Source organism: Aedes albopictus, chromosome 1 (assembly GCF_035046485.1).
Source record: "Aedes albopictus strain Foshan chromosome 1, AalbF5, whole genome shotgun sequence".
NCBI classification, from domain to species: Eukaryota; Metazoa; Arthropoda; class Insecta; order Diptera; family Culicidae; genus Aedes; species Aedes albopictus.
Genome location: NC_085136.1, coordinates 278,502,191 through 278,574,279, shown reverse-complemented (window position 1 = coordinate 278,574,279; position 72,089 = coordinate 278,502,191). Strand labels below are relative to the sequence as shown.

The following is a 72,089-nucleotide window of genomic DNA, read 5'->3' as shown; positions in this document are numbered from 1 at the left end:
CGACAGGGTACCCGGGTACCCAGCGCCCATTTAAAAAGCACGGTGTAGAAAAAGCAAAAAAAATTGTCGGACACATAATGGTTAACCCTAATTTTATAGAATGTTGGTCTCAATATGACCCATACAGGTTCGCTGAATGTGCACTACGCCATCGTGGTGCGCCTTCTTAGGACAGTGCTTCCCAAACTGTGTGCCACGGCGCCCTGGTGCGCCGCAGGCTCTTGGGCCAAAACAAAAAGAAAAAAAAAATATATAATCTATTGCATTGGAAATGCCTTTTCTGGTTTGATGGAACGTGGAAGTGTTGCTTCACGTAATTTTTTTCAAAACAATCCCAGCCTTCCATTATTCTATGGAATTACTGGTATCCTCTTTCGATTTTCTCCGTTTGTGGATTTTGTTAGATACGGTGTTTGGTAAAGTTAGGCTTGAATTATTGTTAAGATTCTAAAACAGATTATTGGATTTCAAATACTTCAGTTGAGTTTCCGATTCGACCAACAGCTTGCCATTACAAGTAAATATTTCAAAAATCTTATTCAAGTCCTTTCCAGAATAATTTCCGCCAATCTCCCGATCTTTATGTTGTCTCCTGCATTTCGGGACGACCGTTTTACTAACGTCTTTATCACAGAAAACTTTTTGCAAATTGTCAATTTCGTGCAAGTAGGTCACATCTCAAAATTGATTACTTTTGAGATCTTGATGAAAAATGATGGAAAACTTTGTAACTTTTGATCTCATTAAGACCCGTTCCGATTTTTTTTTAAGAAACGCGAGACTCAGACTTTTTTTTATAAATTATGTGCATTAAAGGCACTCCTTGAAGTTAATCAACTTTTTCAATAGTCATTCATACTTAGTCATCCAAAACTCATGTGAAATATAAAATGTTTGGGATGTTTGGGATAGGCAAATTTTTTTGTCTCAAAAAAGTTCGACATGCTGTAACTTTTCATAGAGTGCATCAAAAATTCTCAAATTTTGACTGTTTGTCAACCTATTATATGTGCATCATTGATGTAAATTAGAGCTCTATTGGTTAATCTTTCGCGAAGCCAGAACTATTCTCGTAAAACACTTTTTTTATATAACTCATTTTTGAACTGTCATATCACGAACACCAGTGAACCGAATTAAATTAAATTTTCAACGTTTATCAACAATATATTAATGCTTGAAAAGTCTTCAAAACATAGGTACTTTTCGAACATTGAAAAAAGTTCTGATGCATTGATACTTTTTGGATCTTTCTCGAAAAAAATGTATTTTTTTACAACAATGTCATTAAATTTTGGTTTTGATATCCAAAGATTTTATACTTCTGTTCTCAAGATGTCTTTTTCTTTTTCTTCTTTATGGCTCGACGTCCCCAACTTATAGTGTTCTTTGAGCACTTCCACAGTTATTAATTAAAGGGCTTTCTTTGCCTGCCATTGCATGAATTTGTATATTGTGAGGCAAGTTCAATGATACACTATGCCCAGGGAGTCGAGAAAATTTTCCCGACCGGAACGGCAATCGAACCCGCCGTCTCTGGATTGGCAATCCATTGCCTTAACCACTAGGCTAACTGGAGACCCTCAAGATATCTTCTATTGCTGGGGAACTCTTCGGCGGTGTAGGATAGATACTGTAGCAGTCAATCAGGTTAGCACAGACAAATCTAGTTAGCATAGGTTAGAATGACAGAAGTTGTATCATTACCCTACAAGATACGAAATACAGCAGACGTGTATCAACTACCTGAGTCTGACTTCAATTTCAGAAGTGGGATACCCGAAAAAAAAGTTCTTTGTCATCATGGATATTCGGAGCAATGAGTCAACAGTATTCAGCGAAATTAATCAAAATTTTAACGGACCAATTGGAAAGAAAACCAGCGATGGAGGATCAAGTCAAATATTTTTCTCTGGCGTTACAATGCATCCTGAGTTCGTTAGGGCGATGATTCCGTAGTTCGATCCTGAAGTTATCGAAGCAAGACGATGGATAAGGAAAGTTGAGAGATTTGGTGAAGTTAGTGGATGCTCGAAAGGTTTACTTTGGCAGTTTGCAGTTATGCGGCTAGGAGTCACAGCAAAACTTTGGTACGAGAGTGTGGACGAAACCGTTGCGAACTGGGAAAACTTTAAGCTTAAATTGGACGAGTCGTTTCCAGCTAGAATTGATGAAGCCGACGTTCATGCAGAATTGATGAAGAGAACGAAACTTCGTGATGAAACGTACGAGAACTTCGCATATGAAATAATTTCTAAAGCAAGAAGAGTATCATTCAGTGAGGCGGCGATTATCAAGTACATTATTCGAGGAATTCCGCACCTGCATATACGTTCCATGTTGAGTGGTATGTTGTTCCAGTCTACAGATGAGTTAGTTTCGGCTTTGCGGAGAATGGAGAGACACGAAGAATTCAAATCGAAAATAGCAGACACGTCGTGTTACTTCGAAGACAGCAGTTTCAGAAGGTTCAATAGCAGCAATCTAACCGGATGTGGAAAACGCGGACATGAAGCAAAATCTTGTAACCAAACATCAAGACAAGACCATTTTGAAACATCCATTGGCAAACATCAACATCAATTGAACGAGTGTTTTGATGGACAACTACGCAACAATATACTGACGGTTGGACGAGAAGTTGATCTGAATCAAAAAAGTTCATATTCTTCAAGAAAAACACAGAAAAATCATGGTAGGGTTAGCATAGAACAGGTATATTTTGATATGTTTATTAGGTTAGAAAATCATTTAGTTAAATCCCAAGCTCTTTTTGACACAGGTAGTTCTATATGTTTAATCAAAAATAGTATTGTTTCAGGTAAAGTTCAGTTCGAAAAATCTTTTCAAAACTCATACGTAGGTTTAAATGATTCAAAACTCGATATTTTAGGAATTTTTAACACAGAAATTGTAATTAATAATTATATATACACTTTACAGTTCAAGATTGTGCCAGATTCCACGATGCGCCCGATGTGTATTTTGGGATCGGATTTCGTTAAGGGCAACAACCTGCTAGTTGAATACGACGGTCGATTTATACAGTTTGCAATCAAAGGCCAATTGATTACAGAAGAATCTTCGAGTTTGGTAGCAGCAGCGGATGTTCTACTGTTTGATGATATCAATAGTATTGAGGTAAGCACCGACACATTTTTGAAGACTGATGTAGACATTTTGGATATTGGTGACAGTGGTACTGCATTGAAAGATATAAATAGAGTCAAATCTCTTTTCGTTGAAATGTATGACAATAAAAACTTGAGACCAAACCAGCCTGATATTCAGTATACAATGAGTATAGAATTGACAGACAATAAGCCTTTTAGTTTCTCTCCTCGCCGATTATCGCACAGCCAGAAAACAGAAGTTGAATCACAGATAGATAAATTACTTAAAGAAGGTGTAATTGAAGAAAGTAATTCCCCTTATGCTAGTCGAATAGTTTTAGTAAAGAAAAAAGACAAATCATGGAGAATGTGTGTTGACTACAGGGAACTTAATAAAATTACAGTTAAGGACAGGTATCCGTTACCAGTAATCGAAGAGCAGTTAGACAGTTTGAAGAACAAAAAATATTTTTCAACTTTAGATCTAAGAAATGGCTATCATCATTTGAATATCGATAAAAAATCTCAAAAATTCACGGCGTTTGTTACACATTTAGGGCAATTTGAATATAAACGAGTTCCTTTCGGATTATGTAATGCGCCTTCTGCGTTTATGCGTTTTATAAATAAAATTTTTCAGCCTCTTCTTAAGAAAGGAAAAATAAAAGTCTACATGGATGATATATTAATTGCTACGGAAACAATTGAAGAGCATTTGGAAATATTAAGTGAAGTGTTCAAAATATTAAACAAAAATTATTTGCAACTTCAATTAGCAAAGTGTTCAATACTTAAAACAAATATTGAATACCTTGGGTACAAAATAAGTGAGCATGGAATCCAACCAAGTGAGAAGCATATTGAATGTATAAAAAGTTTTCCGATTCCAAGAAACATTCATGATGTGAATAAGTTTATTGGATTGGCAAGTTATTTCAGAAAGTTTATTGCTAATTTTTCAACTATAGCAAAACCCCTCTATGACTTACTTAAAAAAGATACAAAATTCCGCTTTAAAGAATCCGAATTGAACGCGTTTGAAACACTAAGAGATAAGTTGATATCGCATCCAATTTTAAAAATATATTCTCCTTACGCAAGAACAGAGCTTCATACTGATGCCAGTTCACATGGATTCGGTGGTGTTTTAATGCAACAGCAATCGGATGGAAACCTACATCCTATTATGTATTATAGTCAAAGAACAAATAGTCATGAAGCAAAATTGCATTCATTTGAGCTGGAAACACTTGCAGTTGTCAATAGCATTAAAAGGTTCCATATTTATTTACAAGGAATAAAATTCACTATAGTAACAGATTGCATTGCTTTGAAAGAAACTTTGAATAAGAAAGATATCAATGTCAAAATAGCAAGATGGGAGATTTTCTTGTCAGAATATGATTTTGATATAATACACAGAAGTTCAATTAGCATGAAACACGCAGATGCCTTGTCCAGAATTCCTGAAATTTGTATTATTGAAAATGAAACGAATTCTTTCGAAAGAGCAATTATTGCAAGTCAAATACAAGATCAAAAAATACAAATGATTAGGCAACAATTAGAATCTCGAGAGGATAAGAATTTTGAATTAAGAAATGGAATTGTCTATAGAAAAACTAAAAGAAATCAATTACTATTTTATGTTCCCAAAAATATGATTAATCAGATATTGAAAATGCATCATGATGATTTTGGCCATTTTTCTACGGAGAAAGTATACGAAAATATTAATAAGTCATACTGGTTCCCTAAAATGAAGGAAATAATTTCGCAATATATAAAAAACTGTTTAAAATGTATAGTATTTTCAAAGAAAAATTTCAGTAAAGATGGACCATTAAATATAGTAGAAAAAGGAAACGTACCATTCAATACTGTGCACATTGATCATTATGGTCCATTAACGTTGTCAAACTGTAAATTCAAGTATGTATTTGTTGTTGTGGACGCTTTTTCAAAATTTCTGAAATTATACCCCTGTAAAACAACGAATACGAGTGAAGTATTGAAACATTTAAGAGGATATTTTACCAGTTATTCAGTTCCAGTTCAAATAGTTTCAGATCGTGGAAGTTGTTATACATCTAACAGTTTCAAAGAGTTTTTGATGCAATTCAATGTGAAGCATATTTTAACTGCTACTGCGTGTCCCCAAGCTAATGGTCAGGTTGAAAGGTTTAATAGAGTGCTTACTCCTGTATTAGCAAAATTAGTAGATTCTAATCCAAGACGTGGATTCACTTTCGTATTACAAGACGCTGAACATTTTATTAATAATTCTTATTGTAGATCAATTGCCAATACACCTTCACAAGTATTATTTGGTATAAATCAACGATTTTCTGGTAATGAAGATGTTGCAACTTTATTGAATGCAAATAGTGAAATGAAAAGAGATTTGGCTGAAATTCGAGAAAAAGCTATAGCAGTTAACCGAGCACTTCAAATTTACAATAAAAAACAATATGATGCAAAATGCAAAACTATATCAGTCTATCAAGAAGGTGATTTGGTGTATATACCACATCATTCTAATTCCGGTGGATCATCTAAACTAAAACCACATTTCAAAGGTCCTTATGTAGTTAAAAAAGTACTCGCGAATAACCGATATTTGATATGTGATATTGAGGGACATCAACTAGCTCGTTCACCTTTCACTGGTATTTTTGATCCGACTAATATGAAATTATGGAAAACGGAAGTTGATCCAACATAGTACACATCGGGGGCGATGTGTTTGATCAGGATGGCCGAGCTGTAGCAGTCAATCAGGTTAGCACAGACAAATCTAGTTAGCATAGGTTAGAATGACAGAAGTTGTATCATTACCCTACAAGATACGAAATACAGCAGACGTGTATCAACTACCTGAGTCTGACTTCAATACACCGCCGGGGATTATACGAGTAGTGCGCGAAAAGATATAGTGCCAAAGAGCACTTGGACGCCTCGAGAAGACCTGTTTTGACAGAAGTTTGTCTAGCGGAGTGATGAATTGCATGAGGAGTGTTAGTAACCGGAATCAGTCGTCGAATAGCGAATAAATTAGTACATACTAACACATTACTAACAGGAGCCAAACGGCTCTGCATGTGGCATGGTAAATGTGGATACCACACTAGAAGATCGCTAAATGGCGAATGTTCACTCGAACAGTTGAAAAACGAGAAGAATGCAGCATGGGCGAGAATGCTTCAACACCGTACGAGAACGAATGAGGCACGTTATAGACAGGCGCGGAACAGGTAGAAATCAGTCTTTCAGATGAAGAAGCGCCAGCAGGAAGAACGACATCGCGAAGCGATGGAAGAGCTGTACCTACCGCACAAAAGACACACGAAAGTTCTACGAGAAGATGAACCACTCGCGCAGAGGCTTTGTGCCACAAGCCGGGAATATTCTCATGAGCGAGTTTGAGGTGATCGAGAGGTGGCGGCAGCATTACGATGAGCACCTCAATGGCGACGTTGCAAGTACCGAGGGTGGCGTGGCAACAGATATAGGAGGGCACAGGACGAAAGTCTTCCGGCCCCTGACCACCAAGAGATTGAAGAGGAGGTTGGCCGGTTGAAAAACAACAAAGCCGCTGGAGCAGATCAACTAGCAAGCGAGCTTCTAAAATACGGTGGAGAAGCACTGGTGTGAGAGCACTACACTGGGTCATAACCAAGATTTGGGAGGTGGAAGTATTGCCGGATGAGTGGATGGAAGGTATCGTGTGTCCCATCTACAAAAAGGGCGACAAGTTGGATTGCGAGAACTACCGCGCGATCACACTACTCTCTCAAATTTTATGCCGCCGTCTATTACCGATTGCAAGAGAGTTCGTAGGCCAATATCAGGCTGGATTCATGGGTGAACGCGCTACAACGGACCAGATGTTCGCCACCCGCCAGGTGTTGCAGAAATGTCGCGAATACAACGTGCCCACACATCACTTGTTCATCGATTTCAAATCGGCGTATGATACAATCGATCGAGAACTGCTACGGCAGATTATGTACGAATACGGATTCCAGGATAAACTGATACGATTGATGAAGGCGACGATGGATCGAGTGATGTGCGTAGTTCGAGTATCAGGGATATTCTCGAGTCCCTTTGAATCTAGCAGAGGGTTACGGCAAGGTGATGGTCTTCAGTGCTTGCTGTTTAACATCGCTTTAGAGGATGTAATAAGGAGTGCGGGAATAAACACGAGTGGAACGATTTTCACTAAGTTCGTTCAACAGCTTGGTTTCGCTGATGATATTGATATTATAGCTCGCAAATTTTAGACGATGGCCGAGACTTACATCCGACTAAAAAGTGAAGCCAGGCAAATCGGATTAGTCATTAATGTGTCCAAGACAAAGTACATGATGGCAAAGGGCTCCATGGAGGAATCACCGCGCCTGCCACCTCGAATTTATATCAACGGTGATGAAATCGAGGCGGATGAAGAATTCTTGTACTTGGGCTCACTAGTGACCGCCGATAACGACACCAGCAGAGAAATTCAGAGGCGCATTGATCCAGGAAATTGTGCTTACTTTTGACTCCGCATACGATCGAATAAATTTCACCGTAACACGAATGAACCACGAGCTGCATCAGCTGCTGAGAGAACCAACCATCGTCCGTACCGCAAAAATTGGGAGGCTATGGTGGGCGGGTCACGTCATCAGGATGTCGGATAGCAACCCAACTAAAATAGTTCTCGAGAGTCATCCGACCGGTACAAGAAGAAGTGGAGCGCAGCGAGCTAGGTGGTTCGACCAAGAGGAGGACGATCTGCGGACCCTACGCAGAGTGCGGAACTGGAGACACAAAGCCATGGACCGAGTAGAATGGAGACGGCAACTATGTACAGCAGTGGCCACTCAGGCCTTAGCCTGACCGGTAAGGTAAATCACTCGAAATAGAATAACAAATTGCACGGGAGCAAAAGGGCTCAGTATGAAGAACAGAATAATGAATTGGTGATGGTGCACAAGGCACATAACGCCTAGATAGTTCGCCCGAAACCCGTATGCACATCGTCCATCGTTCCTTAGATCAGTCCGGTCAGTTTCCCAGTTAAGCTGTCCTTGGCAATTATTTTCCATAGCGCTGTGTGGTACATATTTACTGTCGTATGCTGCCTTGTTGTCAATGAACACAATGCGTTGGGACCTGTTGTTCACGGCATTCCTTGACAACTTGCCGTACAGTGAAAATCTAATCTACCGGCCGTCGATAGAGCCGACTTGATAACTTCCCACAAACTCATGTACTTAAGATGAGAGACAACAGAAGATGATCTTGGATAGCACTTTGTAGGCGGCATTCAAAATGGTGATTGCTCTGAAGTTCGTGGTCACCTTTCTTGTGGATTGTAGTGATCAGAATCGATGTAAGCGCCATGTTAGATCCTGACGGCGGAAACGGGTCGCCCATCCATCAGAACTAGTCGATTTTGGTTTCCGTCTGCTGTGGTGATCGCCAGGTGTAGCGACAAGGGAGGCTGTGTTGAGAAAGGTGGTACGAATGGTCATACCCCATGAGAAACTCCCATGTCAAACTCCTTCTTTTATGCCATTACTTGTGTCTTGTCTTGTCAGGGCTCGGAGCTTGAGGTCTGAGTTAAGGATATACACGGTATGCAAGCCACAAGTTCAACCAACATGTCGCTCTATTTGCAGAACCCAACCAAGGTTGAAAACAATTTCCCGTTCTTGTACATGGTAACTAATTGTGTGGGCCAGTTTCGTCGTCGGTCACAAAAATAAGTATTCTCGAAATTCATAAACGTAGGAAAAACCCACAGAAAAAGAAGCAAACCCTTCAATACTATTTGCCCAGGCGATAAACACCTTTCCGTATCTTAGACGAAAAAAAAAACAGAACATCGCGTGCGCTTGATTGCATGAGCAAATTGCAGTGTGGATGACGAACTCTTCTAAGTTAAGCTGCTCTACCGGCCACTTACCGCTGGCTGTGTCATATGTGCACCGCACACAAAGCACAGCAAAAATAAGATGTACATAGGAGTAGGACACCCCGCGCCGCTATGTATAGTTAGGTGTAGTTACACATTCATTTGCCACTTGTCCGCGACGACAGCTGACTCGCGCGTTATTGTCGTCGTCGTTGTCGGCCAGCGAGCGCCAACAAAACTTATTAGACATTGTGTCGCACAGGAAAATGATTAAAGAATTACGAATGCGAAAAAATATACAGGCCCCGAGCAAGCGCACCGCCTCACATCAATTCCGTCGGGGCGTACATACGTAGGTATACGTAAATACGTAAATATTTTCATTTTGTCTTTATCTGAGCGGGTCTTATGAGAAGTGATGTCAGGCAAAAGGCCGGGGTGACGGAAAGGCACCGGGCAGGGCTGGTTGCGGCTTATTTGTTAGATGTAATTTCGCTACAATATTTCTTGAAAATAAATACGAGGATAATTGTTTTAAGAATCTTCAAAGGAATTCAGACGGAAACTCATGTGGAACCACGAATCTTGGAAAAATTTCTGAAGGATCTATCGAAGAAGTTTCCCAAGGAACTTTTCTTCTTTCAAAGAAACTAGAGTTTGGGACCATTTGGGCAGGGGAAACTATTTTTGGCACTCTATTTTTAACCGTTTGACATTAACCCATTTACGCCCAGTGATCTATTTATTGATCAGTAACTTTCGCGATAACCGTGGAGAAATGAGGCACGTTGGAAGACTGGTGTCTTCAGCAAAGCTGTCGAAAAGAACAAGACTCTCCGATAGCACAGAAATTAGTACGTATTCGCTCCAGTAGATGGCGCTTAGTGATCATGCAACATTTTGCTTTGATAGGTTTTGCGTCAACAGCCATTGCCAATATCGCCGCGCTCGTATCTCGAGAATCAGGCCATATGGAAAAATTTCTTCTTGAACAAAGTTGATCAGAACATCAAGAGCTAGCCGTTAGTGAGCTAAATGGTTCTAGGTTTATCCGCTAGCTGGCGCTACGGAGTCCTAAAAGTTATAAACTTCTGTATCTCGAGAATCAGACTACATAGAAGAATTTTGTCTTCGATAAAGTTCATTAGGGCATCAACAGCTATCCGATAGTGAACTTTTTGGTTCTAGGTTTATCCACTAGGTGACGCAAGTGAGTTCTAAAAATTTTAAACTTCTGTATCTCGAGAATCAGACTTCATAGAAAATTTTCGTCTTCGGCAAAGTTGATCAGGGCATCAAGAGCTATCCGGTAATTAACTAGTAGGTTTTAGGTTTATCCGCTAGGTGGCGGTAGTGTGTCTTAGAAATTTCAAACTGCTGTATCTCGGGAATCAGACTACATAGAAGAATCTCGTCTTCGATAAAGTTGATTAGTGCACATAGCGCAACATTTTTTTTTGTCTCGAAAGCAAACTTATGTGTCTCTAACAGATTTTGGGCCGCTGAATCCGAATCCGGGCTCAGATTTGCTCCAGTATGTCACAATTTTGAGCTATACGTCAATTTATAGGGCAAACTAAGCGGTTTTGAGCTTTTTTGACTGCAAGTCATTGAGCATGGAAATATTTTTTTAAGCAATCAAAGGGTAAATAGGTTAACGACTCATAAGTAACTCTCGCTGAGACCGGCCCACTATTTACACCTTGTCTTTAAAAATGCTTAAGGTGGCGATTTTCTGAAAGTCCTCCCCAACAAAAGGAAGTAGAATGCATTTGGTTACTCAAACTTATGGACCCTCCGTTAGTTAGAGTTGCAACAATTTTTGCAGACCCCTCGATTTTGGTCAAATGGTGGCTCATTTGACACAAACACAAACCGTTATAACTCGAAAGTTTCTCCAAAAACCACTTCTAAACAAAATGTTGTTGAAAAGAGGAAAGATCTTAACCTTTAAAAATAAATCCATGAATGATTTCTGTTGGAAATTTTACGAGGAACCGCGAAGCTAAATTTTTTTAAATGCTTCCAGCACGCAAAAAATCACCAAAAGAAATTGCTGAATCTCAGCAACATTTTTGCTGAATTTCAGCACAACTTTGCTGATCAACTGTCAAAATTGCTGGATGGTTCAGCAAGTTGAAAAATAATTGCTGATACTCAGTAATTTGTATTGCTGAATGCAATCAACACGCAAAAAATCAGCAAAGTTTGCTGATTACCAGCAAAAATATTTTGCAGTGTAAGGCATGTGCAAAAAGTTATTGACTGTTCAACATGTAAGGAATAACATTAAACAATAAAATCTCGTCATTTTGTCGATCGGGTAAGGCTTAATAACTATTTCCACGAACGTCGCATCGCTTTGCGGGCCTCGGAGGTCAAATTCCACGTGAAGTTTTCGACAGAAATCATTCGGCGCAGTATTATAACGTCCGAGGCTATAATGTCCCAGGACTTTATGGTGCATTTTTCCGGGGCATAACGTGCAAACGTGCAGGTAGGTCACAAAGTCCCAGGAAAGAAGGCACATAGGATATTATGATGCATCCAAAATTTTGGACGGTATTTCGCAAAAAAAAACGCTACCTAACGACCTGGACAGTCCCTGGAAACTATGGACCATGGAGTGACATTAACCTTCTTAGCAACGTCACTCCCACCGGTAACATTTAAAATCTACGCCACGTATACGGAACGGTTGGTACCAGATGTTCTCGTTCTCTGATTTCAATAACAATAACAACGCTGCACAGTAGGCCTGGCCACTTTAATGCTTATAATACATCTCTGATGAGCTGAAAGCATTAATAATGACAGGAAAAATGATGGAATTAGTCGATTCCATTATTTTCCAGGATTCTTCAATGAATGGCTGTGTATTTTTTTTTTTTTTTTTTTTTTTTTTTTTTTTTTTTTTTTTTTTTTTTTCTAAACCATAGGGGGATAAATCTGCTCATCAGACACCCTAACAGGAAGGTTAGGGTAGTGTGGGGATGAGGCCGTCTTCTACAATGCCGGTAGAAGCCAGGACTACTCTCTCCTCGACCCACTAAAACACATTCCTATGGTCGCCAAACCCTACGTCTCTCCGGAACCACCAAGAAGGTATTGCTTCAGAGAGGGGCTAGTGCATATCGCACCGTCAAGGTTAGCTGCCGTAGCCTAGCAGCAACGAACATCGATGACTCGCACTGGAGAGTCCATCACGATAGCATGCTGGCGCTTAGCCAGTTTCCCGAGTGGTCCTCGCCACTCCCTTTGTCCTCGGAAGGCGGGCAGGGTCAACCCCGCCCGCGCCCTACTGCTGAGCGGACATCAAGAACTGATGCCCACGTGCAACCCGATCTGACCTGCCCGCAAAGGAAGGGTATCACTACCCTTCAGGCCCTATCAGATGCACCCGTAGGTTGCAGACAGCAGGATCTCACCTACCCCGACCCTTGCCGGGGACCCCTTTCCAACCGCGGGCTCAGATCCAACCCAGTAGACCGACGCCACGACAGCACCGCTACCGGGACTTCCTCTCCGCGGCCACTTAATCGCTGTAAGGGTCGATCTCGACCGCAGGGCACCGGTATGACCTACGAAGCCGACTTCGAACCCCTGGACCACCTCTTGTACTGCATCTGGACTAGCCATTCTCCGAGTCCACGCGCCACCTCCTCTGTAGCTCCCAGACGATATGGGTGATTGCCGTTGAAACGGCATTCCAGCTAATCTTATCCCTACACATTCTCTGGACCAAGTTGTCCGGAGTTGTGTCCTCCCCGCATGTGGCAAGCATGCGGTCACGCATTGTGCGAAAACGCGGGCACACGAACAACACGTGTTCCGCCGTTTCCTCTAAACCATTGCACACTGGGCATTCGGGAGAATCCGCATGCCCGAAACGGTGTAGATACTGTCGGAAGCAACCATGACCTGTAAGGACCTGTGTCAGGTGGAATGAAACTTCCCCATGGCGCCTATTAATCCAACTATCTACCCTCGGTATCAACCTATGGGTCCACCTTCCTTTGGTGGAACTGTCCCACGCGCGCTGCCATTTGACCATAGAGGCCATCCTGACAGTTTTGCGTATGCCTCTTGTGCCGCGCATTTCGAAGCACTCCATGTCCTCACTGATAAGAATGCTGATAGGCACCATACCAGTAATGACACAGAGAGCGTCGTGTGACACGGTACGGTACGCGCTTGCAACCCTCAGACACATAAGCCTGTAAGTACTTTCCAGCTTCCGTCGGTAGCATTCAGTACTTAGCGCGGTACCCCACGCCGGGCCGCCATACCTAAGTATGGACGTAGCAACACTAGCCAGAAGCTTGCGCTTACTGGCGTACACCGCTGAGCTATTGGACATCATCCGGGACAGTGCCGCAATAGCTGTGGAGGCTCTTTTACAGGCATAATCGACGTGGCTACCGAAGGTAAGCTTATCGTCGATCATCACGCCCAAGTGCTTGACAGAGCGCTTCGACAGGATAGTGCATTCTCCTACACTGATCTCCGTCTGCTGCGCCGACTGCATGTTGTTAACAACCGTCACCTCTGTCTTGTGGTGAGCCAACTCCAGTTTTCTGGACCGCATCCACGCCTCCACAACCTTGATCGAGTGGTCGGTAGTCAACTTCACCTCCTCGATCGTTTCACCGTAGACTTCGAGCGTAATATCGTCGGCAAATCCGACAATCACCACTCCCACTGGGTACTCTAACCTCAACACCTCGTCGTACATGACATTCCATAACACCGGACCCAGGATGGAACCTTGCGGGACTCCTGAGGTTATGTGAAAGCACTTCCGACCCACCTCCGTGTCGTATACTAGTACGCGATTCTGGAAGTAGCTTCCGAGAATCTTGTACAAGTACTCCGGTATCCCCAGACGCAAGAGCGCATCGGCAATAGCAGCCCAACTGGCGCTATTAAATGCATTCCTTACATCCAGAGTCACTACCCCGCAGAAGCGAATTCCCCTCCTCTTAGGCTCGAGTGCTTTCTCGGCGGTTTTTGTAACCGACAAGATAGCGTCTACGGTGGACCTCCCCTTCCGGAAGCCATACTGGTTGCTCGAGAGACCATTTGCGCCCTCAGTGAACTTCAACATTCTATTGAGGATGATCTTTTCGAGCACCTTCCCCGCCGTGTCAATCAAGCATATTGGTCTATATGCCGACGGGTCTCCGGGTGGTTTCCCCGCCTTTGGCAATAGTACCAGGCTCTGCCTCTTCCAAGCTTCTGGGAAAACTCCCTCGTCCAGGCATTTCTGCATAGCAGACCTGAACATCTCGGGAGCTTCTGCAATAGCTACTTTTAAGGCCAGGTTCGGAACTCCGTCCGGACCTGGGGCCTTACCTACGCTAAGGGACTTAGCTATCCCCGCAAGTTCCACATCGGTGACCCTTTCCTCATCGCCAGCCCCAGTCCCCGGCTGTCCTACGAAAGGAGGCCAAGGACTAGGATCATGACGCGGAAAAAGTCCTCCAATGATCCCCTCCAACATCTCTGGAGATTGCTCTGTAGGAGCCATCACACCTCTCGTCTTGGCCATAACGATCCTGTAGGCATCACCCCACGGGTTCGTATTGGCACTCTGACAGAGACCCTCAAAGCAGGCCTATTTGCTTGCTCTTATCTCGGTCTTGAGCGCGGCTTTTGCAGCGGCGAACACCACCCGCCGTTCGTTTCGCTCTTCCTCTGATCGTGCTCGCTGCATCCGCCGCCTAGCCCGTAGGCAGGCGCGGCGCAGGTCCGCAATCGCGTCGGTCCACCAGTAAGCCGGTGGCCTCCCATTTCTAGGGTGGACTCTCCTAGGCATGGTCGCATCACACGCACGTGAGAGCACCGCTACCAGCTCGTCGCCGTCTAAACCGAGTAAGTTTCGCTCACGGCGGAGCGCTTCCCTAAATACCTCTTCGTCGAAGTATGATGTCTTCCACCTACGAGGGCTTGGCCTTGGCCTAGCCGCCTCTTCTTCTATCCGCTGTCTGCTGTTGTTGTAGTCGATACTGTAGCGAACCGCCAGGTGGTCGCTGTGAGTGTAGCCATCATCTACTCTCCAGTTCGAACTACTTGTTAGGCCAGGACTACAAAAGGTCACGTCAATAATTGACTCCGCTCCGTTTCGACTATAGGTACTCTTGGTACCGACGTTAGCCAAGTCGACATCTAAGATGGCCAGTGTTTCTAGCAGGATCTGACCCCGCTGGTTCGTGAAACGGCTTCCCCATTCCACAGCCCAGGCATTAAAGTCACCCGCTATTACCACCGGCCTTCGCCCTGTTAGCACGGTCGTTAAGCGGTCCAGCATTTGCGTGAACCGCTCGATCGGCCACCGCGGAGGCGCATAACAGCTACAGAAGAAGACCCCGTTTACTTTGGCGACCACGAAGCCCTCATAGGTAGTAGACACCAACTCCTGCACGGGGTATTTACCCGTCGTCCATATCGCCGCCATTTTCCTGGTCCCATCCGAGGCCCAGTTGCCGTTGCCGGCGGGTACTCGGTATGGGTCCGAAATGATGGCGATATCCGTCTCCCACTCAGAAACCGCCTGACAAAGCAGTTGCTGAGCCGCATCACAGTGGTTCAGGTTCAGCTGCGTTACCTGCACTGTGATTTGTTGCTCACTGCGGCTTTCTTAAAGGCCGGGCACCCTGGACCACCCATCGCATGTCTGTTTTTCGAGGTTTTCCCGGTACAGATCATGCATATGGGCGGACTCGTGCAGCTTTGGGCCTTATGACCTTCAGCGCCGCATCGCCTACACAGTTTGCGCCTGTCGGGGCCTTTGCAGTCCCACGACTTGTGTCCTGGTTCCAGACACCTGAAGCAAACCTCAGGTGGCTCGTGGAATGTCAGGTGACATACACACCAGCCCACCTTAATACTCCCTAAGTCCGTTAACTTTTTAACCTCCGCCACAGGTAGCTGAACCAAAGCTATCTGTGTCCCTGCTGGCCCTCTCCGTAGCTTAACGGCTGCGGCGGCCACCTGCACATCGCACTGTTGCCGCAGTGCCGTGACGAGCTCTTCCACTTCGGTGATCTCGTCAATGTCTTTGACCTTCAGAGTCGCCTCATGTGTCAGAGCCCTCACCTGCACACCTTCGCCAAGGACCTCTTCTGCCAGCCTTTTGTAGGCGGCGCCCTTGTGCTCCTTCTGGCGCTTCAGCTCCAGGATCATCTCGCCCGTACGAGTACGTCTAATACTGCGTACGTCGGCTCCAAGACCCTCGAGCTTGGCGTCGCTTCGCATCGTCTTCAAGACGTCCGAGTACTTGGACTGTTCCGTCTTGATGACGATAGCGTCGCCTTTCTCACGCCTGGCACCTGCCTTCCTACGCCTTGGTTTGGCGTCCTGTACTTCTACCTGCGGATTCACCTTCTTCTTCTTCTTCCGCTCTACCTTTGTCCAAGGAGGGTCTTCTCCTTGGACCGCCCTGCTCTGTGGCTGCTGAGGGCCCACCATTGGTCGCAACCCCTTATTCCCATCATTCCGGGACGGGCCAGCCTTTTCAGGCCCACCCTTCCCAGCTTTCCGGGAACCCTGGCTGGGGTCCGACTTTCCAGCGTTACCACCGGCTTTCGGGGTTATTATACGCCTGGCCTTGCGGGCGCCGCCAGACAGCTCCTCACCTGACGGCTGCCTCGCCCGCTTCTGCGAATGCTTGTCACGTTTGTCACGAGCATTCGCTTCCACACTTCTCGGACTACCTGCGAAGGAGAAGGCCTCTGTTTGTGTAAACTTCGACACATTCTCCTTTGCTGGTTCCGCAGCTGTAGCAGCCAGCAACGCCACCGCGTGCTCCTGCTTGGCCTCATCGACAGACACTCTAAGTCTAAGCAAGGCCGTTTTCAGGTCCTTGCTTATATTCGACTTAGTTGTCGCAAAGTCGATGATTTTGCCAAGCTGGTGCTCAGCAACCTCTAATGCGGGCCGTCCTTTACCAACTTCTTGGCTTATGGCCCTCAGCAGCCACGCTCCGTCCATGACCTCCACCGGCTGGCTTGCCGTGGAGTGGACAGGAGCTCCCACGCTTGAGCTACGTAAGCTACCAGCACCTGACTCCTCGCTTCTCCTTGTCGGAGACCTCATCAACCCACTTCTTGCGAAGGGGTTGATCGCACCACTACTTCCACCTAAGTTATTTGATTTTTGATTTTTGCTCATACTTGTTCCCACGAGTTGCACGAGAAATAATGTCCACCACGCCAGAGCTCTGCATTAACGCGGTAAGGGACAGCATACTGTGGGGGGTGCCCAGGTACCCCACAGGCTCCGTTAAAGATCGAGCATCTTTTTCACCCCCTCGATCACTCATTCCTCGGCACGGGTCGCTTGACACCTTGAATTGGGGTTAGTAGTCCTATTCTTAGCCGGCAACTACGCGGCTGACTCGCAAGCGGGGGGGTGCGTCAGGCCCCAGGACATCCGTCCCTGCTGCCCCAAGAATGGCTGTGTATGTGTAGACAAGACTGTACTAGACTAATGAATACTTTTGCATTGTCAAAATAATTTGAATAGATCGTCATCTATCGGACTCCGATTGATCTTGACAGTTCGAGAGAACTTGAATATGAGAGGAGTATTGTAACCGTAATGACAACAAATTAATGTTCTGTCGAAAGCTTGCCCTTTTTGTGGTGTTGCCAGTATTTTTGGTTAGATATTCCAGTTGCCAGTTTTCAGGATTTTATATTCGCCCAACTATAAATATGATGTGTTCATATCGCCTAGTTTTCTAATACAAATATCAAGCACATATTTATTTGTTTTATTGATGTTTCTCGGTGAGCCAATGAAAACTATTGGTTTAACGTTGTGACGTTTCGGCTTACTTCTGAAGGTACGTGATCGCCCAGCAGTAAAGAAGGTGAAAGTTGCTGCGGTGATCGAAATTGTCTGAGGATGGCTGAAGGAAAACAGTAAGCCGAAACGTCACAACGTTAAACCAATAGTTTTCATTGGCTCACCGAGAAACATCAATAAAACAAATAAATATCAGTTAACGGTGATTAACACATCCAATTAAACATCAAGCACGTTGAGTATTAAGTCTATGCTCAACTCAACTGAGGCGAACTTTGGATTCATTATTCACTTATCTACCCGCTACCAGCCCTGGGCGAATTCCAATTCAGTTATTGTTGCTCTCCTGCCTACAAGTATGTACATATTACAAGTGCAGATTGATAGCCAGTCAGGCAGCAAACCAGCCGCAGAGCACGCTGACACGGATTGATTAATGGTGGCAACAATCGAGACAGGCTCAAATATGTTTGACCAAATAACACGTCCCATTCGAGATGAGATATGGGTGATTTTCGAAAACTGAAATCCGATGTGTTATTGAACCGTTTTCGGTGAGGCTTGGGAACTTTGATAGTAACGTCGTCAGAAAAAAAAGTCTGGCAGAATTTCTTGTCTGCGATCGATGGTCCTGTGTTGGTGTGGGTACATAATTACTTTCCTAATTGGAGAATTAGAGCCACGCAAGTACTGGTTTGTTGACCGGAAAACAAATATGGATCATGGACACGTCCAAGGAGTTTAATGGGGGTTGGCAGGGATGCTTAGAGAACTAGAAGGGTAATGTTGTTCTGTGGCAAGGTTTTACCATGAAGACGTATGCCGTCTGCTACGTGAACGAAGGACGTGAAATGAGGCATTAATTTTTCAGAAATGCGAGTTGTTTCATCTAGCTATGGTTTACGATCGATTACCATGATTGTCCTTTACTAGATTACTAGTACAGCTATGAACGTCTTTTGGTATACTTGTTAGACAAGGAAACATAGATTTCAGTAATAGTTGACTGCTTTGGTTGCAATAGGGCCCATATAGTCGATGCGGTAAGCGCACAGGTATTCAGAAAGACCATGCTGAGGGTGACGGGTTCGATGCCCGGTTGATCCAGGAACTTTTCGTAATGGAAATTTCCTTGTCTTTCTTGGGCATAGAATATCTTCGTGCTTGCCACACGATATACACATGCAAAATGGTCATTTGCAGAAGAAGCTCTCAATTAATAACCGGCTTTGTCCCAAATAACATTTTGATGACCAATTAGTCTTGTAGTGGTTTTGAGAAACGTCATAAATACTTTTTATTTTGGTTTTATGATGGTTCTAAGAGCATTTTCTAGTCTACTTGACTAAAAAATGTTATTATTATTATTATTATTTATTTTTAAACAAAAAAATTTGAAAGAGGGAAAAACCCCTTTGAGTGATTTCAACTAAAAAAATGTTACTTGGGTGTCCCAGTTGGGACGTTACGCCAAGAAGAAGAAGATGTTATAATGTCGATAAACAACCGGCTTTGATCTTCGGTTTCTACTCCAGTCACAAAAATAAAAACTTCAACTTTTCAAACAAAGATAGGTCATCACCATTATTCATCGTCGTCAAGAACCGTACGGTGCTAGCAAAAACATCTTCGAATGGATAAGGCCAAGTAATAATGATTGGTTTGCATATGCTTCTGTGTATAGTTGATCGTACAGTACCCTCCGATATGACATATTTTCAAATCACTATCATTTCAATCAGGCAGGCGATGTACCAGCTGTTTATAACATGAAAAGGGAAAACAATGACGCGTATGAAGTGCAAAATGCATAAATTCAATCCGGTCTTGATGATGAGGAAAACTTGTTTGCTGAATGAACGCCCATTATCGATGATAGTTCTCTCAATTGTGGATTTCACCCAGGGTTTCTACAGGAATTATTCCTGGGATTTCCACAAGAGCTCCTCCAAGGTTTTCTTAAGGAGTTTTTTTACGAATTTTTTTGCAGTAGTTCCTCCAGGGATTTCTTCCGATGTTTCTCTTGTAATTTCTTTAAAAAAAATCCGAAATTTCCGTGAGCTGTCTTCTAGAGTTTCTCCCGGGGTATTTCCTGAAGGTTCTTGCTGGATTTATTTTGAAGTTTCATTTTAGACTTCTCTTAGAGTTTCTCCCGATTCTCTCAGACGATTGCTTCCGATGTTGATCCTGGGATGTCTCTCATAGTTTTTTTTTTTTCTAGAATTTCTCAGTTTTTTTTTATGGATTGCCTTTTGGGATTTCTGCAGGAGCTATTGCTGATATTTCTCATGGAGCTCTTCCCGTACGTTCTTTCGGAGCTTTTACTCGTAGTTGTTCACAGATTTCTCTCAAATTTACTCGGGATTATTTCCGAAAGTGTTCGCAGAATCCCAAACGAAAATTGTAACGAGATTCTAAGTGCTCTTTCTGGAATTTCTTTAGCAGTGCTCCCGAAGTTATGGCAAGGATTTTTCAGGAGTATTTTTTTATTCGAAGTGTCTCTTGGGATGCTTTACCAAATTCCATGTAAGAAATGTATGGACAAATATCCGCAGGAATCTAGGTGAAACCTTGCCAGAAACTCAGCAAAACCTATAATTAGAAATTTCGAGAGAAACTTTGGCTTAGTTCTGAAAACATCTTCTCTCGGGAGGAACTACGAGCGAGATTTTGCAAGGAAATTCAAGAGAAATATCGGTAACCTCTCTTGAAGAAATCCCTGGAAAAGCTTCTGTAAGAATCTCGCAATAATCCTCAGAGAATGGATTAGTTGGAAATCTATCCCGGAAAACTACTAAGGGAAATTCCTGATGGAACTTTGGATAAATATTTAAAGGATATCCGAAGGGAACATCTCTGCATATATGTAGGAAAAACATCTCTGGTAGAAATGGTGGGAACAACTCTCAGCAATCCCGAAAGAACATTTGTCGGTATATCGCTTCTCGGAAGGAACTATTTTTGGGACTAAATACCTCTGGATGGAAACATGGGGGAACTGGTTAAGGCCAGAAAAATGCTCCGGCAAACCTCCAGGAAAAAAAAACTTTGATGAATTCAAGACAGAACTCGCGGGAAATAGTCTGTGAGAAACTGCGAAAGAATTTAGAGTAGAAATTGCTGTAGAACTCCAAGAAGGAATCCGGGAAAGTTCAATTCAAGGAATAATCATAAAACGAATACTTGATAAATTTTCAATAAAATTTCTGAACAAATCGCTGAAGGAATTTCTGATCATTGAAAGAGTTCTTGAATAGTATTAATCGCAGTAGCCAAGTTAATCGGTACCGCCCGTTTTGTTTTCAAAATTGTTTGTATGCTATCGCAATTTCCAGTTTTTCATATGATTTTCATTGAAATCTTAATAGTCCAGTATCAAAACTGTGTAAGGAATTTAACGGTCATATGGTCTGTGGAATAACTGATTAGTCGCCTCAGTGTTTTTCCCTGATTTTTGAAGTGTTTGTATGTCATTACTTTTTGAAAGAAATTATTGGTGTTAACGTCAAAGCTACTTCTTGCAATTGACCCAAAAGAACTCTGGAAAAAATCTGTCCAACCGATTTTTTTTATTTTCGAATGAGTTTCGGAAGAAAAGATCTTAAAAGAAATCGGAAATTTGGTGTAATTTCTTGGATTCTTAGGTTTTAATCATGAATTAAAGTTTTTCAAATATAAATTGAAATTGAAAAATGAACCCAGTTGTTCTAAAAATTGAACATTTCCTATAAACTGTACAAAAATATTCTCAAAAATTAAGTAATAATTTTAAAAGAAAATGCACAAGATGTATTATCCGAAAAATTCCACCAAATCGCGGAACTGAAACTGAGTTGAGTCTCCATTCTTGCAACTCAAGCAACACAGTTACCCAAAGTTTTGCTCAAATGTCATCAAATTAGACAATGAACCATAATAACCACATTGCTTGCACCATTTCATTGTAAAAACGGAGAATTTACCTTCTCACTATACAAAAATTCAGCTCATTACTACAAATCTAGTACTTCACCGAATGTACCCCATTCCTCCAGAATCAATCGGGAATGGGGCACGTTCGGTGTAGTACTAGATTTGTAGTAATGAGCTGAATTTTTGTATGGTGAGAAGGTCAATTCTCCGTTTCTGCAATAAAATGGTGCAAAAAGCGCGGGTATTATGATTCCTTGCCTGAATTGATGCTGTTTGAGCAAAACTTTGGATAACTATGTTGTTTATGTTGCAAGAAATAGAAAAAAACAACAACACTGTTACCCAAAGTTTTGCTCAAACAGCATAAACTTAGGCAAGGAACCATAATACCTACACTTTTTGCGCCATTTCATTGCAGAAACTGAGAATTGACCTTCTCACCATACTAAAATTCAGCTCATTACTACAAATCTAGTACTTCACCAATCTGTCCTATTCACTTAGCAGCTTCCAATGGAGTTCTTCATGAAATAACTCCTGTGATTTATCCTGGAATCCCCAAAAAAGTTCCTCCAGAGATTCGAGGATCCTTCTATGATTCTTTCATGAATTTCTACACTACTGGGTTTTATCTGCTAGGCTTTCGCTAGAAATGCCTGCTGCAATTGTCCAGAAGTTCTTGATATGATTCGTACAAGAATTTTCCCTGTAGTTTCTGTAGGGTTCTCCAAAAAATTCCAGATTTTTTTTCCAAGGATTCATTCTGTCATTCCTGCTAGGATCTCTCCAAAAATGCTCAAATATTTCAACTATTCAACTCCTCTTGCTAAGATTCACCCAGTAATTCCTTTTGGAACTTACTCTGCACATTTTGATGAAATTTCTTCCTCAGATTCCTCCCGAAAAACTCCTGTGATTTCTCCAGCAGGTTCTCCAAATATTCCGTGTAGAAGCTTCCCTCTGGAGATTTTCCCAAGAATATCACCGGTAATTTTTGTGAAAAATCATGCTAGGATTTCTACAAGAATACCTGTTGGGATTTCATCAGGAATTTCTATAGGAACTCTTTCTGAGATTCTTAGTTGGATGCTTCCAGATATCCCTGTTTAAATTTCTCCAGAAATTCTTCCTGGGGTGCCTGCAGGATTTTTTAAGAATTTTTCTATTGATTCCCTCAGGGATTTCCCCTGAGATTTTTTTTCCATTGATTCTCGCTGTGATTCCTTTAGAAACTTTGGCTAGGTTTCCTTCAGTTAGTCGTGCTAAAATTCCTCCAGAAATTTCTGTTGGAACTCCCCTGGGATTTCTATCCAGCTTTTTACGCTGGCTATAAAACAACGGGGGGTGATTCGTTTTTGACAATTCTTGCCGATAGCTTTTATAGCTTGATCTTAGTAGGCAAGATGTATTCAGATTTGTTGGCTCATCTGTCAAAAAATTTCACTGTTTGGGGCCACCGTTTTTTTTTCCAAACCTCTCTTGTGTACCACATTCAATTTAATTGTTAATTGATTTTTACACTATTTTAGGCATCCGAGGACCGCAAAACTGAAAAAGGGTTTAGTTACACGGAGTTGAGGAATGAGATTTCCCAAAAGTTCATCGTAGCGCCGATGCTGACTACTGAAATCACAACGAACAGTGTACATTACGGGGCTTACACTTTTTTTATGATTATTTAACTTATGTTGCCTTTCGTGCCGCACTTTATACAAGAACAAAAATATACAATCTTAAAGCGATAGTTGCCTCTCCACTTCCAACTGCAATTGAGTTTTGATCAGACTCAATTGGTGATTGATTAAAGGTAGAGGAGTACACACTCAGGCTTATTCTACGAGTTCTGTAAAATGAGACGAGTCGAATTAGGTGACAAAAGTCGGCTCAATCCCGTTTGATTTGTATTAGTCACCTCCCACACCACGCAGAATAAGCCTGACTACAAAACCAGAAAAATACGTCTCATGTCTCCAAAACGCAAGATGGTAAATTAGAGAGATTATTTGGTATTATTGTCTATCCGGTTGGAATCAAGACCGACATTCAATCAAAAATTGCCATTTTCTTGGTCCACAAGTGTCGCAACTGTTTCGCATCTAGTGCGCTGTGTTGCTGACAACAACGGGAAGGATGCGCACTACCTTTGACATGATTGAAAAACGTCGCGACTTGATTGTGCGAAGTCCGGTTTGGTGGCGGCCCGACAATAATCAGCCATGTTTTTGAGCAACTGGCGTTTAACAAAGTCGATTGATCCCGCTACACCGAGAGCGGGTATAAGTGAAACCATAAGTGAAGTCATTTCGAGCAAAAGCAAAGCATGCAACCCGTCAAATCTCGCCTGATCTCGGTCGTTCTAGGTCCTGTTCAGTAAAAAAAAGCCTAAACCTGGCTCAACTGGATGGCCGACACAGGTGTTGACTCGTTCGAACACAGTTCGGTGTAGTCTCTCCTAGTTGTATGTAAATATTTATGGTAAAGCCATTTTGAAACTTACGGTCGATTCCAAATTTCCTTCCTGCTAGTTATCGTCAGCATTTTTTGTCAAGCTAGAATAGTAAAAAATATAAGAAACGAATTGAAAATCATAAAAATTGAAATTAAATTTCTCTTGTTTCCGGAGGCGTGAAATTTCTTGACGTTCCACTTTGTCAACATTGAAAATTTTCCACAAAGCTTACTTTGATTTAACCATAATGAGATTTATAGTGTCGGCAAGAAATGTCATTCACAGTTTATGGCACACTAGCGTAAAAAGCTGGATACAAATAACCCGTGTTGTTATTTCATGAATTCTACGGTAGACTACGGTAGAATTACACAGTAGAAAATCATCCGGAGATATATCACGGAATGTCGCCAGGGATTCCTTCAGAAATTCCACCATAAATTAATCAAGAAGTTCCCCTAGAAATTTCTTCAGGGGTTCTTCTGAGGATTTCTCCGGGGATTCGCCCAAGATATTCTACCAGGGATTTACCAAATAACTTCTTAAGTAATTTTCTGCAGGGTTTGACCTCTAAGACCAACCGGACTTTCTCCGGCGGTATCACTCGCAATATCGCATACATGAAATCTAATTCGCTTCCACTGCTGTATACTATCAGATCGTTTGAAGTTTTGAGGCTGTGTTTCAGTGGGGATGCTATGTCAAGAAAGAAGATGTAATAGTTTTGCTGTAAAAAACTAAATAACATTAACTGGTCGTATAATGCCGAACTGGATAGCAGGCTTGTTTCCAGGAGGGATGTAATATCATAAAGACTATTCTGTAAATCACGCTTATTATTTGAATAGCAACAAGTTGGAAGCAAACAAAAAGTTATGTTATATCGAGTTACGTTATAATCGAAGTATTTTTGATAGGGCAACGTCATTGATGTTCCTTCTGGGGATTTATCCAGAAATTTCATCTGAGGATTCCTTGAGGAACTCCGTCTATCGTTTACTCACTCCAGAAATGCCATCTTGGAACACCTTCATAAATTCTTACTAAAATTTCTCCAGGAATTCGTTCTCAGGATTGATCCGAGAAATTGTTTTGGGTATTCTTCCAGAAATGCTATTTGAAGACGGAGTCCTCCAGGAACTCCATCTGTCGATTATCTCTATATCGTTATAGGGATTGGTCCAGATTCTCTCCTTCTGGGGACACCTCCAAGTATTTAATATCGAAATTCCTTCAGGAATTGCTCATAGGGATTTACTCAGAAACTTCATCTGGAAATTCCTCCTGGAGTTGCTGCAAGAAGTGCTTCTGGGGAATCCCGGCAAAAGGAATAAGGAAATCGCAAAACGAACTTCAGGAGGATTCAGACAATGAACTACTTCTAAAGAGAACTCCTAGAGGAATCGTACAAAAAGGCCTGAAAGAATCCCATAAAAATACTCTAGAAGTAACTCCTGGACCCAAAACAAACTGCCAGAAGAATCAAATAAGGAACTCCTGGAAGATTTTCTGAGTGAACTACTGGAGGAATCCCAAAACAAACTCAGATAAGGAACTTCGTCGGGATTCTCCAAAGGAACAAGTTGAGGATTTTCAGATGAAACTTCTGGAGGATTCATTAAAAGGATGGATGATTTTTAAGCTCCTGCAGGATTCCCTGGTAAATAAAAAACTCTTGCCGGGTTCCCAGTAGGAAATCTTAGAGAAATAATTTGTAAAGACGATTCTGGATAAGTTCCAGCAGAAGTTCTTGGCGGAATCCAGAAGAAACTCACGCAAAAAAAAAACACAGAAGAAACTTCTGGAGGAAACGCTGTACGAATCTCAGAAGTACTCGTTGGATTGTTTTGGCCTTGCAGTTTTTCAATCTCAAAAAGATGCAGAATCCTGAAGAAAGACTTTTGATGACTTCTCGAAGAAATTCTTTGACACATTTCAGTAGGTAAATCTGTGTAAATTTCAGAAGAAACTCCTGGAGAAATTTCAGGAGGATCTCTTTGGAAAACCCCAGAGTTATTTTTTTAATGAATTCTAATTCTTGGTGAAACTCCTTAAGTATCCCGCTAGAAACATCAATAATAATTAAAAAAGGATCATCTGCTTGTTTCGATTGAGTGAAATAAGTAATTATACCTTCTAAATAAGCCCTCTAATGATTCTTTATTCACACATTAGTGGATAATTGAAACTGAAGAAGACTGCGAGTGATAGTCGTTCAAAGAGGGTATTCTGCATACAGAATTTGGAAAGTGAGTACAAAATCTGTGGAATCCCTATAGAAAATGCGAAAAGAAATTCTCGTTAAATCGCAAGAGATTACCAAGCGAAATCTAACGAGGCTACCCAGAAGAAACCTAAAAGCAGCCCTGTAGGAATTCCAAAAGATTACTGAGAAAATTTTTATGAGATCCCATGAGATCTTCTTAAGGACAGAATTGTTAGAATCCCAAAATGACCACCACAATGGCCGACTTTGGCACCTACTCACGATCTCGAGCGCTAAAATCTCTTTGTAAACAAACCCAGCACACCTGATCTTCTTATTTTAAGCTTTATACAAGTGAGCGAGAACAGAATAACAAAATACATTGTTGTTTGAAGCTTGCTCTTTAAGATTTGTGCGTCTGAAGTTCTGATGCACTGTTGAAGCGGGATTTCAAGACGTTTGTCCTTAAGGAATACGCGAACAATTTCCTGAAGGAATCTTAGAAGTAACTCATTGAGTAATTACTGGTAGAACTTTGACTTTGAAATCCCAAGCCAAAAATACTCGTGGAGAATCCCCCGAGGAATTTCTGGTGGATGTTCCACCAGAGGAACTCTTAGAAGGATTTCAAAACAAACTAGCGAATATCTCTGAAGAAACTTCTGAAGGAGTTGGAAAATGCAACGTCGATTATAGTCACACTTACACAGTTAGTGTACTTACACAGTTAGTTAGTATTAGTACACCTTACACGTTAGATTTCATGGGATTTTGGAATCGCTTTAGAAACAAAGTGTAGTGTACAAATTTAAATTGGTTGGCGTTTGAACACAATTCAGCACCGTATGACGTATGGTACCCATATTTTACAATGTATACGTTTTTGAACCTGATTTTGTCGATTTTATGTTTTCCACATGGGACAGTTATGCGTCCACCGGCAGTTTACTTGTAGGTGAAAAATAAAGTCAGCCAAGGGAGTCAAAATCGGGATATTCGATTCCCATTCTAATGGACTTGGCAACCGCTGATCAAAGTCAACAGATCGAAATCTTGCCCACAAAAAATCTATCTCATTCCTCCACGTTATTGCCATTCCCGGGCAAACACTATGAATCAGCTGGTCAGGTGATTAGCTTCCTCCAGGTTTACATCAGCAACTGTCTGTCTCTTCCATTTCGCCGACGAATGTGTCATTATCGTCGGGTCGGTAAGAAGGAACACGTAGATGTTCACCAGCAGCAACGGCGGGAATGACGACAACGTACCTATCAACAAAAAAGAAGCATTTTGCTTTGATTCTGCTACCGGTTTGCGAATCGTATCTACTCATAAATATTTATTATGGCGTGTATACCATGCTGCAGAAAAAAAAAAATCGGTGGCCGGCTGATTGGGACGATTCGTCATAGGAATATCAATAGAACCTGAGCAAGCCTCTTCGCCGTGTTTTGTGTGTATATTGAACCGCAAGGAAGTTATATTTAGTAGATCCTCTAATCGTGTCAATATAAATACATTATAGTCGAGCTACACGTAAACAAAATTAGCGAAGCATGGATTTCGCGAAACTTGGTTTACTTCTGGAAAAGGTAAAAAACGTTCAAGTAGTTAATGCTAGGAGGGAATTCAAATGAAGACCAGGTAAAGAGACTCTTAGAGTTCGTTATTGCTATGTATGAAGACGGTACGGAGCGCGACAATATGGTCCTCACAGGATATTCCAGCACATGATACTGCCTGCTGCCGTTGTAGATTTGCGTTGATTGTCCCCTGAATCCGGTGTCATGATCACTTTGCAAAGGACTTTGAGAATGATACACTGTAGTTAACATGATGTCCTGCCAATTACTAAGACGCTCTGCATCCAATCGGCCGGAATTACCGCGATTTTCCATATGCTACAGAATAATTGTTGCAGCAGTTGAGCAGATACTACGGAGTCAGCTTTGAGCCACTCGGCTGATATGCGATCGACCCCTCAGTTCGATTCCATGCTTCGAATGGCTGTTGCTTCTATCCCCTGCAATGATAGAATTTTGGTGTTGACACGGGTAATGCGTTGAATCATTGGCCGATATGCTGACAAGTTCGTGGCGTTCTTGGCCGCCGACACTTGAAAAAGGTCTCCAAAGTGCTCGAACCAGGGCAGGGTTTGAACTTGCCAACTGGTTTCAAAGGTGTCTTTGACGGGCATCGTAACATTCATTTTAGTCCCACTGGCGGCTTTATCACCGTCATACAGAGAGTCCGCCCACGCTCTTGTCTCCCATCTACATGAGCGTTTCATTGCCTTCTCTCGAGTACCGAATTGCGTTGACGGGCTACGACTTTGGCTCCTCGTGTTTTCACTCGCTCTATCCCGGCTTTGTTGTTCCTTTGCTCCTATATCTTTCTCCAGATGTCATCTGTAATAAGCTCTCCGTTTTCGCTCATTTCTCTGATACCATGGCGTCCCATGAAGTGCTCAAGTTGCCGGAACCAATCTTCGCATTGAAGTCGCTTAAGATGATCTTGATATTACCTTTTGGCGTCATTGGTTGTTCTTAATCTGGCTATAATTAGCGTGTTCGCTGTAGGTCAGAGTATAACAGAATTAGACCCGATGTCAATCTATGCTCTCCAAAAGTTGACCAAAGGACTTCGCACAACCCAAAATAAATAACAGATCGAAGGAAATAATAATCAACCATCCTTATTTAATTCGGTTTGCAGATAATTCCGGCGAAAAATGCCTTTTCAGTTTTAGGGCTTGGCTGTGTGCTTGACTCTATGCAAGTTTGTTTGAGAGGAGATCTGGAGCGGTCTTGGAGGTACCAGGGGGTCAATGTGGATTGAAGATTAGTTTCAATGGTGTTTACGGGGAAATTCAAGCGCATTCCAGGGGGTTTCAGATAGGTATAAAGGGATGTTTAAGTGCTCTTTTAAGTTTCGAAAGCATTTTAGGAAAGTTTAAGGCGGTTGCACAGTGTTCTATATTGCCTTTTACTGGCATTTACCATATTTGCTGATCTGTCTGAAACGTGCTGGAAAAACTTGTACAGTAAACGTTCGCACGGTGCAAACGCATTGAATGCAATGCTTTCCAACTGCAAGTCCGCTAAGTGTAACACCTTTGCAGTTATCGCACCGCTATCCGTCAAAATTAAATGTCAACAGCGATGCGCTGCACCTTTGTTTCAATGCGATGTTTTCAAAACGCACATTGGCTGTTTGACGTCTGTATGTTGTTGCAGCTACCGAATTTCATTTGATAGGTGAAACGTAAGCATGTTGCAGTTATCGAACGTCTACTGTAAGCATCCTAAGCAAATTTGTACCTACTAGCTTTTATAACTAAACGCTACACAATGACATTGAATATAATAAAGCATTTTTTAACCCTATAGCAGTCTTCAGCACGCTGTTGTATTTTGTACAATACGTTTAAAAAGCTCGCCTGATCTACACAAATCAACGTGGTGACCAATTTCTAAATGATTAGGGATTTTTATTTACTCGTGCATTGTTTTGTTGATTTTTTTGTTGATGTCTACAAAATATTTATAAAAAATTATAGCTGAACTCGTTTGGAAATTAAGAACTCTTTTGAGGACTAACCTAGAATTTCCTGATTTCTATATACGTCGTTATTGAATGATCGTCCAATAGTATTCGCTAGAGGAATTCCTCTAGAAATTCTTGAAATAATTGAAAAAAAAATCATCAGGTTAATCCTGGTGAAGTTCTTGTTTACATCCCTGAAAAGATGATTGAAGGATTTCTGAAATTTCCGAAGGAACTCCTGAACGAATTTTTGAAGAGAAGCTGAGAGGAATTTCTGAAGAAATCACTTGAAGAATTCCTGGAGCATTCCATGGAAAAAAAAAACCTGGAGCAGTCCCTGGAAACACCTGGATGAATCCCTGGAGCATTCCTAAAGGAATGTCTGGAGGAAGCCCTGTAGAAGCCCTGGAAGAGTTATTGAAAGTATACCTGGAGAAATTCCTGTATAAATTATGGGAGGAATACCTAGAGAAATTTCTGAAGAGATCTCACGAGGAAATCCTAGAAGAAATATAGATTAATTTCTGAAGGAATCCCTGAAGCAATTCCTGGGAAAATCTAGAGAGAATCCTGGAGAAATGCCTGGAGAAATTTCTGAACAAATTCCTGGAGGAATTCTTGGATGAGAGCCAGCTGGAATTCCTGAATAAATTCCTGGAGAAATTTTTTGGATGAATTTATGGAGACATCTTCAGAGAAATTCTGGGAGGATTTGCTGGAGAAATTTCTGAAAAAAAAAATCCTTGAGAAATTCCAGGAGGAACCTGGAAGAACCATTGGAGGAATTTCTGAAGGATTCCCTGGAGGAATCTCTGGGAATATTCCCAGGGGCGACTCGTCCAGATGTCCAACATGTGCATTGCACATGTGGAGCCACATTAAAAATGCGTCCAAAATAAAACTCTGAAACCGTTCATAATGAAAATCGCACGACGATTTTTCATACTCCTACGAGAAACACGTGCGTGGTGGATGCGCTACATTTTACGACCATCGTTGTTGATGCATGTTCATTTTTGGGTCGTACCGACCTGAGAGTACCGACGCGACCGGTGCGAACCGTCGCGTTGCATGGGAGTGTTTTTTTTCTCTCTTGCGTCTCTCTCAGAGCATTTGTTTGGTTGCAATGTTTATGTCGCCTGTTCATCTGCAACATCGTACATGCGAGGTGCCGTTTGTATAAGAATACATACGGGCATTTTTGTCATTGTGTTGGTGTATGTTCAGTGCTGAAAAGCGGTCTGACTGTCCATCGCCAAGATCGCACTGGTTGTGACGGCGGTACCCGTATGCGGATGAAACAAACAGAGCCCACAAATGTAGCACGCTGATGTTTTTTGTTTTTTTTTTCTGCACACGGCGCATGTGTTGTTGACTATGCTTGATGGATTATATTTTCAGCGGGGAATCAAAGGATCAACGCATTTCATGTTTACTGCTAATAAAGTTAAACTTCACAAAATTTAATATTCTAAAAGTAAGGTCAAAAAACAATTTTGAATTGGTTCAATTGACTGATTCAATACGTTAGCATGTTGAGCAAATTTGATTTTGAAATCAGTGTAGTGGATGGATCGGGTGGTTGTGAGCAAAGATATATTTTTTTATCTGATTATCCTTATGTTGTCATGTTATGTTATGATGTCGTGTTTGAGATGGAACTAGATTAGTTGAAAAAGCATAACAAAGTTCATACAAACAAATGATAATAATGTGCAATAATAATCAAATATATTTTTGTACAGGCTCAACTGAATTTGGATGTGGTTGCAACTGCGAGTTTATTAAGCATCAACCCATTTTCAATCACGAAAACAACATAAGTCATAATCATTAATCTGTTTCACTTTGTATTAAGCAGATGTTTATAGAATTCGGCATACTTTTTTTCAAGTTCGACCTCAAAACATAAAAAAGTATGAGAATTTGTAGTACATACGATGTTATTTATATTCTCGGCTTCGTAAATTAGCCAAACAAAAAAGTTGAACATGTAGCCGAAAAGGTCACGAGTCGTCCCTGGTTAATGTTTTTAGATCATTCAAGACATTGTATTTTTTTTAAACTATGTAGAATTAAATTGACATTTTCATGCGTAGTGCAAACGCAAACATTATGTGTTCCTGTGATAGTCAATAGTTTACATTGCCTTGGCCGGAGGCTTGCAAATGATGAAAACCCTATTTTTACATTGGCGTACATTTCATTAAAGCGATTAAAAGCTTCTCTTAATGTCATCATTAACAATCTTTTCTGAACAGGCAATCTCTTATTTCCTGTCTTTACGCTAACAACATCTCTTTGGCCTGGCATTGCACGGTTTATATCATCGTCCTCAACAAAATTCAAAACCAGTTCTTTTGTTTCATTACTCAAAGCTTTTCCAGAGCTTGAACCTTGAGATGAATCTAATACATTATCTATTTCCTTTCTTGCATCTGATGCCATATTTCTACTAGTTTTAAATTCGTCTACAATTTTTTGTACTGACCATGATTTTGGTAACAATGATAAAATTGATAGTTTTTCTTGCCTTGTGGCTGAATTTAAAAATTTAATTTTCAGCTGTCACCCAACCGCGACAACGAAACGAAGGTAGTGAAAAGTGTCGAATGTTTACAAGCCTGGGCCAGCGTGGCCATGGTGGACTAGTTCCAACAAAGACCATGTTCACAATCACCAACTGTACGTAGTACAGCTAACTGGTATCTAATTACCTGTATCTAATACTTATTAGCACGTTTTCAGCAGAAGGCACCCAGGATAATAAAAAAATATTGACATGTCACTTTTGAGGGAAAATCTATATTTTAGTTCAAATCACAAAAACCAAACATTTGTTTTTACCGTGCATATTTTCTCCATATAGCACCAACAATTGTCTAAAACTTCGCCGAAGACACCAAACCGATCGGACAAACCGTTTTCGAGATACAATTTTTTGAAGATATCATGTGCATTTTTCATAGGCCCTTCTCATAAGTAAGGCTAGATTCAAAATGGCGAACCAAGTATGCAAAACGGCGTTTTTTTCCTGTGGGCATTGTTGGAGGAATCAATGATGGGATTCCTGGAGGAATTTCTAGAGGAATTCTTGAAAGAAATTCAGGATGAATTTCTAGAGGAATCTCCAGATGAATTCTGGGAGATTTCTATGTCTATGCGTATTATTTTTCTATTTCTAAAAAAATCCCTTCAAAAAATCCTGGAGGAATTTATACCGGAATTTCTGGAGGAATTCCTGGAGAATTCTTCGAAGGAATTCCTGAAGGATTCCCTGGGGGAAATCCTTGAAGGAATTTGTTAAGAAATCCCAGGCAGAATCTCTAGAGGAATTCCTGGAGGAATCCCTGAAAAATTTCTGAAGGTATTCCTGGAAGAATTTCTGAAGAAATCCCTAGAGGATTTGCTGAAAGAATCCTTAGATGAACTTCTGGAGGATTACCTGGAGGAATCTTCGAAGGATTTTCTTGGGGAATCCCTGGAAAAATCCCTGGTGAGTTTCGTGGAGAAATCTCTGAAGGAATCATTGAAGCAATTCATGAAGGAATCTAAAAAAATCCTGGAGAAATGCCTGGAGGAATTCCTTAAAAATTTCAAAGCGTATTCCAGAAGAAATTCAAAAAAAAATCCCTAGAAGATTTTCTGGAAAAATTCCTGGAGAAATTGTTGACATAATTCCAGAAGCAACTCCTGGATCAAATCCTGAAGAAATTCTTGAGGCAATTCCTGGAGAATTTCATGAAGGGTTCCTGGAGGAGTTCCTGAAGAAATTCCTGGATGAATGCCTGGAGAAATTCCTGGGGGTTTTCCTGTGGGAATTGCTGGAAGAATCCTTTAAATAATTCCTGGAGTAATATCTGGAGAAATTCTTGCAACTATTAATGGATGAATTTCTGGGGGAATCTCTACAGGAACTCTAGGAGAAACTTCTGACAAAAATCCCTGAGAAATTCCTGGAGGAATATCTAGAGAAATTTCTAGAGGAATTCCAGGAAAAATCCTCGAAGGAATTTCTGAAGGAATGAGGAATCCATGTGGGAATCCTTGGAGAAATTCGTGGAAAAATCCTGGAGAACTCCCTGCAGCAATTCCTGGAGGAAAATCTGGAAGAATTCTTGGAGGAATTCCTGGAAAAATTCCAGAAGGTATGCCAAGAGAAAATCCTGAAAGAATTTCTGAAGGAATCCCTTAAAGATTTCCTGGAGAAATTTCTGGATCATTTGCTGACATAATTATAATTCCTTGATTAATTCCTGGAGGAATCCCTGAAGAAATTCCTGGAGTAATTTCTGGATGAATTCCTCGAGGAGACCCTGGAGAAATTCCTGGATGAATTCCTGGATGAATGCCTGCATGAATTTCTTGAGGTATCCCAGGAAGAATTTCTGAAGCAATCCCAGGAGAAACTCCTGGAAGAACTCCTGTGGCATTCCTGGAGGAATTCCTGAAGGAATGCCTGGATGAATTCTTAGAGAAATCCCTGCAGCAATTGCCAGAATACCTGGAATAATTCCTGTAGGAATCTCTGGAGAAATTCGTGGACGAATCCCTTGAGAAATTCCTGGAGGAATCCCAGGAAGAATTCCTGAAAAAAATTGCAGATGGAATCGTTAAAGAAATACTGAAGGAATTCTAAGAAGAGTTCGTGGGAGAATTCCTTGAAGAATCCATGTAGAAGTTCCTGAAGGAATCCCTGCAGGAGTTCCTGAAGAAACCACAGGAGCGGAGTTAAAAATTTTTATTTTCAATAAGTACAATCAACGTGAATTTTTTAAATACTCAACTGAGGGATCAAAATAAAATTCATTTTGGTGTATGAATTTTCTCACTTATTCATCCATTTTACTGTCACTGACAATTTTCACTGAGAAATATAACTAGACCGTTACTTTCAATCACCTCAAAACTACACAGAGAAAAATTTCTACTCAATGGCTGAGTTGGTCTTACTCAGAAATCGAAAAATCCTTTGTTTTCTTACTCAGTTTTCGTTAAAAGTGGGACAACCCATTGCCAATGGATTGTCCCACTTTTAGCCGAAACTGAGTAAGAAAACAAAGGATTTTTCGATTTCTGAGTAAGGCCAACTCAGTCATTGAGTAGAATTTTTTCTCGGTGTAATGTGTATAGCAGCTAATTAGAATACTAACCAGCTGCTTTATTTGTCCATTAAGTCGGATTGTGTGTCTGTTAACAGAAATGAAACACGAATGAATAAATGAGAATGTCAATCTTCATTTTGAATCTTCGAATTGTTTACACTCTGCCCAGAAGGAATCCCGGAAGCAATTCCTAGAGGCATTTCTAAGGGATTTCCTAAACAGTCCTTGGAGGAAGTACTGGATTACTTCCTAGAGTAGTTGCTGAAAGAATTCCAAGAGAAACTCCTGAAGGAATTCTTAACAGTGTTTCTGGGGGAATCTTTGAAGAAATGTTTAAAATAATCTCTGGAGTTGTTTCTGAAAGAAACACTGAAGAAATTCCCGGGTGAATCCCATGAGGAATTCTTTAGGAAATCCCAGGAAAGCTTTGTTAACAAATTCCTGGAAGAATTTCTGTAGGAAAAAATGTGAAGAAATCCATGTCTGCAATATTTTTTGGACGAATTATTGTTGGAATCTTTGGATGGACTCCCAAAAGAATGTTTTGTAGAATGTTTGAAGGAACTCCAGATAATTTTAGCTACTCTCGGGTAAAATTTCCTGTTAAGGTTTCTGGAAGATATTCCTGATGAAATGCTTCGAATTATTCCAGATTAAATTATTGGAGCAATCTCTAGAGGAATTCTTGAAGGAATATATGGAGAAACCCCTGAAGAAATCTCTGAAGGAACCTATCACTGTTTCTTCAGCTGCCTATGTTCTTTCATTTTTTCATTTTCATTTTGCAGCAGTTGGTGGGGCAATAAGAGCGCAAGTCAATCCAATGCCGAAGATCAAGGATGGGTAATGGCCGTAATAGTCCGTGCGGACCACATGAACACCATCGGAAGGGAAATGGTATAGGTTGGGGAGAGGGAATGGATTAGACTTGAGACACAATAATGCAAATAATACCACGCAATTTAATGAAACGCAGGATTAAAAATTTAATCCATTTTTATTGAATCCAAACAAGTAATACTCAGAAGTAAAAAGAAAATCGTGTCAAGCACCGCTCCTTCCAATTCCACCAAGAACCCGCATCCCTCGACAGACACGCACCTCGAAACCAAGCCCAGGGTTTCTTCAGCTGCCTATGTTCTTGAATTTAAACAAATTTCTGTCCAACAAGCATAACCAATAAACGAATACAAAAATATGACTAACATACAAAAGCAGATATTACTACATTTCCATTATATTAACAAACAATTTAGACTTACCTCTCCAATTTGTTAATCGCCGAGCTGCTACTAGTGATAATCCGCTGTTCACAATTCACAATTTGAACCCTGTATCGCATTTATCTTCCATTTGCATCACCATTCTTGTTTGCCCATTCAATAAACATCTGCTTGCTCAGAAATGCACATCCGTGCGCGAGTGGAGAATTTCACCAATTCAAATTTTCTTCCGATACGACCTTCTTTCTTTATGTGTGAAGCCTGTTTCCCCAACACTTTGCACTTTTTTCCTTCTTCTTTACTTCGATTGGTATTAGTGACTGACTGCCTGTGTGACTATATTTTTATTTATTTTTTGTATTCGCGCAAACTGCCTTTTAATCACGCACGCAACTAGTAAATTTCCTTCAACCGCACGCCGCACTCTTTCTTTGTTATGACACACAACAAGCGCTGGTTGGCTGATTGGCGGCCGCCGCTATTCACTATATTTCCCGCGTTTCACACTGTCGCCTTTTTTCTCTGGGTTTGTTATTCTTCACGACGATGCACTATACTGCCATTTAGGTGCGCTGCACTTGCACTGAACCCGTTGTTGTCGTCACCTCTTCACATGCAACTTTTGCACAGACACACATTCGCGGCTCTTTCTTCGCGTGTGTTGTTATTTTCTCTCTCTATATTGCTTTGTTGATGATACAAACTGCACTGACTGACTGGTTTGCTTCTCTTAGCTCGTCGTCGCTCTCTCTCGCCTTCTTCTGCACACACAGCCACTGACTGGCGAGACAACGGCACAGCGCGGCGGGACGTTGATTGAATCGTTGATCTTCTCACCACCGACACCGAAGACTGCAGGCGGGTTGGGGGGCGCTGTCGGGAATCCGCGGGTGTGGGTGCTCTGGTGAAGAGCTGGTTCCTGCTTTCCGTATTTTTGTTTTTATTTGGCTATTCCCGTGCGAGCCAGATTGGTCCGGATTGCGGTCATGCTGAGTGCCTGGAAATGAAGAAACAATAATCGATTGGTAAAGGGTTTTTGCGACAGTTGAAAGACCTATGATGCATGAAATGAACTGATGAAGGACTAAATATTGCGAAGGATAGTATTTAAGATGACTTGAAATGGTGACCTCGTTTCATTTTGCTATGTTATGTTTCGTGACCAGAATCAACCAAATGAAACCATCTAACCAACCACGGAAGAACATCCTATTTTTAAAAGAAGGGAAAATCTATGATAGTAGAGGTAGTAGTGCGACCGCCCAAAATCATAGTACAAGAAGTACGCTCTAGATGCGAATATGTCCCAGGTCGGAAAGAATGTCACTACTGAGGCGCAAAACAGTATGATGGAACAAAATGATATGCAGAAATTTTACGAAACTGCCAATGGCGTGTGGAGAAAAACAGCGCCGTTTCTCGCCATGTCCTTCAATTAATAACTGTGGAAGTGCTCGAAGAACACTAAGTTGAAGCGAGGCAGGTCAAGTCCCAGTGGGGAACGTAGAGCCATAAAGAAGAAGAACAAGAACTAAGATAATCTTGGAAACATCTTTCTGAAATCAGTTAAGAAGAAACATCAAGAAATCTTAATTTTCAAGATTAGTTCTCATGAAAACGTCAGTAGGGGTTCAAGCCGGCCATTGTGGCAGCCATATTGGTATTATTTGATGTTTCACTTTAAGGCGTCGTCCACGTGTTTGGCTGAATACCATTTGTCCAAATGCCATCCGGTCGGATGTGCTTTGTCTAAATTATGATTGAACCTAAATATTAAACCTAAACCATTGACATTTCCACGTTATCAGCGAAAAGTAACTGAAAGTATATTCTTCAGAGATAGGGTAGTGGAGGTATTTTGGACCGGGCAGGTATTTTGGCCCACCTAGGAAATTTTATGATATTTATCATATAATCTCTACTAAATCTTGGTAAATTTTTATTGGAACGCGAAAAATATTCAACTGTGTGGTGACCTTTATTTTGGATGTCAGTTAAATATGCTGTTCAGAATCAAAAATAGAGAAAATGCACGGAAAAACAAAGCAAAGAAGGTGACAAATTTGTAGTCAGCTTCGAAGAGGTATTAAATTTTACAAATCCATATTTATTTCATGTAAATGTAGTTAGGGCCTAGTAAGAACTTAAAACAAACTGTTCTTAAGCTCGGTGGAGCGATAATATTTACTAAAATGGTGGTTTGAGGTATGGCCAAAATATGTTCAACATAATCAGATGTGAACATATTTTGGCCCACTTGTCAGATTCATCTCTCCAGTTCTCTCTAAAGGGAGAAAACATTCATGCCAACGTAATGTACCGTGCCATGCTTTAATACCGTGTACATATATCCTAATACCGTGGCTGCCACCAAAATACCACAATTTGTCAAGAATTTCATGATGATCAACCTGGGATTGTTAGGGGAATATCTGTAAGTAAAAAGAAAATCGCGTTAAGTACTGTTCCCTAGACTGTTCCTTTGAATTCCACTAAGAATTTGCATCCTTTGACAGATACGTATTTCGACCTCAACTGTAAGGTCGTCTTCAGTGTCTTGTACTTGACTCGAATGTACTTGAGAATTTCATGTAATTTAGTAAAACTTTTGCCACAAAATGTTGAGATGTATTGAAAACAATGTTGACACGTACCTGGTTTGACACTTGATGTTTACAATCCACGAAAAAAAAACATAAACAAAAGCGCATGCAGCGAACTGTCAAACGTAGGCGTCCATTAGAAAAGTGACTAATGTCGTTTTCGTTTTTGATTCAGTTCCAACCTGGGTTGGAACTGGATCAGATCACAGTTTCAACCCCAACCCGACTTCGGTTTCGCTTGTACTAAAGTTTGTTTGACGTTGTTTGTTTACACATTTTCCGCCGATCCAGTTCCAACCCAGGTTCAAAAACGAATTCGACATAAGTTTGTGCGCAACAGTGAAATCGTGTTTTCTTGTTTATTTTTTTAACTATTTCTGATTGTTTTTGCATTTCCCTTGTGGTGAAAGGTATGTAATTTGCATTAAGCATCAAATTTGCAAGCAATAAATGATATTCATGTATATTTTTCCACAGATTTGTTGTCACGGTATTCGGGCATCACCATGCATAGCAGTTCCTAATACCGCGGATCGAATTTACTTGATGATGGCTCTCAAAAAACGTATGTTATACTCACTGGACCAATTGAATAAAGCCCTGGATAGAGTTAGGAACGGAGGATCTATTCGTGGTTCATCGCGTTTGTATGGAATTCCAGAGAGTACAATCCATGACAGTGTAAAGCCTGGAACACATAGCATCCGTTCCGTCGAGGTTTGCGTTTTTTTGACAGTTTTCCCATGGGAAATGTGTCAAACTACTGTCACGTACACGCAAACGTATGCATTGTGTGGGGCACTTAACTCCTGCTCAAATCAAGCGATGGTTCGAAGAAATCACTGCATATATTTATCGAGGAAAAACATCTGGAAAGCACAATGGAAAAACCGACCCAAATCTTCAATATGGACGAAACGGCCATCCGCACTACTCCGACACGGGATGTCGTGCTAGCAGAATCAAATAAAAATCAGGTTCACTCACGGGTCGGCAATTCAGAAAAAGAGTCATACACTGCTCTTTTCGCCGGGAATGTTGCAGGTATGCTTGCGCCAACCATGGTTCTATTCCCATACAAACAAAGGATGCCTGGTGAAATATTTCAGAGGTTTCCAAAAGGTTGGGCCGCCGGTCGAACTGACTCCGGGTGGGTGACGAGAGATACTTTTGCCGCTTATTTAAAAGATATGTTCTACCCATGGTTGCTGCGTGAGAAAATCCCCTTTCCTATTATCATGTTTGTAGACGGACATTCATCACACGTGCCTGCGGAATCAATCGCTTTCTGCAAAAGCTAAGGATTTGATACCCTTATTTTGCAAAATTTAGAAATGTTATAAGTTCGTTAGTGGAAAATGATCGTTTTAGCTAAAAAATGATCGTGTCAAAATTTGAAGTCCATATCTCAAGGCTAAGTGGTCCCTCAAGGGGCCTAAAGTTGTCAAAAATTGTATGGGACCAAAAAACATGAATTTTTTTTCGACAAAAAAATACGCTTTTCTACTAAAACCGGTGATTTTAGGACCCTAAAGGGCCAAAAATGTGCTTAGATTTGCGATATCTCTACTCGTTTTTGAGTTATTGAACAAAATAAGGTAAGTTTCCTTCGGAATCTAAAATAATTGTCAACAATGCTGATATTTCAGTTGTTTTTTGTCAATATCTTGGAATAGAGTAGAGATATCGCAAATCTAAGCACATTTTTGGCCCTTTAGGGTCCTAAAATCACCGGTTTAAGTAGAAAAGCATATTTTTTTGTCGAAAACAATTTCATGTTTTTTTGGTCCCATACAATTTTTGACAACTTTAGGCCCCTTGAGGGACCACTTAGCCTTTAGATACGGACTTCAAATTTTGACACGATCATTTTTTAGCTAAAACGAACATTTTCCACTAACGAACTTATAACATTTCTATATTTTGCAAAATAAGGGACGGCCTAATCGACAGCTTCTTAACCTCGCGGTATTAGGGCATGGCACGGTACTCTGAAAACAGATAAATAGAATAAGTTAGGAGCTCTCGTGATCTGGGTTATACGTTTATGTTATAATGAGATTGTTATGGGTTCGATTTGTTCGAACAATTTTTCGCCAAATTAAAACTTTCAGGTGTTTAGTCATCCAGTTCAGAACAGTTATCCTTCTCGGCAATTAGTTGATGACTGAGACTATGTGTTATCTAATGCTTGTTTGATAAATTACGTACCATTGAAATTACTTTATTTTTGATGGCCTTCCCACTCATTACAATATGTGTGGAATGCCCTTATATGTAACAGAATCACTAGAATTTCATACTTCCTTTGAAGCGTTACGTAATTTATGCATGGTGACTGACGTCATGCAATAATTAATGAATTTACGTTTTGCATAACATTTTTAAATATTCCCTGCCTCAATAAGTGAAAAAAAAAGTTGTAATACTCACGTAGTTTTAACTATGTGTAATGTTTTTGCTGAGGTGCATTCATTTTAACAGGTAAATAAAATTTATTGTGGTGGGCCAAAATATGTTCACTTGGTGGTCCAAAATAAAGTCAGGTGGTCCAAAATAGAAGCCCGAGATCCTTCAGGAGTTTTGATATTTCTTGTATTTACTACAACAATTTTGAGTCTGGTAGGCCTTTTTTGACAGAACACATGTTGCTATTAGTAATGCCTAATGAAATTATTTATGTTTTATAGTAAAAACCTTATTTTTTCGCTGAATCGTTAATCCACTTCCTAAAGGGGTCCAAAATACCTCCCTTACCCTATTCCAGTGTTTTCATCAGACTTTTCCGGCAATACAGTCCAGAATTTATCACACCCTTGTGAATTTTGGAGTGATGGAACAGGGATAGTTATGTAGTCGGATTTTTTTTTATTTTCATATTTAACCTTTATCATTTATTTATTTATTGTGCATCCTAGCTTAATCACTCAGATCCTGCTGATCTGAGTCAGCCGCCATAAGATTGCGCCCGTTTGATTTGTACACGGCGGCTGACAGCTCCACCCGGCGGCTGCAAAAAAAGTTTTAGCCAAGGTGCACACCCAATGTTCTAAATTTCACCAGGTTAGGCCCATCGGGCAAAGTGGTGTTTGTGATACGATAATTTTGAAGTAGTAGTCGTGTCATGTCAACTTCGGCAAGCCGAAATCGCACGAAGTTGCCGAAGGTGACGTCACGTTCCAGAAGCTGCACGGAACCAGAAATCAACCCAAATATAGGTTCTTTTCACTCATATCGGCTCTTCCGTGCGAGAACCCAAATTTGGCTATACCGCGTTAAAGCTCTGAGTGGGTAGTTTCCGTTTGATGCCGGCAGAAAATTGCAACCCATCGCAAAGTTCTTTCTACCTAGCGTTGACTTTCGAAGTACCCTAGTGGGTTGAAATAAACCCACTTTTAGGTAAACGACAAAGAACCCAAATTTGGCTTCTCGCACGGACATTTTCGACTAGGTAGCTGCTTCTCGCTTTGTTTTTGACAACAATGCGAGCGGGAGAACGAGAAAACAACCCACTGCTGGGTAAAAAGATCAAGCGGTATACTTATTTTTGCGTTCTTTTAACGTATTTTTTAGGTAATCTGTTTTTTCCGTGTGCGAACAAATTTTCTGGCGAACGTGACGTCGCGATCAGCTGATCGATTTGTTTACATATTTTTGTCGACAAATACAGGCAAACATATACGTTCACCCGGACCTGTGAATAATTGACATCGGTGCACACCGTGTATAAATCATACGTGCGCGGTCTGGCGCGATCTGAGGCTGCGCGTTTCGAACGCAGCTTGTTGAGAATCTAAGATATTGCGCATTGCGCAGTTAAAAGTGCGACGAGGAAGTGCGGAATCTCAAATAAAAGTGCGATTTGGTGTCAGATCGTTTCGGTGTCTTCACCGCACTTATTCATTAGCTCATAATGAATAAGTGCGGTGAAGACACCGGAACGATTTGGTGCAATATCGCACTTTTATTTAAGATTCCGCACTCTGTCGCAGTCCAGTTAGCAATGCAATAAACTATAAGCGCGACAATAAAGCAGTTTTTAGTTTAATAGTCAAAGTAGTATGCTTAGCTGACATGTCTGACAGGGGGACGTCTATTAATTATATCACGCAAATATACAGATTGTCACACTTTTTTTAGGACCTCCAAAATATTTGCATGGATCGTCTATTTTATTCACCCTGAAAGCGTGATCCAATTTTTCAGGATAGATTATTTTTTAGATTCTTCCATGGATTATTTCGAGGATTCTTCTCTTGAGAATTTTTGACAGATTTTCTCGGGAATCCAACAGGAATGTTTTTCAGGGTTCCTCCAAGGATTGCTTCTTTTATGCCTCCAAGGGATTCCCGTGATTGAAGCAGAAATCTATTCCCAAGGATTATTTCCGAAATTTCTCCAAAGATTCATCCCAAACATTCTCCGGGGGTTCTTTTCAGGATTTCTGCAAAGGTTACTCAGGGACTTTTCATTATTCTTCTAACGATTCTCCAGAGTCCTGATTCTTTCAAATTTTATCCTGAATCCTGAAACTTTCCGATATTCTTCCATCAAGTTTTCGTGCTAATTTGTCCAGTGCTTCAGGGGCTTTTAGGAGTATTTCCGGGATGCCTCTCGATTTTTTTCTGGGAATTCTTGGATTTCCTCCATTAATATTATCTGCCAGCAATAACATAATGTTTGTGTCACAATGTGAAACAATCTATATATATATATATATATATATATATATAAATGCAGTGGCATACGTGGGACCGCGCATAACTTGCAAACGGAAGCTCCGATTTGGATCGTCTAAGTTTTGTTCTGTTAGTTTTCACCCAAGGAAGGTTTATGAGGCAAAAAACATGGAAAAAATGAAAGTTTTTGAAAATCAATTTTCCACACATTTTGACCGGGGACTTTGTCTTGGCTAGAATCTTGAAACGTCAAAAAACGCAGTAGGCAAGACAAAGTTTGCCGGGACAGCTAGTGTACTATAACTTTGTGGAACATTCGATTGACCTATCTTATGCCAGATCTGAGATACAGGCTGGACTCGATTATCCGTGATTCAATTATCCGGCAAAAATGGCTCGATTATCCAGGAATTAAATAATTGTTTACTTTGTTTGCACAATTTTAGATGGCAACATGTCAAAAGATACAGGAAATTAAAAAAAGCAAGAATTATTATTACTATGCAGATTTTTCTACTAAAACTAAATATATGATACCGTAATCTTGGCGGAAGTTGATCACTTTTCTGCTATTATTTTCAATTAAATTAGGTGCAATACCTGCGAAAACTTCGTTATGTTCTACGCAACATGAAATGGCGTTTGACATCTACTCAAATTATGCTGAATAATCTTTTATATGTATATATTTAGCAATATATGATTCTATTTGAGCAGTGTTGCCATCTAACATAAGAAATAATGATAACAGGAGCTATCACTGGTTGGCCTTGGTTGTCGTTTCGAACTTTACTGAACATTTCATGTGTTTGTTTATAAAACTATTAAAGCATTAGAGCAATGATTGAAATGGACGTTAATCTAAATTTTGGACGTAAAAAAGTAACCGTAAATCCATCCGGCGTAAAATAAATGGACGTAAAATAAGGTCGGAGTGTAGCAAAATTCTCAATGGAACTTCTAGAGAAATTACCGTTGGAGCTACTATAGGAAGTGCCGGAAAAACTTCTACAAAAATTTCATGGAGAAATTCCAGGATAAACCATATTGCATGAATTTCCGGAAAAATTCCTGCAGAAATTCCTGGTTAAAATCTCACCAAGGAACTCTTCAAGGAATTCCCGGAGCAATTCCGTGGCGGAACTCCTGGAAAAATTCCGCGAATTGAATTCCAGGAAGGGGAGCCAGATTCCGCCAAGGATTTATTCGAGGGGGGATTTCGCCACGGAACCATTCGAGTAATTTCCGGAAGAACTCCTGGAGGAGTCCCCGGAGGAATTCCCGGTGGACTCATCGGAGTAACGCCTAGAGGAATTCCCAATCGAACTCCTAGGGAAGTTCTCGGAGTCCAGCAGCAATACTAGGAAGAATTCCCGGAACAGGTTGTAGCAAAATTCCCAAAAAACTTCCAGAGGAATAACGGTGAGAGTTATAGGAATTCCCGCAAAAATTTTAGAAAAGGAATTGGGAGGAACTTCTAGAGAAATTTCCGGATGAACTACTGGAACAACTTCTCCAGAAATTCACAGATTAACTCTTGCAGGAATTTCCGGGAGAATTGTTGCAGGAATTCCCGAAGGAATTTTCGGAAGTACTGTTGAAGAAATTTCCGGAGGCACTCCTGGAATTATACCTGGAGCCAGGCCCGTGCACAAGGGAGAGGTTTTTCCCAATTTCGGCAAAAGGCGGAGGGGTGCCTAGTGTTTGAAGCATTGGTAATGTAGGGGGTTTAACCCCCAACACTCCCCCTTTCCCCTTGTGCAAGAGCTTGCCTGGAGCAACTCTTGAACAAATTTCTTGAAAAACTACTAACGAAATACCTGGAGGAACTGCTGGAGAAAATTTTCAGAGAAACTCCTGGACGAATCCTGCAGAATTCTCGGAGGAAACCCCAGAGATTATCGGGAGAAGTTCAGAAGGACTTCCCGGAGGAACTCGAGGAGGAATTCACGATAGTATTTCGGCAGGAACTCCCGGAGAACTTCCTGCAGTACTACCGAAGGTGTTTCCGGAGGAATTCCTGGTGGAACTATGGGAGAAATTTGCGAAGGAATTTACGATTGAACTCCCGGAGAAACTCCTGCAGGAATTTCCAGACGAACTAAGGAACTCCTAGACTAGAGTAATTCCCGGAGCAATCCCCTGACAAACTTCTGGAGGAACTCCGCGAAGGAACTACTGGAACAATTCCAAGGAGGAAAATCAGAACATTTTTGCTACCATAGTGCGAAGAATGCCGACGTCAAGGACGCCCTCAAATGTACTTATTCCGAGTTTTTCATTATTCTTTCGTTTTTTGAGTTGGGGAAAAGTACTGTTGATATCACAGTAGTATGCTTGATCGTTTTTTTTGCGGCGAATCAATCACCGAACCAATTTTTGAAGCAGACACCAATCCTTTTCTTAGTCAATTACAAGTTCCCATCCCGTAATTCAACTACGATTTAACGGACGACGCAATTGGTTTCAAACCACCTAAAAACTACAACAAATGTCGTATAACTTCAACGACTATAACGACACTTCCAGTGCTGTATATATTTTCGAACTCTTAAATCTGTTTACCTATCTAATTGTTTTGACGTCCCCACTCTATAGGGTTACCAGGTATGAAACCTCGCCAGCAATCGTATTATTCAATAAAACGGAATTCCGTCACTGATTGTAGCGCCCTATTCCCACAGGCACTCTTGAATGAATTCCAGGATAAACTCTTGGAGGGATTTCCGGAGAAGCTCCTGGAGAGATTCTTTGAGGAACTCTTAGAGGAATTTTCAATGAGCCTCCTAGAGGAATTCTCAATTAAACTACTAGAGAAATTCACTGACAAATTTTCGGAAAAGTTCATAGCAAAATTCTCAGTTGGACTGCTTGAAGAATTACCGTTGGAACTACTATAGAACTTTCCGCAGAAAACTTGTAGAAAAAAATCGGAGGGATTCCTGCAATAATTTCCGCTGGAACTTCTGGAGGAATTCGCGGAAAAACTCCAGGAGAAATTCCACGGCGGTATTCTTCAAAAGAATTTCGAGAAATGTTCGGAAACTGTGCCAAACTTTGTAAATGAAATCATATAGGAATCACCGTTTCAACTTTTATGAAAATTCCCGAAAAAAAAATTCTGGAAACATTTTCGGAGGAATTCATGGAGAAATTTCCGGAGTATCTCCTGGAGAAATATCCAGAGGACATTCACGAACAATATCTGGAAGAGCTCCTGGAGCAATTTCGGGAGGGGACTTTTGAAGAAATTCTCGGAGAAACTCCAGGAACAATTTTCGGGGGAAACTTATGGAACAATTCTTCGAAGAATCTAAAGGAATTCTCCGAGGAGATCCTGAAGCTATTTCCGAAGGAACTTCTGAAACTATTCACGGATGAACTCCTGGAACAATTTCCGGAGGAACTTCTGAAGCAACTTCCGGAGGAATTACCGGGGGAATTCCTGAAGCATTTCCCGGTGGAACGGCTGAACGGCTGCAGCAATTGCCGGAAGAATCCCTAAATCGTTTCCTCAGGAACTCTTGGAGGATTCCTATGAGGAACTTCTGCAGCAATTTCCGGAGCTCATAGAGCAATTCCTAGAGAGACTTCTTGAGCGATTCTTGGAAGAACTCCTAGAGCAATTTCCGAGGATCTCCTGGAGAAATTTTCAGGAAGATTCCTGGACCATTGCCTGAAGAATTTTCCGAGGGAACGCGTGGAGTAATTCCTGGAGGATCTCCTGGAGCAATTCCCGGAGGAATTTCTAAAAGAATTCTCGGTAGAATGCCAAGAGCGTTTCCGGCAAAATCTCCTAAAGCAATTCCTAGAGAAACTACTGTAGCATTTCTGGGGGAACTTCTGGAGCAATTGCCAGCAATTGTCAAGAAAATTCTGGAGGAGTTTCAGGAGGAAATCCAGAAACAATTGCTATCCTGAAACAATTCCCGGAAGTTTTCTAGCTGAGTATATTAAGCAAGCTTTTTTCAACGTGTTGTACAAAATACAACAGCGCAACTTCTGGAGGTTTAACATGAGCTGTATAAATAGAAAGATATGGATGGGCCAGCTATTGAACCCTGGACCTTCTGCTTACGAACCAGAAGCCGACGTTAGCCTATAGACCACCACGACCCTTATTTCGACGAAAATTTCAAAATTCAAATGGCTGGTTCTCAATCATTTTTCAACGAATTTAAAATTTTTTTGCACCAATCAATCACTGATTCCTTCTAGTTTTAGGAACCGGAGTCCACTTTACGGAAGCGGCCATGATTCCGGAGTTATTCCGGGGAGTCGTGGGGTAACCAGCTTATCGGTTATGGTGGCCACATTGTAGCGTTAGCTGAAACCACACATGCAGCATATCCATCTTCATGATTTTGCAAAACAAAAGCTTTAGAAGGCATTTGGAGACTTTCAGGACATATTTGCCCCTATCGGAGATACTCCGGGAACCTAGTGTCCCCGGGAAAGTGGCCAGTTCGTGATTTTTATATGAACCCTGTCTTGTGACATTTCAATCTTCATGATTTTGCAAAACAAGAATTCTAAAAGGCATTTCGAGACTTTCTGAACAAATTGGGTAATATCGTAGATACTCCAGAAACCTGGTGCCCCCGAGGAAGTGGTCAGTTCGAAGATAGAAGTAAGTAGCTAAAATATAAATATTTTCACAAGTATAGAGTCATAATGTGCTCATGCTTACCAGATCGATTTTGCTGTAGTGTTAACTTGTGGAATTTTATGTGCTTTCTAGGGGCGCATTAAACAGGCTGCTAAATATTTTTGATGCTGAGCAGTAGTCCCAAAAACTCACATTCTTTTGATTATCCGAAGAATTCTGCACATAGGAAAATTACGTCCAGACTGCTCTCACCCGTAAAAAGCACGACGAAGTTAAGATTTCATCAACTGGTAGTGTAATGAAGCAACCTTCGGCCGATTATATCACACTTCCTCTTGCAGGTTGGTTTGTATAATTTTTCCACGCTGCTTTCGCGGTGGGCAATCAAAAAACATAAGAAAAACACTATGATTCTGCACTGCCCTCCCTCAGAAAACCAGGCGACGGCACGTGTTTGGCCTTTTTTTTCCTTCTTCCGAAACCGAAACCGAGACAAATTCTACACTACCGTTTTGCTGCTACGAACGCAGTTCGACGAATGGTTTGCGATCTGATTGCGAACAAAGTAATAGAATTTTCCACTATTTCTCAGTGCAGTCAGCACCTAGTAGCTACTCTCTCGCGCGAACTTCCCTACATATAATAATAGTGGACCGCGCGGTGCAGTACACAGTCCCAAGTATGTGTCACTTTCGGTGTGACTGTGTGGTTACTACTGTTGCTTCGCCGCCGATGAGTGGCGATTCACTGTGGGTCAGTCTCAGTTCAAACATGTTTCTTAGCTCATCAGACTTAGTCTAGAAATCTAAGAACGATGTTTTTTTTTCGCAATATTTACTTCCAAAGTTTAAACAAAATGTAAAACAGCAAAACGTTGCTGTTGTAAAATTGGTGAGCTCGTTCCACACAAGTTTTTGCTACATAATGTAAAATAGGTGAGCTTGTATCATACTATTATTTTGCTAAATAATATGGAAATGCCACGTGAATAGTCGAGAATAGAAAGGGCGTTCGAAAAAAGTTAACGTTTGTACACGATACAAGACTGAAAAATTTTGAACAAAAAAATAACTTAATGAATTAACTACATCGGCTGTTTCCCTACTCTCCGCATCGACCAATGTGGCGCTAACTTCTATGCGCGAAAAATCGCTAAAAGTAAATCGCAAAAATATTGTATGGCGAATACCATCTAAAGGCAAATTCTTCAAAGTGGAACACATTATTCGAAAAAATATTTGGTAGTGGTTGTGCACAATGGTGACCACTATTAAGCCTACCAAATATTTTTTCGGGAAAAGCTTTGTATTTCAAGTAATTCAAGTTTAGATGCATTTCGCCATACAAAATTAAATTGATTTACTCCTGCTGATCAACTGTGGCTGCGCGCAAAGCGGGTAGTCCATTATATCAAACCATGATATTCATAACTCATTTTGATATAATCATGTTCAACATCCTTGGTGATTTCAAAAGACTTATAGTCTCAATTATATCACATTATGTTATAAATAACTCATTGTATTACAATTTAGTTTTGATTTATCGACGATTAGAAAATAATGTTACAAAATTGTATCAAATTTTGATAGAAACTAGTAATCCAAAAGCTAAAATTCATATCACATTTTGTTATAATTTTGATCTGATTGTTACAAAATAGGTTATTATCTTGTTTTAATCAGTGTACTTTTTGTTACAATTTTAGTTATTTTAACATCATCCTGCATCTAGTTTATAACATAATGAGTTATAGAAAAATAAAACATCATAACCAGTGTACGCAGAATATGCCCCCACAAGCGAAAAATAGGCAACAAAGAAGGCACGGCAACAACGCTTTGTTTTTTCGTTAGCAGATAATGACAAAATCGCTCCCGAGTTTGTTCACAACAAAAACGGTAGGAATATTTGTCTCGTTTTATTCACTTCGTGATTTTCGCATTGTTTTACAAGTGAAACTCGATTCTGAGGTTTGCAAGAGTCCTAATTAGTCCAAATGCTTATAAATTCGATGACGTGGGTCAAAAAATTCAGAAGAAAAGCCGGAATATCGTTACACGCACGGCAAGCGATGTTTGTTTTATTGCTCTCATTGCCTGACATGCGTTTGTTGCGGAGCGCCTTTGTTACCAACATGCACCGCTTAGGACAAACCGTTTGTTTTTCGGCGTGATCCGTTTTTCGTACCCTGATCATAACACAATATGATATAATTTTGATATAATTTTCTAGTCGGGTTAGGGCGTATTAAAGGACCATGTGGACAAATTCTAAGAAGTAAATATAAAAATATTATCTCGCTAACTTTTACAAAACTTTTATGTATCACTTTGTACCTAGTGTTTAGTCTTAACCTCGTCGCTGTTTCAAAACACTGCTGTTGTTGCATTTGTAAATTTCTGCAAAATCCGAAAAGCTGAAAGTTGAATCACTAGTTCTAGTCGGAGCCCACAGTAGTGCAGTGGCGGCTACTGCTACTGCTGTCACATTGGACCGTGGGCTTATGTGAAACACGCGATAACTATTTTTCCTTCAATGCGACTAGCCAGCCGCCGATTGCTAGCTACAGCGCTGTAGTTGCTGGTGAGAGTGTGCACAATCAATCGAATGAATGAATCGAATAAATAAAGTACTCTCTTCTCTTTGTAGATAGGAAGGTAGGTACGTGGTGTGTACTTCAAACGATCGACCACCAGCCAGTCAGTATAGTGGACGACAACACGGTGGTGTTGTTCACCTATATTTTAATTTCACAACTACGAACTGCCAGATAGGTGCTTGATTCCCACGAGTTGTGAGCGAGTATAAAAACTATTATAAATCTGTAAAAAGCTGAATTCGAAGTTCTCTTCAGCGTAGCGTAGGGTATCCCTTTTGCATGTATTGACACTCAAGCTCTCTCTCTCACACTTTTTACTCGTACTACTTGATGTTTGCCAAAACCATTAGAAGGGTTACCTAGCACCTTCCATGTGAGTGAGTACAGCTGGTTTCAAGTGTACCGACACCAAGCAAAAACCTGCAACGAGCGATCAGTGGTAGTAGGAGACGGCGGTGGTTCAAGTTCCCACTGATTGTCCGATCTGGGAACGAAATTTATGGTATTTGCCTCGACTCAGCTGCAGTTGCGCTCATGTCACCTACAACAACAACGGGGTGCAGCGGCGAGTATGGCACTACCATACATACCATACACGCGTCCAGGGTTTACCAGAATGCATCATCATCATGTGTGGAGATAGTTGCAATACGTGCGAATGTACTGAACTTGCATACCGACAAAAGACAACGCACAGTGGGACAGTTTTGGGTAAATGTGGTTAAATTAACTAAGAAATATTTTTGAACAGTCTAATTTTTATTAGTAAAAACAGTATATCTCCATTTCTTTTTACCCCTTCGATAGCTGTTGGATCTCCAAGATCATGACAATCACCCGATACAGACAGACGACCAACTATTTTGAGCCCATCTGGACGAAGTGCTACCATCCCCAGCAGTAGCTTTATTGTTCATGAGCTATTGAATGGCATCTTTAACTTCACTCAGGCGTAGAATTGATTGGTGGTTTACATCATCTGTCGCGCTGACGTAATTATTTCTGAAACGCCTTTAAACCTCTCTGAAACTCCTGATGTTTTCCTGAAAGCCCCTGAAACCATCGAAAATCCCTTCAAGACATCCTCAGACACCTACTGAAACCCCCAGAAAGTCTCTTGGAGGCCCCTTAACCTTTTGGACCCGGGATGCTTCGTGACACAATATCGCTGGCCTCGAACACGTTTGGCATACTTGATTTAATCGCTGGAGTCATATATGACCCCTTCTACCCCGGGTTAAAATTTCCTGGAGAGCCTCAGAAACTCTCCTGAAACATCCGTGAAGCCTGATTGAAGGTTTCTGATACCACTTTCAACTCCCATGAAAGCCCATGAAACTATGTGGAACCTCCTGAAACGCATTGAAACCCTTATAATTTCTCCTTTATAATGCTTTAAAAACCCCCTTAACCCTAGTAGGATATTGGGGTCGCTATGACCCATACAGGCACACTAAAAGTTTACCCACTACGCCAGCGTGGTGCGCCTAACCTAACATCCCAGGAGGGTTAAACGTCTTTAAACGTTTTCAGACGCCTTGGAACCCATCTGAAACTTCCTAGGATGCAGCCTAAAATTCCCGGAAATCGTTACCAAAACTTTCAACACCCACAGAACCCACCTGAAACGCCTCGAATCCCCTCTAAAATCCTCTAAACCTTCCTTGAAAGTCCCTAAGCCCCTTTGAAACGCTTCAAAACCTCCTGAAGACCCCTTCATCGCCCTGAACTCCTTGTGCATTAGAGTCAGTTTTGACCTACCGTATACTACGTCAGCGAGCTGTTCCCAACGTGATACATTAGGAAGGTTTACCCATGGGTTTACCCCTTTGGGGCCCGATTTTTTACAAGCGTTATTTACAGTTTTCTTAACGTATTTCGATAGTTCTGGTACCAAAAACCATAGAAAATAACAAAATATGGTGAGATATTTTTTTTCGGATGAAAAAATGTGCATGAGTTTACACCATAATATCAGCAGGTGTAATGGTGACTTTTTACATCATACAAAACTGCGATATGCAATCTACCATGTCCAGCAAATTGTCTGAAAACGTGCAAAAAAATAAAATATTTTAAAGTTGCTATATTCTGGATATTTGAGATATTCAGGATCATACAAACTGTTCTGCAATATAGAACATGAGATCTACAGCCGTAACATTAACTTATTCGGCTATTTTGAGTTACGCAACATTATCAACCGTAGGGATTGTACCTCCAGGAAGCTCAATAGACATTATAAAATACTTACTGCATATGTAGGATCCTCAAAAAGCTTTTCATAATTGCTGCAGAACTAGATGTTCATAGTATTAATAATGCCATCACAGATTCTGATAGTAGTATTGCATTCACTCATGTTTACTGAGTTGCACTCATGGGACACTCATGAGAACATTGGAGATGTTGTTCAAAGAAATCAGGACATTCACTAGGCTTCATTTGGCTAGACTTTAGAATATCAAATTAGACAGATATAATGCATGTGATGCTTATGTTTTAATTATTAATGGTCATACATTTCAAGTACAGAACAAAGAATCTAGGTATAGCTCTAAAATACGTATAGCGTCACTTGGAGAAACTGTGATCAATCAGTCATGGGCAAGGCCAATGATTCTCATCATTAGATATTATTGCTACAATATTGTGTGACGATGAAAATAATTTCCTGTTTACAGTGCTGATCAACACAGCGTTATTTTATATGCATAATAATACCACAAGCGTACTCGGAAAAACTTAAAAATTAAAAGACACAGAATGTTGATTAATTGACAAATTAAGAGGTGTAATTTGTAAAAAAGGCACGGTAAAGGCTGGGTATGCTGCGCAATTCAGATCCCATTGTGATCCACTAGCCTCTGCCCAGCAACTCCTATACCTACCTCCACGCGGTACCGGCCGGAAACTATGAGCAACCTTAGGGAAGATCGGGTAACCAACCCCGGTGGGAACTTTGGTGGTAGGCTGACAGCGTCTGTTCTCCAAGAGGAGCGGCTCACAACAGCGTCTGATCCCCATGTTAGGGGCGGCTGATCTACGTCCGAGTGCCAGGGAAGGACTCTAAGCTCAACTGTGCACTATGGTCCTCCGGAAAGTAGGGGGTTGGTGTCAGGCCCTACGAGCCAGCCGTAAAAAACCATTGTAACGGAAAATCAGCAACAGAATAATACGAACCGAGACCAACGGCAACGACCCCAGCGAACAAAAAGGACTTGCGATTGGAAACTCGGTACGTGGAACTGCCGATCTCTCAACTTCATTGGGAGCACCCGCATACTCGCCGATCTACTGAAGGACCGCGGGTTCGGCATCGTAGCGGTGCAGGAGGTGTGTTGGACGGGATCCATGGTGCGAACGTTTAGAGGTAATCATACCATCTACCAGAGCTGCGGCAACACACGCGAGCTGGGAACAGCTTTCATCGTGATGGGTGATATGCAGAGGCGCGTGATCGGTTGGTGGCCGATCGACGAAAGAATGTGCAGGTTGAGGATCAAGGGCCGATTCTTCAACTTCAGCATAATAAACGTGCACAGCCCACACTCCGGAAGTACTGATGATGACAAGGACGCATTTTACGCGCAGCTCGAACACGAGTACGACCGCTGCCCAAGCCACGACGTCAAGATCATCATAGGAGATTTGAACACTCAGGTAGGCCAGGAGGAGGAATTCAGACCGACGATTGGTAAGTTCAGCGCCCACCAGCAAACGAACGAAAACGGCCTACGACTCATTGATTTCGCCGCCTCCAAAAATATGGCCATACGTAGCACCTTTTTCCAACACAGCCTCCCCTATCGTTACACCTGGAGATCACCACAGCAGACGGAATCTCAAATCGACCACGTTCTGATTGACGGACAGCACTTCTCCGACATTATCGACGTCAGGACCTATCGTGGCGCCAACATCGACTCCGACCACTATCTGGTGATGGTCAAACTGCGCCCAAAACTCTCCGTCATCAACAATGTACGGTACCGGCGACCGCCACGGTACAACCTAGAGCGACTGAAGCAACCGCGCAGAATCTCGAAGCCGCGTTGCCAGACGAGGGCGAGCTCGATGAGGCCCCTCTAGAGGACTGCTGGAGTACAGTGAAAGCAGCCATCAACGACGCAGCCGAGAGCACCATCGGGTGCTTGGAACGGAATCGACGGAAAGAATGGTTCGACGAAGAGTGCAGAACGGTTTTGGAGGAGAAGAACGTAGCGAGTGCGGTAATGCTGCAGCAAGGGACTCGACAGAACGTGGAACGTTACAAACAGAAGCGGAAACAGCAGACCCGCCTCTTTCGGGAGAAAAAGCGCCGCCTGGAAGAAGCGGAGTGTGAAGAAATGGAACTGCTGTGCCGTTCCCAAGAAACACGGAAGTTCTATCAGAAGCTCAACGCATCCCGCAACGGCTTCGTGCCGCGAGCCGAAATATGCAGGGATAAAGACGGAGGCCTCTTGACGGACGGACGTGAGGTGATCGAAAGGTGGAAGCAGCACTTCGATCAGCACCTGAACGGCGTGGAGAACGTAGGCACGGGAGCCCACGGCAACGGAAGGAACGACGACGCCAGTGCAGCGGAGGACGGAAATGAACCAACTCCCACGCTGAGGGAAGTTAAGGATGCCATTCACCAGCTCAAAACCAACAAAGCAGCTGGTAAGGATGGTATCGCAGCTGAACTCATCAAGATGGGCCCAGAAAAGTTGGCCACCTGTCTGCATCGGCTAATAGTCAGGATCTGGGAAACAGAACAGCTACCGGAGGAGTGGATGAAGGGGTAATCTGCCCCATTCACAAGAAAGGCGACCATTTGGAATGTGAGAACTTCAGGGCGATCACTATTTTGAATGCTGGCTACAAAGTGCTATCCCAGATCATCTTCCGTCGTCTGTCACCTAAAACAAATGAGTTCGTGGGAAGTTATCAAGCCGGCTTCATCGACGGCCGGTCGACAACGGACCAGATCTTTACCGTACGGCAAATCCTCCAGAAATGCCGTGAATACCAGGTCCCAACGCATCACCTGTTCATCGACTTCAAAGCGGCATACGACAGTATCGACCGCGCAGAGCTATGGAGAATCATGGACGAAAACGGCTTTCCTGGGAAGCTGACAAGACTGATTAAAGCAACGATGGACGGTGTGCAAAACTGCGTAAGGGTTTCGGGTGAACTATCCAGTCCATTCGTATCTCGCCGGGGACTGCGACAAGGTGACGGACTCTCATGTCTACTCTTCAACATCGCGCTGGAAGGTGTGATGCGACGAGCCGGGCTCAACAGCCGGGGAACGATTTTCACAAAATCCGGTCAATTTGTGTGCTTTGCGGACGACATGAACATTATCGCTAAAGAACATTTGGAACGGTGGCAGAACTGTACACCCGCCTGAAACGCGAAGCAGCAAAGGTCGGACTGGTGGTGAATGCCTCAAAAACAAAGTACATGCTGGTAGGCGGAACCGAACACGACCGGATCCGTCTGGGTAGTAATGTTTCGATAGACGGGGATACTTTCGAGGTGGTGGAGGAATTCGTCTACCTCGGATCCTTACTGACGGCTGACAACAACGTGAGCCGAGAAATTCGGAGGCGCATCATCAGCGGAAGTCGGGCCTACTACGGGCTCCAGAAGAAACTGCGGTCGAAAAAGATTCACCCACGCATCAAATGCACCATGTACAAAACGCTAATAAGACCGGTGATCCTCTACGGGCACGAGACATGGACCATGCTCGAGGAGGACCTACAAGCACTCGGAGTTTTCGAGCGACGCGTGCTAAGAATGATCTTCGGCGGTGTACAGGAGAACGGTGTGTGGCGGAGAAGGATGAACCACGAGCTCACTGCACTCTACGGTGAACCCAACATCCTGAAAGTGGCTAAAGCTGGACGGATACGGTGGGCAAGGCATGTTGCAAGAATGCCGGACAACACCCCTGCAATGTTGGTGTTTGCTAACCATCCGGTTGGTACAAGAAGGCGTGGAGCGCAGAGAGCACGATGGGCGGACCAGATGGAGCGTGATCTGGCGAGCGTTGGGCGTGACCGACGTTGGAGAGCTGTAGCTGCAAATCGAGTATTATGGCGGCAAATTGTTGATTCAGTGTTATCATGAATTATATGTTAACTAAATAAAATAAATGAATGAATGATTGTATCTTATTCATTTATTTAGCGTTAATAACAATCATAATAAAACGGAATCAACAAATCTTCACCACAACACTCGGTCCGTGGCTGCAGTCCTTCATCATCGGCCGCGTCCCACATTTGCCAAATTGTTCTGCAGCTGGTCCACCAACCTTGCGCGCTGCCCTCCAGATCTTCTCGTACCGTCCGGATCACTTGCAAACATCAGCTTTGCGAGATTGTTGTTTGGCATTCTCACAATATGCCCTGCCCATCGTATCCTTCCAGCTTTTACAACCTTCCGGATGCTAGGTTCGTCGTACAGTACAGCGAATTCGTGGTTCATTCCTTGCCGCGACACTCTGTAGTACAACTACAGCATAACTACTGTTACTGTCAAGAGAGAGGTCTCCAATTAGCCTAATAGTTAAGGCTATGGATTGCCAATCCGGAGACGGGGGGTTCGATTCCCGTTGCGGTCGGGAAAATTTTCTCGATTCCCTAGGCATAGTGTATCACTGTGCTTGCCTCAAAATATATAAATTCATGCAATGGCAGGCGAAGAAAGCCCTTCAATTAATAACTGTGGAAGTGCTCAAAGAACACTAAGTTGAAGAGAAGCAGGCCGAGTTCCAGTGGGAACGTAGAGCCGTAAAAAGAAGAAGAATTATCAAGAAATAAACTTCAGGACAGTTTGGACAACCCTTAATATCCCAGAGATTTAAAATATTATCTAGTAGACTTCAGATTGATCCAGTAACCACGATTGATTATGCAACGTTACTCAGTATATCAGATATGCTGTTACGAGTGTAGACCTGAAGTTCTAAACTCTAAGGTAATTTGGCTAATCTGGAATATCCCTATAGTGTCTCACCTCAAGAAGATCCACAACTATTCCACTGAATTTTTATGTACGACTTTTAACTAATTAGTAGTTTCTGACAGTTTCTAAACGATGCGTAAATTCCAGTTTTCAATTCATAAAAAACATATTCAACCCCCTTTTTCGTAGTACCGTTCCTCTGTGCAGCGACATTCCCGTCAAGTACACATACCAGCGATTTACCTCGATGATGCACATGTGCATTCTGAGACAGACACCTACATATCTACTGCGTGGTGCATTTACGATATAAAGTTGGAGTTTTTATGGCAAAATGCAATCAAGTCGATGATGTTATCTGTGTGGCCTGACAGGGTTCGGCGTTCCCCGTGACGGACGACGGCGATCAGCCAGCAGCGGGACCTACCCTGAACTGCACATGTACGCATCGCCGTCGTCATGGGGGTGCAAAAGAGTGCGCGGAGAAAATTATTGTGCAAACGTCAGATTTAGTGCACAGCTCTTTGTTATTGCTGTGCAGGCTGTGGCGCAAGTTTTACCTCCTGTTCGACCAAGAGTACTTGGTGGTAGGTACTGCTGGCTGGTCGGTCCGCGATACATACTCGTGGTGGATTGTGATTGGAGAGCGAAAATAAAAGTGCATGCAATTTCTAGTTTTGCGACGCGAGGCGAATTGTTGTATGAGGGGGAGTGTGTGACCTTCGATAAATCTACACAACCCGTTTGTGATCAAATGGTTTGTTCAAATAATCATAGTTGGGAGTGGCAATAATCAGATATTCAAGGAACCCAAAATAATAGGTCTGTCGAGATATGAGCGTCATTAAGTCATGGTCGCATTCGTATAACACATGTTGTTATTTACTATATGTAGATGATAGGGAAGCATAAAATATACAGGAATGGTAGCAATCAGGTGGCAAACCCATTATTTTTTTTATGCTTTGTCGAAAAATCATATTTGTGCGGATTTTCGAGTTTTGAATCAAAAACTTTTGTAAATCTACTAATATGTAAAATAAAATTTATTATTGCTGGTATACATTACGAATTCGTACAGCTCAATATTGCCTCAAAGCAGTACAGTCGAGTCTCCTAATAGACGCTGCCAGATTAAAATTAGAAGAGTTTTGTGGTATCGTACATAAATTACGTAACACATAAACTAACAAATCTTTGGGGAAAAAAACTTGATTTAACTCTAGCAGCTCGTGCAAAATAAATTAATATGTGTATAAAAAAGCGCCATAAATAAAGTGACAAAAGATTTCGTAACTTGCTTCCAATTGGAAAACTAGGGTTTCGATATTTTCAGTAGCATCTTCTACCTTACATAATCTTACGATCATTAAATAAAAGTTTTTAAACCATCAATTTAAAAAAAAGGCTGTTTTCCTATTTTTATTTTTCATAGAATGCTCAGAAGAACTCATTATGCACCGTAAAATGAAAAAAAAAAATATAAAGGAAGATATTAACCCTCGAACGATCGCGCTGTTGTATTTTGTACAACACGTTGAAAAAATCTCGCTTTTTGATCTCAGCATTAGCGTGGTGCTGACGCAGGTAGGCAACCGCGCGAGTTACGGAAGGTTAAGAGAAAAACAAAAAAAAAATACATGGTTTTGAAAAAAAAGGTTTACCCAAGGTTTTACCATTTTAAACAAAAACTTCATCATCTAGGGTAAGTGTGCCGATCGTTGTGGTAATAAGGTAAATTAATTCAAAAAAATATGATCGTACCATCTAATGAACGGTTTCAAAACGTTAGCCGGTAGTTTTCTATCTATATTTGCTGGGAAAAATATGAAAACTATCGTTTCTCTCTGTTTTCGATCAATAATCGCATACCACAACAATAGGCACACTGTTCCTATTATGGAGGTAAAATTTAATTTCGGATCCTAATGTTGCGGTATCCCATTGAAATCATATGGGATACCGCAACATTAGGAACACTACCGCAACAATAGGAACACAGCAGCAGAAATATTAAGGAAAATATTTTTTTAAACTAGGTTTTTGAGCAAAACTTAAGCACACAAAAAGTGCAATCTTATAAATTAAGTATAATACAAACATCTATTAAAAATGCCTTTTGGTAACATTTCAGTCGAAAAAGTGCTTAAATGCCACTACCGCAACATTAGGTACTACCACAACGAAGGGAACAATTACCCTAAATAGAGGTTATCAACAGTAGATTTACTTAAAGCACCAATTTTTATTGACTTTCGTGCTAATTTTGTCTTAGGCTAGACAAGGCGAGATCAACCTATGAAATTGTGTTTGTTTCATTATTTTGCCCCAGACAGCAAAATGCACTGGGGTAAGTGAGAGCAGTAAACTAAAGGTAATAAATAAAAGTCATATGCAATTTTTTCGCCTAAAATCAATTGTAAGAACTCCAAATATTATCCTGAAACCGAAAAAGTCTTTGTAGAATAACATATCTATTTTCAAACGACGAAAGTAGTAGAGCATGTCAATCTCACGTAGTGAATGGAAAATAACATATGAACAACAATAACATATATGATCTCTTTATGGTTGAAACAATAACAATTTATGTATTCAAAGTATCCGTAGGTGTGATATCTGTTTTCCACGGAGAATGGTAGTCTTAAAAATAAATAATAAAAAACATAGCTGTAGGTCCCACTTGCCCCCGATTCTCATTTGCCCCGGGGTACCTTAACTCAAATATATCACATTATGTTATAAAAAGTGAACCGGAAAAAGGAACCGTTTTGATGGAGTTAACATATTGTACAATTCACCTCCCACTCAAAAACATCTGTTATCTCCATTCATTGGTTCCTTTTTGGGTGTTGGATGGTTAAGTTGTATCGTACACGGAACTACAAATCAACCCAAATGTAAGTTGTTTTGACGCAATCCTGGTCTTCCGAGGAATTACTCAAATTTGCGTCAAACAGCGATAGTGGCGAATAAGTAGTTCTCGTTTGATAGCAGCAAAAAATTGACCCAATGGTAAATTATTTTCACCCAGCGGAGGCCTCAATTGACGCAAATTTGGGTTAACTCAAGAAAACCCACATTCGGCATCTTCCACGGAAAAGCAGGGGATGCGTCGGTGCTTCTCTCTTTGTTTTCGACAACATTCCGGTGCGGCGAGGGAGAAAACAACCCAACGCTTTGTTAAAACTTAAAGCTATTTAGCCAAATATGAGTTTTTGAAACTTATTCCCTTGGTTAAAACATATGGTTGTTGTATTTTCTCGAGCACAAAACCGAAAACCCGTAAAGCACCTCGACCTGAAAATGGTACTGGATTTTCAGTGCGTGTAAGCAAGCAGTGAGTAACATTTTCAAATCAATTTTTTTGAACGATTCTCTTGGTCTGTGCCCGAAAAGTTTCGAGAAAAATAAAAGGCGGCCATTATTGTGATGGTCATCTTTGTGCTGAAGCAACCTTATCCCAGTGTTGGGAATACTCACTTGGGAAAAGTTATACTCACTTGCTTCTATCTCAGTCCAGAAGCATGCTATCAAAAAATGATGCTTGAAGGGCTTCTAGATTGTAGTTTTTTTAGATTTGCCGAATAAAGTAAAGGTCGCAGACGCATACCATAACCGTGAGAGAGCTGTGAGCACAACGTGAGTATAAATTGCATGAGTTTTACTCAACTCGTACTCACAGATCTCTCAAAACTTTGGCATGCGTCTGCGACTTTTACTTTATTCTGCAAACTTCTAGATTAAACTACAAACAAAAAGCCCTTCAAACATCATTTTTTGATAGCATGCTTCTGGACTGAGATAGAAGCAAGTGAGTATCACTCTTGCAAGTGAGTATTCGCGACACTGCCTTATCCTTAGTTTGATTCTATAGTTACCAAATTTCACTTTAAATGAACTTGAATTGTGTTCATAAAGCAATACTAGCTTTATGTAGTACCGTGGTTATTTGGGAAGTTTGAAGTTGGGGTTGTCGGAGTTGCTGTTGATCAAACAAAAGTGAAACTTCTATTCAAATGATCTCTAGTTTAAAATTTTCTCAGTAATGGTTCTGCAGTATAATTGACTTGATTTGAAAACATCAAAACCTCACAAAAATATATACTGAATCCAGTAATGTAATTATTAGTAAAAACTCCCTCGAATAACCACCTAGGGTATGTGTGCCATCAATAATCTCACGCTCCCATATTCATCCTATTCGAAAAACAAGCGATTACGGCTCCGATTGATTCCGTTCTTTTTGTTTTCAAGCGGGCTCACTTCTAACAAAAAATACATAAATAAGAAACAAAACAAACAGCGCTTTAATCCTTTGTTTTTCGTAGGATGAAAATGGGAGCCACATGCTTAATAAGGGAACCAATACCCTATATGGGGTAAAAAACGACTGATGCTAAAGTTCGACGCAGTTAGAAATATAAAGATGGCGTCTCTAACAAAACCGTTTATGTGTTTAAGAGCCAAATTCCAGAGATTTCAACTTACAAATTACCGCACTAACTGGAACTGGTGTAGTTTATTTTTTTCTAGGTTATCTTGTCTGGTCATCCACAAGGATTTATCTATTAAAATATCCAAAAATTCCACACGATGATTGTCCATTAGACCTTTTCATACAAAACAACAATTCTGGAATTCAGCCAGTCATCACATCTTAATTCTAATGGTAAAATAAACTCCTGGTCAAATTTATAGCTTACACCGTGTCCAATAAGTTTTCATACAAAATCAAATTCAATTTATTTCACATCTGTTATTAGGGTTTTCAAAGTAAATTTATTTATTGAAAGGCCAACTAACATACATCAAATACAGCATATGTTTCGGAACTAACTGTCCTTTATCCTTCTCTGCTGATCGCTTATGTGTCGTAAGTCCATTTCAGCTGGCACGCACGCCATTTCATTGGTATTTTGTCGTATTTTAATGAGTAATGGTTTAAAGTTGAAACAAATTAGGCTCCTGTCCTCCCCATTGCACAATGGGAAAAAATAGGCTCGGAGTGGATGGATTTGCATGAAATTTTGACACAAACTGCAAAAAACTCTACAGCTTCAGATGAGGAGGGGGTCATTCGCCGCACGATGCTGGAAATCAGTGTATCGGACCCGTTTTACACCACTTTCTCTCTTTTTCACCTTTTTGGAAAAATCCTGGAGTGCAAAATAAATGATTTATTTGATTCGTGTTTGTGTTACAACTTCTGTAGTATCGAATGGAGCTGGTTTGGCTCACCGCACGGTCTTAAAAATTGAAATATCTTCAAATAATCCCGATATCCCCTATTTCTTTAAATTTTCACATGCATCTCCGCCCGGAGTGGAATGCAATCGACAAGAGAAGGAGCCATCTTATGTCAAATTTCCGATACTATGGAAGTTTCTACACAAACACGAGTTAAAAAAGTCATTTATTTTGCACGCCAATCGGGAATAGATGAAGATTTTCTCAAAAAGATGTAAAAAAGAGAGCGCGGGGTAAAACGAGCTCAAAACACTGATTTCCAGCATCGTGCGGCGAATCACACCCTCCTTTTCTGAAATTATAGAGATTTTTGCTGTTTGTGTCAAAAATTCATTCGAATCCATCCACTCCGAGCAGAGATATTGAATTTATTCGCGGAGCCGTTTAATGTTGTACAAAATAAAACGTAAGTTAAACTAAAATGTCAATTTACCCGTTTCAATGAGATTTGTTGTGTTAAAGAAGCATGGATGCATCTTATTTGATTGATTCACACCATTCTCACTTATAAAACATGCTTGTATTTCTATTGTGGTAAATTTTGTCCAAAATTTACGTTATATGATGTTTATCTTTAATATAACGGTTATTTTCATGAAAATCAGCAGTTGAGCTTACTTGCTAATTTCTTACCATATCATCACTAAAACTGTATTGTTTTAGCCTTTGTATATCTATTTGGTACATAACTTGGGATACAAAGTCAAAATTTATCCTTATGGACTCTATTTCGCTACAGTAGAATGAAAAACTTTTCAGATATTTTTTTGCGTGCCGGAGAAAACGGATTTTAGAAAACGGAAGTGTACTGCTAGGCTCATAAAAACAAATAGAAAATTAAGTTATTCTAATCCACATGCTTTATTCAGTATTATGTGGCCTTTCAATACATGTATTCATTTTGAAAATATGAATCACATATGTGAAATAAAATTTCTAAATCTGCAATTTGTATGAGAACTTATTGGACACGGTGTAATTGGTGAAGATTTCAAGGTGTCTCAAATCGGAAATGTTTTTTTGGTTATTTTTACACCTTTAAAAAATACCTGTATGGAGGCTAGAAGCTATATAAAATATCGCAGCAACCACCAAATGAAAGATATGTCTATTCCTTACAACTTTGTAAACATCATGTAGGGTAGCGAGCCACTTGGGCAGCGGTCGGTATTTTGGGCACTCTTCGCTGTAACTCAGTCAATTCCAAACCAATTGTCTTGAAATTTTGTACACGGCTAGATACTCATATACCAATCAACTCAGCTCGACGAATTGAGGCGATGTCTGTGTGTGTGTGTATGTATGTGTGTGTGTGTATGTGTGTGTACAAAAAAACTCACATCACTTTTTGGCAGTAAATCTCAACCGATTTTAATGACCGATGGTTCATTCGACGCGGAATCTGGTCCCATTGTTTCCTATTGAAAATGGTTCGAATCGGTCCAGCCGTCCCGGAGTTATGGCTATTTAGGTGTTCCGGACCGGTACCCCAGGAAGGGGCCAGATATGAAAATGCTACAAACCCATGCATGCGACACATCAAACCGCGGCTTTTTCGATAATCTGATCAACGGTAAGCAAGAAAATAGTCTCAGACCATATCTGAACCGGTAGTGTCCCGGAACCGGTTCCAGGTGTCCCGCCGGAAGTGGTCAAATATAAAAGTGAACCACACTCATGCATGCGATACATCAAATAGCGGCTTTTTCGATAAGCTGATGGACAATGAGCAGGAAAACTATCTCAGACCATATCTGAACCGGTAGTGTTCTGGAACCGGTTCTAGGCGTCCCGCTGGAAGTGGCAAAGAACACAAAATTTTAACCAAACCCATGCATGCGACACATCCAACCACGGCATTTTCGATAACCTGATGAGCGGTAAGCAGGAAAATAGTCTCAGACCATATCTGAACCGGTAGTGTTCCGGAACCGGTTCTAGGCGTCCCGCTGGAAGTGGCCAAATATACAATTGAACCAAACCCATGCATGCGACACTTCAAACCACGGCATTTTCGATGACCTGATGGACAATGAGCAAGAAAACCATCTCAGAGCATATCTGAACCGGTAGTGCACCGGAACCGATTCTAGGCGTCCCGCTGGAAGTGGCAAAACATACAATTGAACCAAACCCATGCATGCGATACATTAAACCACGGCATTTTCGATAACCTGATGAGCGGTAAGCAGGAAAATAGTCTCGGACCATATCTGAACCGGTAGTGTTCCGGAACCGGTTCCGGGGTTCCCACCGAAGTGGTCAAATCTGAAAGAGCAACAAACCCGTGCATGCGTCACATCAAATAGCGGCTTTTTATATTACCTAATGAACGGCCAGCAAGTGTTTCGGAATCGGTTTTGAGTGGCCGGAAGAGGTCAAATGTAAAAGTAAACAAAATCCAGGCATGTGACACATCAAATCGTGGCTTTTGCGATAACCTGATGAACAGTTAGCAAGAAAATAGCCTTAGATCACACTAGAGACTACTGGTAGTGTTCCGGAATTGGTTCCGAGAGTCCCGTCGAAATTGTCAAACCCTGCATGGGACACCGTCAATTTGAAACGTTTTTGGTTAACTGATGAACAGTTAACAAGACAATAGTGTCAGACCATATTTGGTTCAGCCGGTAGTTACCCGGAATAAGATCCGGGTAGTAAAATGTAAAATTTAACCAAACCGGGATCGGTACCGTAAACCGGGGTCAAATTGATCTCCGGGTCGAAATTGATCAGGCGTTTTTCAGTTAGATAAAGCATAATTTACATAGTTCCCTTCAAAGTATCGGAATGTAGGAATCCTATACTAAACGATACATATAAGGAAACTATTTAAAACATACTTTATGTAACGGAAAAACGTCTGATAAATTTCAACCCGGAGATAAATTTGACCCCGGTTTACGGTACATCAAATTACGACCAGTCTTGTAAACATTCGACACATTTTACTACCTTCATTTCGCTGCCGCAGTCGGGTGTCAGCTTGCTTTGTTACATTCGTGCGCTACCGTTACCTCTTACACACAACACGAGCAGTAGAACGAAGATCAATAAACATAAGAAAGGGTCAAATCAATGTCATCTGACACGATGACACGTGTGTAATTCTAGCATTACGCATAGATTCTCAGCCAATTCCGATTATGAATGTTAATATTAGATTATTCTTGCATGTTGCATTGAATACGACACACATATGGGCAATATAGTTCTTATTATGGAAGAAGACAGGAATAACAAAAGCCGAACCGTCTCCCGAAGCCGCTATCGTCGTAAAGTGCATTCGTTTGACATTTTTGTTTCGAACAGTAGTTTGATTGCTTGTGTTGCGAATGTCGGAGACGAAGGAGGCCGAATATCGACGAAAAGGTTCAAATGACTGTGATCTCTTACAAGACTGATCACGACTTATCGACAACCTGATGGAAAAATAGGGTCAGACCACATTAGATTACCGGTAGTGTTGCGAGTTCAGCTGTGGCTTCGAAAGTAGTTAAAAGTAAAAGTGAATCAAACCCATACATGTGATACAGTCATATGTCACAATCGGCAAAAATGACCACAGTTTATGGATCACTCATTTGATCAACATGGTGATTCATAAATAGTGTACAAAATTAAGGAGATTCATCGGTGTGGGGTCACTGTATATCAAATCTCGGTGATTAAGTAAAGGTGAAGAATTAGCAATAAAATAATCTCAGACCAGAGTTGGGACAACCGGTAGTGTCATGGAATCAGATCCGGGTATACCACCGGAAATTACCAAATATAAAAATGAACCAAACCCATACATACGATACATAAGATCGCAGATAATAATTTTAGGTGCAGAGTCCAAAAATGAATACCAGAACATCCAAGATGGTGTCTCAATGTTCAAGATGGCGCTTAGTTCAGTTAGGGTAGATATCCGGAGTCAAAAAATGATGACCGGAAAATCTAAAATGGCGTTTAGAAATTTTGCGGCTTCATAACACTTGTTTGGTTTGAATTTTGGATCGTTGTCTTATATTTTCTGAATATTGGATGTTATGCTAATATATAATGTATCCATATTGAGTAGATTTAGCAAGCAGTTTCCATTTTATATTTATGTCAATGTCATCAACACCCTGCTTGAGTTTTGTTGAAAGGATATTTTAAAGCACGAGAAAGGCACCATCACCGCTAGGTGGATTAATTAGGGTTTTTTCAATAATTCCTCCTAAAATTACGTCGTGAATTTATTTATACAGGAATTCTAGTGATTTTCTTAACGACTCCTTTAGAAATTCCTCTTAGGATTTTTTTAGGAACTCCTAGGGGCTGTCCATAAACCACGTGGTCATTTTTTTGGGACTTCTCAACCCCCCCCCCCCCCCCCCCCGCGTGGTCATTAGTCCATACAAAATTTTTTTTTCGTCCATACAAAATGGTCATTGGCCGAACCCCCCCCCCCCCCTCATGACCACGTGGTTTATGGACAGCCCCCTACTGGGATTGCTCCAGAAATTGTGCCGGGAATTCATCCAGAGATTTTCCGGAGATTCCTCTCGGGATTTCAAGACCAACAATTGAAAAGGCCACATCAACATTGCGTAAACAAACACGTTTCTGACGGCTTAGGGCCTTTTGGGATCCATCCATGCAACTCACCACCATTAACAGAAAGCTTGATGTATGCGCTTTCTGTTAGTGGCCTCAAGTCGGCAGAAACATGTCTATTTACAAAACGTTGATGCGACCTTTTCAATTGCTGGTCTTGATTTCGTAAAACAATCTGAATGGATGCCTTTAGTTATCCAGCAATTTCTCTACGGAATTTGTTGGGAATTGAGATCATTTCAGTTGGGATTCCTTTAGGATATCTTCAGATATTTCTCCACAACTTTTTTCAGGAATTCCACCGTAGACTTCTCCAGGAATTTAATCTCGAATCTTAACAGGGTTTTTTTTCAGAAATTTCCATGGGGATTCCTTCAATGATTATTCTTTGAATTATTCCAGGAATTCCTTTTAAGACACTTCTAAGTATTTCTTCGGAGAATGATTCTTCCAGGAGTTGCTCAAGAGTTATATCCAGAAAATTCTCTAGACTCTAGACAGAGGTTACTACTGAAATTACCTAAGGAATTCCTTCAAGAACTCCTAGGGTCTGCATCTGCTGCAATTTCCTGCTGGGTTCCAATCTATCGCTTGCTTGCAGATTTCGTTTCTGCCCCTGCGTAGAGTGTGTCCGACCATCCTCCACTTTCGCTCCAGAATTTCTGTCGCTATCGGTTTTTGAAGACATCGATGATGGAGCTCTTCGTTGGAGATCCAATTGTCCGGCCACCATGCACGAATTATATACCGCAGGTATCTATTGATGAAGACCTGCAGCCGTTGAATGTTCATCACTGATATACACCATGTTTCGTACAACAACACAGATTTCATGTTTGAGTTGAAAATTCGATTGTGATGCGTTGACTAATCTGACAGTTTTGCATTAAACATTTCTAAAACTCGCAAAAACAGCCCTCACCTTCTTGATCCGTGCACCTATGTCGATCTTGGTGCACCGGCTGACCATGTTTACATCTAACGGTTTAGTCTTGTTGACCTGCCGCCGAGGACGTTTGGCAATATCATCGAGCTTGCTCTGCATATCAGAGCAACGTCATCAGCCACAGCAACCCACGATTTGGTTCACGATCAATCGCACCTACCAGGATCTCGTCGATCTCGACGATGAGGAACAGTAGCGGTGATAGAATACATCCTTGCCTCACTCCAGCAACGATCCGGATGGGATCGGACAAGACACCGTTGTGCAGTACTCTGCACGAAAATGTCCTGTACTGTGCTTCAATGAGGCCGATGATTTTCTCAGGGACACCCTTGCGCCTGAGGGCTCCCCACATATTTTCGTGATTGAGACGATCGAAAGCTTCTTCATAATCAATGAATACCATTGGAGATTTGAATAGGTGCTGTTATAGAAGCAAACTCATTTTCAGTCTGACCCCTAGGATTTCTTCAGGAATTCCTGCTAACTCAGATGTTCCTGTTCAAATTCTTCATAGCGCTTTTCTCTGGATTGCTGCAGAAGTTCCACCAGTAACCGGAATCATTCAAGGAATTCACCCATGAGTTGTTTTTGAGATTCACTAAGATGTTACCTTTAAGTTCTGCCGAGATTGTCTTAAGAATTTCTTCTGAGGAGATCTAAAAATTCTTCCAAGATTATTTCCTGAAATCTCTAATTAAATTCCTTCTATTATTCCTCTAGGAGTTCCTAATAGGGTTCCCCCAGAAATTCCACCCGGGATTCCTCCAAAATTGTTTCAGGGATTTCATCAGGAGTTTCTTTTGTGATTCTTCGTAGAGTTTACTTTTGGCATTCTTCCAGGAAGGTCTTCTGGGACTCGTCCTAGAATTTCTCTGCAGGATTTGTGCAGGAGCTCTTTCTAGAGTGTATAGTTGAAGAAGTCGTCATTAATATCATCGTCATCATTGGAATTTCTATAGAAGTTTTCTCAATCAAAACACAATAGTTTGTAATTAATATGTATTCACTGTAATTCCAAATGGCGAATGGAATACAGTGAATACATTTTCATGAAAAACACGTATGTTTTTTCGGCTGTTCGGGCTCGTTTAGAAGTTGACCATCAATATTAACTTCTTTTCCCGATCAGCCTAGATAGCTGTGTAGTGTCGGTAGCGGTTGTCTCAATTGGCTAAGAATAACACTACGGACTGCCTGATCCAGTGGTAAGAGTCCACTAAACATGTGACCCCTAATTCATGGTGTTATGCGGCTTTATGCTTACCGTGCCAAGGAATGAACACACTTAAATTAAATCGCCGACCTCAGCAAACGGATTGCCGAGAATCCAACAGCCGAGAATCCGGTAAATATTTTCACTGAATCTCGGTAAAAGTTTTACCGAGATGTCGTTAAAACTTTGCCGATATCTCGGTAACCCAACTTTTTACCGAGATCTCGGCAAAGTTCACCGAGACTCGGTAATGGTTTACCGAAATCTCGGTAAAAATTTTACCGAGAATCAGTAAATATTTTACCGAGATATCAGCTGTTGGATTCTCGGCAAACCGTTTACCGAGATCAATTTCTGAATTTAAGTGTGAATGGTTAGGAGGGTCTATTAAAAATCTATCCACAAACGAAGCCTGTGGAGAATTAGGGCGCCCTCCACAGTATTACGCCCTTACTGCGCTAACCGGAGCAATGGTGCAGTGGACTTTCTGTTTCTCCGAGATAATCAGTTGCCCTTCTTAAGTCTCAAATTTGAGGCTAAATAAGGGCGGGATTATTCAAATGTTGTAAATAAGCTTACCTTACTACCTATATGGGTTCGCTCAATGCGTTTTCGCCATTGGCGTTTTTCAATTGACACCGATTTGGTTTGTCGTTGATAATTCCTTTTTGTGTTGTGTTTGTAATGAGTGTAATCCTGTCTAGTTTGGGTAGTGGCTACGTACGGCTAGGAAACCTCAAATCAAGTTTTGGCGTAAAAAGCGTGTGTAGCCTAGGTGGCTCTACTTCAAAAAGTTCATTTTCGTAGGGTAATTTCTGTATAGGTTACCTTGCGAACCCAGTTTTGCATCTTTCATTATAAATGACTTGTCGTGCCTCGAGCATGCTATATTTTAGAATAACGTTACCAGTATGTTTCAACCTTTCTTTATGGATGCCTTCAAGCAAGCTCTTGTTTTCAGCATCTTTTCGCTGATATTTGGCAGTATTGCTACGATGATTATATTATCTATAGTAGCTCAAACATTAATTTGAGATGCTCCAGTTTAATGGAATACTTAGGTAGTACAGTTCATGGATAACTTAACATAGAATTGCACCTAACCCAACTCTGCATTAGCAGAATTTGTCATGAGTTGACTGATTGGCATGTGTCAGATGAGGAGTCTGCATTTGACTTTCTTCTCACTTTTGAGTGTTCCTTCGCAAACTTTGCGTATTCAGGCGTCCCTGCTCAACAAACTAGGAAACCTATACTAATTGGTTGCGACCACATATTATGGATAACTCGCTTCCATTGCTAGCTCAAGAGAGTTTCATTATGGTTTTGTTATTACAACGCCCTTCATTGTGGTATACCATAGCTACTGCTTTGAAAGAAGCTTGTCCTCTGCGGTCTGTGCGGACCGCAAGAGGTATTCCTGAATGGATCTCGGACCTGTTCAAGTTCTAAATATCTTCGGATAAACCAGTCTTTTGTATAGCTACGAATCTTTAGCTTCTACCCCGAGGATTGTAGCTATAGAATCGATTTAGTGAGCACTAAAAAGCTCTGCTTACTTCAAATCTCCTGGAGCAAATGGGGCTTTATCCTATTTTTCTCCAGAGTGATTTGAGTTTTTCAAACATGTTTTGAACTCTCGTAGTTTTCTATTGGGTATTTTCATGGCATGAAATTACTCTGTAGTTTTATCCCGAAAGGGTGCGTGCGTTGTAAAAAGAAGGAATAAGTTCCAGATTTATCTGGTTACGTCGTTCTTTCTGAAATGCTCGAAACGCATTGTCGATTATCACATCTGTGATGTTCGTCTGGCTAACATGCCTGTTCATGTGAACTCACATGTCTCCCAATTTGAAATGTCCAGTCACTGTGTTACACAATGTTGTATACGTTTTCAAGAAAGCACTCGCTCAAACGTAGTTTTTGCTTGGGTGATTTCTTGAATATTGAGGATGCTTTTGATGACGTGCCTTTCTATGTCATATTGAAAGTCGCATGACGTCGCAAGCTACCTCCAATGAGCTATAGGCTCTCTTTACGCTTATGCGTTTTACAGTGCCCTTTTCAGGGCACTGATTAAACCCGTTGTGGTATGGGCTATGAGCTCTCGTTGCGCTTATGCGTTCATTCCCTCTTCTAGGGCACCCCTTCCTATTTCATCACCTTTCCCTTTCCTAATCCCATTCCATCCCTTGTCCCATTCTCCCTCAGGTAAATGATGAAATAAGGTACCCCGGGGCAAGTGGGACCTAAAAAAATGCTAGTTTGGTTTTGTCAAGCCAAAAAATTCTAAACATAAATAATTTTATAATTCCAATGGTTCTAACAGACATTGTTGGTATATTTCTTCTTATT

General features: G+C 41.2%; 1 long non-coding RNA gene across 1 annotated transcript; it reads right to left on the bottom strand.

The window, feature by feature from the left end:
• Positions 1-36,564: 36,564 nt before the first annotated feature.
• Positions 36,565-51,817, bottom strand: LOC134285643 (uncharacterized). The gene is made up of 2 exons (XR_009996520.1): positions 48,246-51,817; positions 36,565-37,270 (listed from the first exon to the last, which is right to left on the bottom strand). It is a non-coding gene; the product is annotated as an uncharacterized LOC134285643 (long non-coding RNA).
• Between the last annotated feature and the right edge of the window lie 20,272 nt (positions 51,818-72,089).